Source organism: Crassostrea angulata, chromosome 4, assembly GCF_025612915.1.
Source record: "Crassostrea angulata isolate pt1a10 chromosome 4, ASM2561291v2, whole genome shotgun sequence".
Taxonomy (NCBI): Eukaryota; Metazoa; Mollusca; class Bivalvia; order Ostreida; family Ostreidae; genus Magallana; species Magallana angulata.
In genome coordinates this window covers 33,836,996-33,909,084 of record NC_069114.1, presented here as the reverse complement: position 1 = coordinate 33,909,084, position 72,089 = coordinate 33,836,996, and the positions used below count along the sequence as shown (strand labels likewise).

Here is a 72,089-nt window from a genome sequence, read left to right as displayed (position 1 = left end):
TGAAGATCAAAATTCTGAATGTAAGGTTTACAAAATTAAAAACAATGTATATTCCGTGTTGGATTACATAAGAAGTCCTTGTAGTTTGGTCGAATCAATTTTGAAGATGCTATTTTAGATATGTTTACATAATATTCTAATGACTACTTTTGATATAATATCAAGTCAAAATGCAAAAACTGATTGACATAAATAAATATACCTAAAAATATAACCGACTGTATGGCATACCATGAAACAAATTACAAAACAACCCAATGACAGAGTTAAGACTGCCAGCAAATGTAATCTTATTGAACTGCTTTCTTGTTCTAAAAGATCGAATTATTGATTTTAAAATCCATATTGAATAAGGATTTTTACCCATATATAGCTGGAAAAAAAATAATCGCTAAAAATGCTGACTTTTTTTTATCATCTTAAGAGTTAAAATTCAAAAAATGTATTAACACAGTGTTGGGTTAAAACACTTTTTTTTCACAAATGCATGTACTTTTTCAATGTAACAAATGTTACAATTTACAGGGCGCATTTTCTTTAAGAAGAGGGAAAGAAAAATATATCTTTCTTCTTCGGCTTGATTAATCGTGAAATAAACGCACATGTAATCGTATATAAAATCTGGTTCCTTAACAAATGAAAAAAGCCTCGTTTCAATAAAGAATAAAAAGAATAAATAAAAGTACCAAATATCAAATAAACTTAGCAATACATTAAGTTATAACACTTAAAAAGATTATAAGAATTCAATCAAGTGTGAAAAACAACTAAATTGATTCATGATAAATAGATATCTGTTCATTAGCGTATGAGTACTTATAATTAAAGGCCATATTTGTCCTCATTTACAATTCATTAAAAACAATTGTGCGTGTATTTTTTTTTATTCACAAATTATTTCCCAAAGGGGTATTTATCTATTATTACAATATCAGAATCATTTAAGGTGTTTTATTTTTAAATAAATTTGTATTTAAAGAAACAAAGTTTGACTTGTTTAAATTTTCATTTTAGCTGTTTAATTACATTTTTCATTGTTTATAAACTCTTGAGTCATATCTAGACATACTTTGATTTTAATAAAAAGATCCCACGCACGGTATACTCTGCATAGACTTCCATATACCCCTTTAGCACAATCTTCGGCACATTGTACCCGGGTTAACACTCAATGTGCAGAGAAATATAAAAATCACCATATTGTGTTGTAGAGTCAGTGTACGAAACAAGCAAACTCTGGAATTAATATATCAGGAGAATAGGCTCTAGAAAAACAAAATGAAAATGTGAGAGAGATCGTAAAAGATGTTCTCATTTAATAACTACATCTTCACAAAGAGGAGTTTGATTCACTTCATATACTCAATCTGTTGACTGGAAAAAGACCCCAACAGAAAATACACAGGGTGGCATAATGTGTTTATCAAAAACGCATTTAGTCGATCAGTTTATATAACAAGGAAGTCTGCAACAAACACTATGTGCAAATTAAATAGTACGTTGAACAAAAATAGTGAAAACTATCTATTGCGGGTTGGATTATAAATCTACCGTGTTCACATAACACATGAATTCTAGGAATAAAGCCATGACAATGCACCAGTTGTGTCTTTGGAAGCACTATCTTTTGATTTGCGCGCGCGTTGGTAACGGGTCTAAATTAAAAATATGGATGATAGAACGAGCGACTTTTACACTTAAAACAAAAAGTGAAATGTATATTACAAGCATTAAGGTTAACTTTTCACACCGCATTCTTTCTAATAAATACTATTTGCAAAGATGTAACTATACCAAAATGAATGAACAGTATCCAGATTTTTTGGATAGGTAGGGGTTCGGTAGGGGTTACACATGAAAAATGACGGTTGACAATGAAATAGAACTTATCACAATTTAGTTTGCAAATGTGTGTCTTAAACTGTGACGTCAAACGTCGTAAAGAACAGGAAATATTCTAGTGGCACACAGTAAACGCAAAAATATCTATCTAGATATCTTATTTTTAAGAAGCATTGTCATAATTTATGCTGAACATGTTTTAGTTTATTTTTCAAATTTGTATATCTATAATGCTTTATAAGTTACATGTATGTTAAAATCAACAAAAATTTGAGAATCAGCCATCGAGGAATGAGCGAGAAACATGGCAATTTGGATGAAACATATTTTATTGAAATGAATCAATATGGAGAATATCCGCGCGCTTTTTCCCTTGAACTTTTCATTCAATAAAGACGAACAATTGTCAGCAACGGAAACACGTGACCAGAGTGACGAAATGGTCGATTACGATCGACAGAGGACAATGATCAGTTTGTAATGTATTCTATAAAGCCAAAATATACGCTCAGGGATATGAAGCATATGTAGCGTGCAACCCTATTGAATATAAAATATGAAAGCGGATAGGTACCCTCAGTTATCTCTCTGAGGACTAGTAGTTAAATATTCAATATATACATATACTGATTATAAAAACAAATCGACTGCCTGTCGTAGAATCAAGTATGTACAGGTATATATGCGCTGGCTCCAATATACAGGTTAGGCTCTTATGGCTCCGGTTCTTATAGCACGGCTCTTATGTGTCCGGCTCTTTCAGCGCGGCTCCGGCTCTTCGTGGCTCCTGCTCTTCGTAGCTCCGGCTCTTACAGCACGGTAATTATTGTTTATAAATTAAATAGAAAAAAATATATACACAAAGTCAGGAAAGACTTGTTCAGTCACGTCTAGACTTCGTATATAATAAAAAACAAAAAAACAAAACACAATTGTAATTCTAAAGACAGTTACCTAATTATTTTCCAACCTTCCTGTAGCGCAGCTTTAGCATCGACTGACTTAACGCGCGAAATATAACCTTTTCAAACAACGCCACCTGGCGGACAAAAACTAACTAGAAAAACTGTTAGAGGCAGAACGACAATTTCTGGATTGTCACACATACATGGAACAGCAATATTAACATGCTATTTAGATCACTTCTGCGACTGTAAATCTTTGTGAAAAAAATCCTTTTTATAGACGAATAGATACGATTTTTTTTCATTAGCACAAATTTAATTGGTCATGTAAGTTAAACGTTTCAATAATCTTACATTTAAAAATATACTCAAAACGCGTGATGACGTTTATATTTGTGCTCCTGGCGCATGAATTAGCTAAGTGTATTCACAGGAAATTGAACGTAACATATTTCCAATGCATGCAAAGGAGGAAATTTACACTTAATGTAAATATAGAATTTTGATATCCTTGTTATATAATTCTCTTATAATAACCCCGGATAAGTGAGAGTGAGGGAGATTTTTTTCTATAGAATTTATGATGTTTAGGTATGAAACGCCTCATACATCATTTCTTAGAAATATTGTGAACTGCGTTCGTGTATTATGATGATTTCAATATTAATTCAGAATGAGGAAATAATTAATGGAAACACTTGGGCCAATTTTCGTGGATTGTGGGATTTTTGCTTATTCATGGGGATGTCATTTCAAGGATGCGTCGGTTTTCAGTTGCAGAAGGAAGATTAGATGTTTAAAAATTATTTTTCGTGCGGATGTTATAAGTGGGTGAGGGCTACCCATGAGTACCACAAAAATTGAGCTACCTCGAATTCTAATGATTCCACAGTATATATCAGAACAATTCTGTTGAGTTTGGTAAAGCTATATTATATCTAAAATTTTCTCTAGCGATTGCATTATGAAAACATCCAGTCAGGAATGATTATACCTGCACTTTCTTAAGAAAGTTTGGGTATATTGTTGGTACCCTGTTCCGTCCGTCCGTTCGTCCGTCTGTCACGTTTTATTTTCTCAAACTGCTCTTACATCTTATAAACCAGCAAACTGAACTCTTGGAGTTTGATTTGGGTATCATGTTGTTTCGAAAAAGGTTTTAAACATTCTCTGTTAGTCCTGGGGGTCAAATAATTGGTAAAAAATGACGTTTTTTCACAAAAAAACTTCTTCCTCGAACTACTCCTACATTTTCTACAGTAGACAAATCATCTCTTGGAATATGTTTTTGGGTAACCTATAGATGCGCAATAAGGATTCCGAATTTTCAATTTTGTCCTGGGGGTCATTTAATGGCTGAAAAATGACTTTTTTACCCCAAAAAAAATGGTTTCAAAAACGTCATTTTTTTATCAGTAGCCAATTGATCTTCTAGAATATTATTCGGGGTGTCATATTGAAGTGTGATCAGGTTCCAGAATTTTTTTTTTATTAAGGGGATCAGTGGGCAACAAAAAATGACGTTTTTTTTGCAAAAAAAAGTATGGTTCCCAGAACTCCTCTTACAACTTTTGAAATAGCACCGTCATCTCTTGGGATATAATTGAGGCCTATAGATGTGCAATAAGGTTTAAAAAATTTAAATTTCATCCAGGGAGTCAAATAGTAGCAGAAAATTGACGTTTATCACTAAAAAAAACCCCATAGATCCTAAAACTCCTCTTATGATTTGATGGATAGACACATCATATCTTGGGATATGATAGGGACTGTCCTAAAGATGTGCAGTAAGGTTGTAAAAATTTAAATTTCATCCAGGGAGTCAAATAGTAGCAGAAAGTTGACGTTTATCACTATGAAAAAAACTTAGATCCAAGAGCTCCTCTTATGATTTAATGGATAGACACATCATATCTTGGGATATGATAGGGACTGTTCTATAGATGTGCATTACGGTTTTGAAAAATTAAATTTAACCCTGAGGCCCATTACCTACATACCTTTTGATGCCCTTTAATTAAGGATCAAGAATATATATGGTTAAGGGGTGGGGATCTCAACCGTTTTCGAGATATTCGTGCACTTCCTGTTCAACGGGGGTCACGACCATCCCCGGGGCCCACGACATACATACTGTTTGATACCCTTTGACACAAGGAACAAGAATATACATAGTTTAAGGGTAGGGATCTCAACTGTTTTGAAGATATTAAGGGACTTGCTGTTCGAGGGGGTCAGGACCACCCACAGGGTCCATGACCTACATACCATTTGATGCTCCTTGACATCAGAACCATGAATATATATGATTTAGGGGTCATGATTATAACAGTTTCTGGGATATATGGTAATTTCAAATTCCTGGGGGATGGGGATGACCCCCAGGGGTCAGATCAAATAAACCCTAAATATTGCCAGTAACAGTCAATATATGATTATTAAAACCCTATATTATTATCTTTGTCCGTTTTCAAGTTACAGTACAGCTCACGAGTATCCCGACACCCACCGTGTAAAAAACACGGTGGAAAACGGCCTGTGTCGCACCGTGCACACGGTGTGACACCGTGTATGTGTATTGGAAAATTCAAGAAAAAGCACTGTGTCGCACCGTGGCCGCCTGTGTAACTCCGTGGCCACTGTGTTACTCCGTGGATATCGTTACCTGAGACGTTGATAGAAATAGCGTATGTTTAGAAATAAATACATTATGGCTAAAAAAGGGATGAAACATATATATTCTTTTCCTATTTTAAAAAAAAAAAAAAAGAATGTCGACTTTAGTTGCACGGACCCAGAAAATTGTCGAGGCTGTCAACGTGAAGTTAATTTTTTGTGACTGAAAACTCGACGTAAATGGGTACCTTTTAATTCATTTGTTCTTAAATAAATTGAAATAAATCCACCAAAAATATTTAATAATCAATTAATATATAATCAAAATTCAAATCAATTTAATTCATCTTGTTTTTTTCGAAACACACGTGATGTTGTAACTGACGATCCTATTAAAATGTCGGGAGCTTAAACGTCTTATTTCTATTATCTGTAAACACTTTCTGATTTATCAATTAATTTACAGCCTTACTTTAAACCAATTAAAAATGAGAAATGAAAACATTTCAGATCATGTTTTTCTAAAAACATGTGCTGTTGATGTGCTGTAGTAAAGAACAACCCCATATTACCGGTGACTCGAATAATTTGGACGGCTATTTATGTAGCAATAAATAAACAAAAATCACTTTAATATTATGGATTATAGATAAATACATGTAAAACTCTTGTTAAATTATATTCAAGCATTGTACATGTATTAAAAATATACCCGCATTTCATAAAATAATTTTCAACTTTATTTCCGTATAGCTCGTAATGGGCACGTGATTTTACATGAAAAAAATCACTCGTGCGATGTACGGAAGCTGACCAGATACACAGCATTGTCTTTCATCTTGGGTTCTATACACAGCAGGTGTTATTGTCTGTCTTGTTAGGTGTCATTGGAATTTACAACTAACTGTGTGTATATTTGGACGTCTGAACAGGTGTACTCGAGATGCCGTTATTCACACCTTTCCGCGAACACCTGTTTGGTAACTCATCACAACCCGTCGTGTGTATGGTCTGAATATATCTTACTTCTACTTTGTTAGTTCAATGATTTTTCCTAATCTCTAACAAACAAAAAAATTGTCTGTAGATATGTACACAAACAACTACACGTAAGACTATCGGCGCGTGGATCCGGGGAACAATTAAGCAACTTTATAAATGGGGGAATTTCACAAAGTATTAACTTGCGATAAGAAATTATTTACCGGGTACACATACATGTATGTACAAAAAAAACCCCTAAATTGATTAAAAAAGATGAATGAAATAATACCGGTAACTTTTTGCAAGCATTTAGAATAAACACAACTTTATTGATGTGAAATAGCGTCGAAATTTTAACGAAAAATCTTATTACATCGTGAACTTTACAAACTTTTAGTCATTGTGTTGAAATCGTTATTAAAACCATGGATCTAAAATAAATGAATTAAATTCATACAAATAGAACTCTTATAATTCTAAAATGATTGCACAAAAGTACACACACACACACACACAGAGAGAGAGAGAGAGAGAGAGAGAGAGAGAGAGAGAGAGAGAGAGAGAGAGAGAGAGAGAGAGAGATTTTACAACGTAGAATTCCAACCCTCATGCATGCAGTATAAGAATGAAAAAACTAAACATTTCAAACACTGAATACTTCATTGTTAAACATTTTTCTATTTTGCGGACTTAAAAAAACCATAGAACGACATTTTTTCCATATCATGGAAGGAGCACGTGGTCTATCTCGCGGGCTGATTTGATTGACAGGAATAGCACGTGGACCCTGGCTGCATATATTCTATCGCAATTTTAGGGAAAAGGGTTCAATATAATGAAAACTATAAATCTAACTTATTACACTGAATTACAAGTAAAATGTACTTAAATTAAACTCATACTGGTATTCTCTCTCTCTCTCTCTCTCTCTCTCTCTCTCTCTCTCTCTCTCTCTCTCTCTCTCTCTCTTATATGACGATCATTAAACAATCAAACAGTAATTATTGCAATACTGAGTAGTTTCTTGGAACACAAATAATTTCTAAACTCAAGTTGCTATAAAGATTAAATAAAAAATTATCAAGTACCGATCAACGGATTCTTAGCGCTATGAATATGTACCGTGCGGTACTACATGGACAAGTACATCACACATATGTATAAAAGAAAGAAAATTTGAAAATATATTAGATATAAAGCTCTATAATTCTATTATTTAGAGAAAGTACATTTCTTTTCAACAACCCGTTAGATTTGTTATCGTTGAATAGAGTACAAGTGAGAAAAGATCACAGTTATGGTTCTATGCACTATTGAAACTGCCAAACTACAGTAACTACGATTACTACTACGTTTAAAAACGGACTGAAACAAAAACTTATGGAACCGTTTATTTGAATTTCAAAAAGGAAAAGAAAGTGTTAGTGTTTTAATTGATCAAACCTTTATGTGGGCGATATCGATTTTTAATATTCAAAAATCAACCGTGTCAATCGCATATTGCATACTGAAAATTGCGCGCATAAAAATTTTATTTATTTCTATTTCTTTGTCTTTTTCTTTGATTCTCTTACATACATCAATAAATATTTTATTCTTTATAAATTTTATTCCTAAATCCTCCTTTTTTCACAGGTAAATACCGCGTGTTACACCGTGTTATTGTCCGTGTTGCATCGCGTTGCACCGTGTCGCACCGTGTTTTTTCTCGTTCTGTGGCCGTAACAGAGAACAATAGATCAAAGGTACCGACACTTCCACGCTCAGCGTGGACTTTCAAACACGGTGGTCGGTGTTTTTGTCGGGATACTCGTGAGCTGTACTGTACCATTAACAATAGAGTCTACTATTCTTCCTACAAGGTTCAATGTTAGACCCCACACCGTTTTGAACCCCCCCCCCCCCTTCTCGAAAGTGGTTGTCTAACCCAAAATGAGAAAAATCAAACTAGGATGCACAACTTGATATGCAGGCCTATTATATCCTAGAGTTTTGTACAATTCTGTTTAGCCATCTCTGAGAAACAAGTTCAGAGCGGGAAAGAAGAAGACGAAGAATAATAATACATATGTATTAAGAACCGTACAAAAACAATAAGTCTCCAAATTTCATTTGGGAGACTTAATAATTAAGATTAAATAGAGATAGGATCATCAAACATCAACAATCTAAAGATAATTGACAATTTCTGATTCTAAGGGGGTCAGGATAATCCTGAACCCTTAGGGTCATGAGTTACATGCCATAATGATCTGATGCGCCATGACCCAAGGAGGAATAATATCTTTGGATTAAGGTGGGGATCTCAATGGTTTTTATGATATTTGATAATTTCAGGAAGGGCATTTGGGTTCATTACCTACTTACCATCTGAAATGCCTTGAACAAAGAAACAATGATATAATATGTACATGATATATGATTCAATTTAAGAACCCAGATATATATCAATCATCTATGTTTTGTAATACTTCCTATGTATTTATACATGTATTAGTTTGTGTTTTGTTCTATACTATTCATGTTCATGACTGTAGTAATTGGCTTAGTTTTATTTTAAATTACATTAAAACATTGTCAAATATATGACTTGGAACCCCCACCCCCAAACAAACTCAAATATACACTGTTCTCCCCCCCCCCCTTTAATTGTCGAATGATCTATTAAAATCAAAATATAATTTGGGTATCTAAAAACATTTTTTTAAACTGGTAAAAAATGTTATTCTTAAAAAAAAATTACATTACACCTTGCATACTTGACAAATGATCTATTGAGATATGATCAGAGGTCATATTTCTACCTTGGGATCAATAACTACATGTAATATACATTGACAAGTTAAAATTAATAACAATAAATGATTCAAATTATAAATGTTTATACTCCACCCCCCCCCCATCTAACCTGGTTCTAAACATTCAGTCCTCTTAATACATTCTCACATGTGTACAGTAGCAAATTTTTAAATCATTTCTTGATTGCCTTTTCTCTCCTGATGCACATTATTATTTTGAAAATTGCTTAGTTTAATTTTTAAGATTTATAAACAAAATGTTATTGGAAGCTGATTTTAATCAACTCTCCTATGCAGTTACTCTGACAAACCGAACGTGAAACAGTGTTTGGACCAAAGTACAAATCATCGCCGCTGACAAGACTTAGTTTTTAAAAATAATTGATAAATTCGAAATAATGTACGCTAAAGCTTTTTTTTTCAAGGAAACTTATTTATAAATACCTTGAAAATAGCCAGATTTTAAATGGTACGAACAATTTAGATATTTTGTGTAGTCGTATGTATTCTTACGCCAGAGTTCAATATGGTCTCGTTCAATTCGACGCTTGGCTGTCTCCGTAGATCTCCGACAAGCAGAGAGTCTCTCTTGCTTGTCGGAGATTAATGGCGATAGCTGAGCGTTTGGTTGAACGAGACGAGAGTTCAATATTGCTTGGATCCTCAAATTTCCCAGAAATATATCTATCACTGATACATAGTTTGATTGAATTAAATTAATTCTATCTTTAAATATTTTATCAACATTCTTGTGTCGAAAAAGTCCGAAAATTCATTATAAAAATGTGCGTAATTTGAATACAGATTAGAAACTACCTGCACTTGTCATGCAAAATAACATATCATTGAATTTTAAATAAATATCAACTCCCGTCAGTTCTTCGGTACTTTGATATGCATGTGTATTCGCCTATTTTGGGCAATTGTAAAGTCTCCGAAACAATTGCAAAGCAGTGTCATCATTAGGCTAGAAATTACCAACATGGATTAAACACTACATATGAATACGATAAAATACTTTATTATTTCTAGTTCTAAAATGTCAGAGTGTCTCCAAGGGGGTATAACCTATATACAATTTGACGTGCAATGACACAAAGAGCAAGAATACATTATATAGTTTAGGGATGAGGATCTCAGAAGTTAACAAAATATACAGTGTATCATCATTTCCTATTTCATAAAGGGCGGGGGGTGTTGTGTTAAAGACATAACCTGGGAGTCATTAATGTACTTTACACCATATTTTCCTGTTTCGTGGGGTCAGAACAGTCCCATCAGGTCATGACCTACATTGTATTTGATGCATTATAATACATTAGGAAAGAAATACTCCTTCCTTCCTATTATAACTCATATAAAAATGATAAGTGTCTACACTTGTTAACATTTAATACACAAATCTAATACGAAATTGTTTATACAAGGTCAATATGGGGTCAACTAAATAGTGTAAGTCTGACAAATAAAAAAAATTAACTTTTGCAATTAAAATGACAGAAATTTTACAAATGCGATAGGATAGGTAACAACGATAAGCTTATTTAAATATTAAAAGATGATGATACAGACAATGCTGTCAAAGGGAGATCACATTTAGAAAGTAAAAGTAAAACTTATGTGTGCTGGCATCTCATTATGTGCTACTGCTACTACATGTATTATGCTTACCTATATTGGTCAACATCATAATGATAATCCAATTAAAACACAATAATGAATTCCTTTAGCTGATCTTAACTTATCCTTTTTCTGCATATGGAAAACACATACATGTACATGTATGTATACATATGAACAATATAATCGAAGAGCTGGAAAAAACTAGTACCCGCTAATGAGACCTGCAGACCTGTGTTGTGTACGTGACTTCAGACAAAGATCAGTTATTTGTAACATACATGTATTTTTATGACCTATTCTTCAAAACCCCTTGCACTATTTCATTAGGTAAATAACAGCTGGCTTTAAGGTGGTGCAGGACACCTGCATATTGTGATGTATAATTCCTATTGAGATAAACAAAGTATAGATATTAATTAAATATTTACCCCCAAAATAATGTTACCTAACATTGAAGTGCAATGGGATAGAACGTTTACATGTCTGTAAGAGCATTGGGGTTCAAGGTGTATTTTTGGTAATTTTACTATTGATATAAATGAATTTTCATGGGGGGAGGGTCTCGACCCTTCACTCCCACCCCTTCTCTAAATCTGAGCACAGGATGATGTACATGTAGGCACACAGAAGCAAATCTAAAACCGGCAACCGCCACGGGGAGGGGGCATAATTTAATTTTTCATTTTGTTTGTAATAATCATAGAGACCTTTATACTTTCTATGACATGAAATGTTAAGATAATTGATTAACTGAAAATTCACTGCAAACAGTTCAACCCCAAATTGCACATAAAGTGCTGCTCATGTGTATTATCATATGGGGAGGGATCTCATCCTTCCGTTATGAACACTTGTTGCGGGTATTACTGTCTAATGACAGCATCTAGTTCTTTCTTACTTTTACATTTTTGTTATGCATTGCATTTTTGGATTCATGGATTTCTGTTTTAACATGTTTGAAACTGTAAACGCCATCTAAGATGTATCGTCATCCACTTTTATTTAGTATTACATTTCTAAAAGGAGTCAAATTTTTAATCGTGATTTACAATTGATCATTTTATCCAACGCTGTCAGTTTAAGAATGTTGTAATCTCCATATATTGAGTCCACATGACCATAAGCATTTTGAGAGCTTGATTCTGTCATGTTATTTTGATCTGTCAAGTTCTGTATAGCTTGTTCCTGTGCCATTGGTTGGAGATGAATCAATTGTCCTCGACGTTAACGACCCACTACGTCTACGATTCTCTGATGAAACTCTTCAATTTGTGGTATCTAGTGAATAAAGGATTGTTGTTATTTATTCTTAACATTTAAAACAAAGCTATACTTTTAAAGTGATTAGAAATGTTTAACTACCATATTCGGCCAGATCGATTGGTTTTGTAGTCGGTATCCGTCTGCAAGCATAAATTTATCAACCAATTCAATATATGAAGCATAAATAAACATCAATATTGATGTTTATTTATGCTTCATATATTGAATTTTTTTTTCAAACTTAATAAAATAAGAAATATATCATTTTTTCATTTACCGAATTATACAGAAGATTCGTAGAGAGAAAATAAAACAGATTACGAAACAAGATGCTAAGACTGACAACGTAAGCCATGTTGAAGAGTTCGTTGGACTTTCATCTTCCCCCGGATAGGACTTGTTACTACTCGTATTTTGATCCTTATCTATCAAAAAGTAAAAATAATATTAATTATCTCCTTGTAAATAAATGTAATTTCTTTCAACACTTCTAAAAATATCCCTCATCATTTTGATCATACTAATCAAAATTAGATCTTTTACGCTTCCGTATTTTAAACGTCGTTGTGATTTATCAAATACGGGTGCAAAAAGGATCTGATTTAAAAAAAAAAAAAAAACCCAGACACGTATCTAAAAGTTGAAGTTCGAAAATTTCAAATGTCCTTTCTTCTATATCCAAACTAGACGTTGATAAAGCCACATCTGAGAATCATTTTCTTCATTTCATTAATTGATAAAGAGCAGTATGTAAGTTCAGTGCATGTTTATAAGTTCATGTTACAGAGAATACAAACATGATTCGAGCATGTTCCTTAACTAATTTTGACAAACATGTTTATTTACAGATTTATATAATCTGAAATAAGTTGTAAATGGTTTTCAATACAACTACATTATTTATATGATAACCCGCGCAAGCGCGGGGATCAAAACTGAACGAATGAATGACATAATGCTTTAATGTTTAATCATATTTTTTTTCGCATATATTGTGTCCGATTTTTTTTTTTTGGTATTGTATTCCTAACCTACTCTTTATTATTGAAATAAAAATAAAACAAACTGCATAGCTGGATATTTAGAAAAGAGATGAAAATTTTAAACTGAATTGGATGATACATACATCAACATGGCATCAATTTTTTTTTGTTGCAGGTAAGTGGAAAATGATTACAATTTTTTTTAAACCAGTGAGTGGGTATTTAGGACGTTTAACTTTTGTTCTCTAGGTCAAATTTCACTAAATTTTTTATCCCTTTCCCAAACGTAAAGACTGCTAAAGACTGTTTCGAAAATAAAAAAATTAAGAAGGGTGCCCCCCCCCACATTTAACTTCCACGTTTAATAACATGATCTGTTTCTTGTTTACAAATAAATGTATAAAGTTTACTGCCATTCTGTCGTGGTATTAAAATGTATAAAATTATAAAAAAAAAACCCGCTAGTGTACATGTATGCATATTAATATGCATTTTTTGAACCAAAGTTGTCATATCCAAAGTATCTCACCCTACGCTTTCCGCCGTTTTGTAAATTAGTTAAATCGCGTTCCTGGCCACCCCGTTCTGGATAACAAATTCTTTCGATCAAAAATAAATCGCATCAAGTTTTTCAATTTTATTTATTAACTATTTGTATTTACCAAAGATGTCCCATCCAAGGAATGAATATCTGCCCGCGATGCATGGTGAACCCGTCCTACACTTTTCGCCATGACGTTAGTTAGTCAAACCGTATTCTTGGTTGCCCCATTCTGGAAAGTTTGCTAGAGGTCGCTAGCTTCTATTTTTTAAAACTAAAATTGTCACTTAAGAAACGAATTGCCTTATTTCTTTTATTGAACAGTGTCAAATCTTAACTTCTATGTGTAATCCAGGTAAGTTTTAAACAAATATATTCACTGGTTACGTAATCAATGAATATTATTTCATTGCAAGCATATACTTTGATGTAAACTACCCCTGACTTGTATCCGCTAAAGCGTTACCCAACCTAACTCACATTTTGCTATTTCGAGCTTGTTTATCGAAAATGAAAGTAGGTTTTTGATTAATCTTACACTAATTACTTTTCAGGTAAAATTCGACTATAGCTTACGGATATCACATAACACGTGTTGAAATACCAATGGTGTAAGCAGTTATGCTGGTGCAAGCATTTTTTAGTTTATTGGCAAAAAGTCTTAATTTATAAGTATAGATTTTTTGGAGAATATGCCGATGAATAGAATCATTTTTAAAAATGATTTTATATGTGGTCTTCAAGTTGTGATGTACTGTCATGAAAATTAAATCATCTTTGTGACGTCATTTTTGGATAAACCGAGCTAAGTTAATTTATTACTGCCCTGCACCCCGGGTAATGTTACAAGTAGCTGCCCAATAAGTTTAAACTTACTTAACAATTAACTGTGACTTTGCAATTCATTGAGGTTAACACAAATACACAGAAACATATCTGAAGGCAAACACTACAAAATACTGATTTCTTCCATGTTGCTTATTATATTCTACTTATCATCGTTATGAATTCAAACAATCAAATATATCAGTAGGCAACAAACCATAGATTCCAGCAAAGCATTATAATTTAGTGTTTTAACAGATATATCTTACAGAAACGCACTGTCATCTACCTTTGTTTTGGTTTGAACATATTTTATTGTATATATAATATACAATGGGTTCGAACACAAGTTCTTGCAATTTACTAGGTTCTCACCCTTTGTTTGAACAAAAATAACAAAAGCGGGGCATATCTATATTGCGTACACTTATTTCATGTCATAATATAATGCAAACATAATTTGTCTATTTGATTATGCCTATTTGTTAGCTTGAACCGTTCAATATCTGACAGAATGGACAGTTGTCGACTTTATTTAATTATCAAACGATGAGTCACCACCTCTTTAAATGCAATCAGATTAAAATGAATTTATTTTATAGGTGTATTGAAGAAACACTTACCCGTTGCATTTAAACATCCTGTGACTTTATCACATGGTTCACAGCCACATTTCTTTGAGCATAATCTGCCGTAGAAATTAGGAGGACAGTAGTCCCTACAATCTACACCATGAGTTCCCGGCCAACATTCTTGTCAATGACCAAAATAAAGCAGTTAATGTTTTTCTTTTTCGAACATGAATAAGAAATAACTGATAACAAATTTTACCAAAACGAATTACCTTCACAAGAGTTCCCAAGGGCTCGATAATTTTCACAACACTCCAAGCGGCTTCTAAAAAATCTTTACGTTAATGTAGTTACTTCTGTCATGAAAATATGCAATCAGTCAATGTAAGATCTATCCATTAAGTATTTCAATTTACATACCCATCTGAACCGTTTGAGCATACCCCAGTCAGCTCCGTGGATGTACATGTATAAACGATATTTGAAAAAGCAATGAAGGAAAATTGGAATAAAATAAACATGTTGATTGTCGGATAGCCTTTTGATTTGTGCCAAGTGTTTCAATATAACATAGAGACGGAAATATTCCATAATTGTTGATAAAGGCTACTAAAGGCTAATTAATATAACATATATGAGTATTTCAATAATTACCCTAGTTTGCATACTTGTTTATTTAATATGTATCATTAACTTTTATGAAAAAATATAATACGTTTTAAAGGATTGTTTTTTTATATCAAGGAATTAAAAAAAGAACTGTCCTTGAATTTATAGTATGTAATTGAAGGAAGTTTGAGAAAAAAAAAAACCCCATCGCGTTGCAGCGATCTGATCACAAAGATACGGAATAAATCAATTTGCTTAGACGTCATAGGAATTGCTGCCAGGATTCTGGAACAAGGAATAAACATTTTTAACAGTTTGTTGAAAACAACAGATTAATCAGTTGCTATTTGGATCAATAAATTTTTACAGGGAGAATTAGCCAACATTAAAACGAGTTATTAGTCTTTGTCCATTTATGTAACATAATCGCATACGAACTTAATTTTAATTGGTCAAATGTCAGAGTAGAGTTTAATTGCCGTTCAAGTACTCCATTGCAACCCCTCGAGAATTTATACTTCCTAGATTTCAATTGATATTCGACCGGGCTAAAAGGTACATTCATTATGCATTTGGAAATGTTTATTATTTTTAATACAAAATTTGAACTAACATGTCACCAAATAGAAACATAAGGAGGTTGCAATTTATTTCGATTAAAAATGACATTTTGTGACAGTCTAATCATTGTACATCACGACTGCTTTTAATTACAGGCACAAGTACTATTAATAGGACATTTTAGAAAGAATAAAGGTGCCATTGTTGAGGGGTACTTTTACATCTTATTAAGGATAACTTAAAATGTTTATGCTTTTCTATTTCATCAAAAAATAAAAAAATAACAGTAATCTTAAAAATAAATATACAACAAAACGTACGACAGTTTGTAAAATGATGTATAGAGATTACATTTTTAATGAGCTACCAGCATAACGATGATTTGGAAAACATTATTGTGTCCTTCTTAATATACTGGGTTACATAATCAAACCATTTGAAGTCTAAAATTACTATATTTCACCTTTTGTTCAATTCAACAAAGAAGCTAGGCTAGAGGAGAGGAAACTTAGTTTTCTGACTTCTATATGGGTAAATTACAAAATCGTTTTAAATTCTGGTTCAAAAAATCTACTGACCTGTTTGGTTTAGGCACCCAGTAATATAATCAAATGAGTTACGTGAACATTTCGTTTCTGCAGAATCTTCTATAGAATTGTGGAGGACAGTCTTCCGGGCAGTCTTTTCAAACCTTACTAAGAGGGCATACTTGTTAAAGTGACATGAAGCTCATGATACAAAAACTTAAAACTTACCTCGATACAAGTTCTACTATTTCAGAGTTGATATAAGTATATCTGTATTACTTTTGCAAGAGTTGCCGGCAAATTTTTTACAGCATTCCAAAGGATCCCTATATTGGTGACATTGATATAGAGGTAAACAAGTTAATTAGAATGTTTGACGAATTTTGAAATGGATAATGTTCTGTTAAAATACAATTCATCAACCCATAGGAAACAATAGAACAGATTCCTGATTCTTATCCGGTGGAGAAATTTCACAATAAAGTAAGTAGAAGAGCTTTTTACAGCGAATGCATAGTTTCAACCAAACAATGAAACCCAGTCGGCTTTGGTCATTCGTACGTATTTTCATCAAAGGTTAAATTGGAAACAGGATGACAATTAATTTAAATGCATTTTCCGTGTACGAATGATTGCACATAGCACAACGCATCATTAGTTCCTTTTGCTGATTTTAGACTGAGTAATACTTGAATATGGTTTCCATCCACAACATGTGTAAGTAATAACATGCTTATTAGCGTAACCTTTAAATAGATACAGCGAATTAAAATTTAACCGCTTTAAAAAACGGTAAATATACTGAATCATGCTGATTGTAGTGTAGTTATCTGGGGGCTGCTAAACAAATATCAGGCGGCTTTCAAATATTAAATATTTGGCAAACACAAGGAATTTTCTAGCGGCTACCGAATTATTATCTATTGGCCGCCACATAATTCATCAGACGACGACCACATAAGCTTTTGTCAGAGCAAAATACTGTAAATCAACTTTTATTCGCGTGCGAGAAATATTCGCAAGGTTAGCGAGAGCCCTGTCGTCGCCAATATTTCTCGCCGCGAACCAATCCTTTGTCTATAGTTTTTATAACAATGCAGGTCCTAATAAGGTTTGGTCGCGAAAATTAGTCTTTGCAAACCAGTTAATCGTCAGTTAATCGCACATTTAAGTAGCTGCGGATAAAAGTTGGTTTACAGTAATCACTATAAAGATCTCCAAATAATGATATCAAATAAACCAACATAAAAGATTCCTATTTTTTCCTATTTTCCTCTTGTCTCTTTTTTAGATACATATTTTTTTTATTGGAAGGGGACCCGTATCTTCACCCGATTTACCTTGAAAGCATTATATAAAAGGTAAGCGATTTTATAGTTTAGTTAATTTTTTCACGATTTTGCTGTAAAGTCTCTGATGAGAGCTAATTCAAACGGAAATATTTGATTTGTTCTTTTGTTTAAAATTTACTTTCTGTAAAATTTTCACACACATATTCAATATGGTAAATAGACGTTTTTAATAACGTTTCAATTTGTCATGTTCATAATTGTAATGTTGTCACTGAAATATTGACAAAAAGAAATTTTCAAAAAAATCTTTCATTATACATGTAACTTTTAAATAAATCAGTTTTTGAAATGTTAATAAAATTGCTTAAATTATGCTTCAAAAGGTTGAATTTTATTAAATATGCGTGACATAAGCCGCCATCTACAGATAAAATATACACAAAAATCGTATTTTTATCATTAAGGGAGCATGTATCATTTTTGAAATATTCTTCCGTACTTTTTGGCATCTTGTAAACAACCATCTCAGCTATTGCAAATGATAAAAACTTATAATAACTCTAGATAAGTGAGGAAGATTTTTCATTCTCTAGAATAATATGTTTGGATATGTAACGCATCATACACTATTTTATGGAAATATTTTTAACTGCGTTCATTAATTATGATGATATGAAAATTAATTTAGAGTGAGGAAAAAATTAATGGAATATATACCAGAACAATTCTATTAACTTTGGTAAAGCTACATCTAAAATTTTAGCATTAAAACTCTAGTGATTCAGTTGTAAAAACATCCAGTCAAAAATAATTTTTTTTTAATTTTCCTGTAATTGATTGCATTTTTAGACGGTGGCTATAAATAGCCACGGTCTATTGCTACGGTCCTGACCGGAAGAGTATTTGTCACGGGGACCCTAGCGGATAACGAACGATAACTCTGTTAGGTACATGTATGCAGTGTTTTATCTACGTGTCGATTTCAGTATGAGAACTAATTTTAATCTTATCAGATATTTTAAGCATTATAGCTGCTAATTATTTTGTACATACATTTAAATAATGTATGATATTGTGTTTTATTTCAAATGAGCCGTTACCCTATCTGCTTACGCGGTATTAATAATATAAGGCTCAAACTCCCAGTTTTGACGTTTAACTCTGTATCAGGACTGCATAAACTCATAAACTGCATAATATCACTGCGATAATTGGTCAAAAGATCTCACAATAATTGCTTCTTGTTTTTTTATGATATAAATAATTGTCAGAAACACACTATTTAAACTGGTTTGCCATTTCATATTTCAGCAAATATGCTTCATCGATAAATTCTGCCATTTCCAACGCATTAGTTTTAGTTGAGCAGTATATTATTTATTGTTGTAGCTTATTCCAAAGAATCCACAACAGATAGTGACAATGAATATTACATAAATTACATTTTATTGAACTTCAACCGATCAATGGCACAGTTTCTTCTACAAGTGTGCATGTGTTTTCAAACACACAAAAAACTTTAAATTTACGATACAAATGTTTTAAATTTTCGACTGACCCGTGATTTGCAATGTACCTTATTTTGTACCTCACTCAGTCTGTAGAAACATTAATTTTATTACAGGCACCTCATCATTATATTCATCAGACAATATTTACTGCAGATGTTGACGCTTTACTTGCTGCTGACTTTCTCTCAAACACTCTAATCGACGTCGGATTGTAAGATTCACGTGCAAATCGAGTCGCCATTTTAAATGTTTATAAACTACATTTTACGATGTTTCAAAGAATTTTAGTTCAGATTTTTTTTACATATGCTGTAAAACGTCTTATGGATTTCACGGCGTGTCAGCTCGTGTATCTCTAATTTGCAGCAAACGCTAGCTTCTTTGTGAGAAAGAACATGCGATATTCCATATACATTTATGGTACATTGTGAACGGTAATGTTAGAGAGAATCTTTTCTTTGGTTTGGGGGCATTTTTTCACTAACAGATAACATTATTTACATTTGTACGTAAACATCGCCCCGTTTGTTCTCAAACAATTCTTAATTCGCGAGTACAACTCTATTATGAACTTTCTTCGACATTTGTTTCCAAGTGTTAGCATCATTTTGTCAACATGCATTTACAAATAGGCGGGCCTATATAAATGCACCAGTTTGTTGCGACTCGCAATTGGAATACACACCGGTTAGAAAGTGTCATCACTTAACGCGATGCTACATCGGCCGTAGCGTATACATTTATGCTATATTTAAGATAAATAATGAAACAAAGAAGGTGAGCGAATAAGGCGTGAAAAATGCCCATATGAGGAATGATTAGATACGGCAAAATTAAAATATCAATAAATCTGATACTTTTTAAAAGAATAATTAAAAACAATGTATATTTAACGTAACATCGGGTTGTAATCTTTAAATATTTTAAATATACTTGCAATATATTGATTTAAACTGGCGTATGCGTATCAAAACCTCCTAATCGTGTACTTTTTATAACTTCAATTCATTTTCTTGCATAGAGTGGGTCTGAGCTCAATATTTTTTTTACAGTCTAAATGTGGTTTAATGGAATTTAAACCGATTGTACTCAACAAAAATGTGGAGAGAAGACCCACTACAGTTCAAAAATGTCATTTTGTAGCTCAACAATTGAAAGTTTTAGAAATATAATACAAGTCCGAAAATTCCTGGTCATAGTCTCATATAGCATTTAAACAACGCACTTTGTTGTGAATGTAATGGCTCAGTGGTTAGAGCACCAGCCATTAGGAAACTTTATAGAACTTGGGTTTTTAGGTTGTGGGTTCGATAGCACCAAAACTTAAAACTTTATTATTTTTGTCTTATCTTTTTTAAATATTTCCAACTGAAGATAGTTAGAAATTACCATTTTGTAAACTTGTATAATAACATATCAAATATATTTAATTGAAAAAATGCTAAATTTGAAATTGTATTTTACGACAAAATTAAAAGGGCAGTTGCGCCATCTTCTTTATATACACAGCTGTACGGTCAGAAAAACGTGCGTTCAGCTTGAGTTTTGTTTGTTTGGTGTTTTTAAAAACTTATTTTGTATAATTAATCAATATTTGTTGTAAGTTTACTAGAAAAGTTTAGTGTAGCAAGTAAGTTATGCGTGTTAAAGTGTACCGAGAAGCGATGAAATATACATGTGACTTTCCCGAATTCATTCAAATGATTTGAATAAATCTATAGCTAAATACAATAGAAAAAATATTTAAAACGTTGATTAATGAAACTGCCGCTGCCGAGTGTTGTATGATTTTTTTTAAAATTTTCATTCATTTTAGTTGTGAGCAAATGGAAATAATCCCCTAAAGTCGAAGATAAAATATTGATTTAGTCTTCTGTTTCATGATGACGTGCATTCCAAAAGCAATACCAGTTTTATCAAACAGGTTCTTGTAAACCCATTCCGTTTTCTTTACACCTAAATGTATTAACTGACTATGAGGACAAAAATGCAAATGTGATGATCCACAAGACTGCAACCTTTTCCCCGTGAAAAAAATGAGGGAAAATGCTGTCGAGAGGGACAATTAACATACTATATGTATGCCCAAATAGTTAGTAAAAATAAGTATTTTATCATACCAAAGCTTTATTTGCTCTTGTTACTTTGAGAAATCTACAATATATTTAAAGCACAATAGTCCAATCCACACTTTTCAAAATGTGTTCCCCTTTGCGGGGTCAACCCAAAGGTCAAAAGGGAAAAAACCAAACCTTCTTCAAACAATCAAATATTTGGGCGTACTGTGATGAAATCGCTTTGGATTTGATTTATTCATTCAATATGTGGTGGCAACCATTCAAACGTGTTTTAATTTCAACTGATATAGATACAAACATATTGATACAAAATATAGATACAAACTTCTATACGACAAAGACTACTGTGATAAATCTTTGGGTTTTTCCCAAAAGATGACGACCAAGAGACACAGCATTTGTAAAGTGTAGAATGAGATCACAGCTACGATTTCCACAGAATTATCCATGTAGGAAACTCACGACTAGTTGTGCGAGTAAGCATTAAGTATTAGTACATGAATGCGATACTGGCCGCGGTTTTCGACAAAAATACTTATCATACATCACCCATTGTTACATGTAATATGCCACTTTCAAACGACGCCACCGTCTAACAGTACTTTCAGTTCTTTTTTATTTCAAGGTTCCCTGTTTTAACAATGCTTGAAACTGTAGACACCATCTCAGATGTACCGTCATCCACTTTTGTTTAGTATTTCTAAAAGGCGTCGAATTTTAAATCGTGATTTGCAAGTGATCATTTTATTCAACGCTGTCAGTTTAAGACTTTTGTAATCTCTATATATGAAGTCTACATGACCATAAACATTTTGAGTGCTTGATTCTGTCATGTTATTTGGATCCGTCAAGTTCTGCGTAGCTTGTTTCTGTGTCATTGGTTGGAGATGAATCAAATGTCCTCGACATTAACGACCCACTACGTCTACGATTCTCTGATGAAACTATTCGATTTGTGGTATTTAGTAAATAAAGGATAGTTGTTATTTATTCATAACATTTAAATTTATCAACCAATTCAATATATGAAGCATAAATAAACATCAATATTGCGTTTTCAAACTTAATAAAATAAGAAACATATCATTTTATCATTTACCGAATAATACAGAAGATTCGTAGACAAAAAATAAAACAGATTACGAAACAAGTTGCTAAGACTTACAACTTAAGCCATGTTGCAGAGTTCGTTGGACTTTCATCTTCCCCCGAAGCAGACATGGTACTACTTGTATTTTGATCCCTTTCTATCAAAAAGTAGAACTAATAATAATTATTTCCTTGTAAATAAATGTAATTTCTTTCAACACTTCTCAAAATATCCCTCTTCATTTTGATCATACTAATCAAAATAAGATCTTTTACCCTTCCGTATTATCAAATACGGGAGCGTAAAGGATCTGATTTAAAAAAAAACCCAGCTGCGTATCTAAAAGTTTGAAAATTTCTATTGTCCTTTCTTCTCTATCCAAACTAGACGTTGTTAAAGCCACATCTCAGAATCATTTTCTTTATTTCATTAATTGACAAAGAACAGAATGTAAGAAAACATACCTTTATCTAGTTCAGTCCATGTTTATAATTCCATGTTATAGAGAAAACAAAAATGATTCGAGCATGTTCCTCCACTAGTTTTGAGAAACATGTATTTTTAACAGATTTATATAGTTGTAAATTGTTTTCAATACAATTTTATGGAGAATATGCCAATGAATAAAATCATTTTTAAAAAAGATTATATATGTGGTCTTCAGATTGTGGTGTACTGTCATGAAAATTAAAGTATCTTTGTGACGTCATTTTGGATAAACCGAGTTAAGTTAATTTATTACTACCCTGCACTCCAGTATGTGTTACAAGTAGCTGCCCAATAAGTTTATACTTACTGGTCAATTAACTGTGACTAATCGGACAGTTGCAATTCATTGATGTTAACACAAATACACAGAAACAAATCTGAAGGCAAACACTACAAAATACTGATTTCTTCCATTTTGCTTATTATATTCTACTTATTATTGTTATAAATTCAAACAATCAAATATATCAGTAGGCAACTAACCATAGATTCCAGTAAAGCATTATAATTTAGTGTTTTAACAGATATATCTTACAGAAACGCACACTGTCATCTACATTTGTTTTGGTTTGAACATATTTTATTGTATATATAATATACAATGGGTTCGAACACAAGTTCTTGCAACTTACTATGTTCTAACCTTTTGTTTGAACAAAAATAACAAAAGCGGGGCGTATCTATATTGCAAACACTTATTTCATGTCATAATATAACGCAAACATAATTTGTCTATCTAATTATGCCTATTTGTTAGCTTGAACCGTTTAATATCTGACAGAATGGACAGTTGTCGACTTCATTTCATTATCAAACGGGAATTAATCACCTCTTCCATTGCATTCAGATTCAGATTAAAATGAATATATTTTGTAGGTGTATTGTAGAAACATTTACCTGTTGCATTTAAACATCCTGTGACTTTATCACATGGTTCACAGCCACATTCCATTGAGCATGAGTTGCCGTAGAAATGAGGAGGACAGTAGTCCTTACAATCCACCCCATAAGTTCCCGGCCAACATTCTTGACAATGAAAAATGCAAAACATTTACTATTTTGTTTTTCGAATATTAATAAGAAATAGCTGACAACAAAAGTAACAAAAACTAATTACCTACACAAGAGTTCTCAGCGACTCGATAGTTTATACAGCACTCCAACTGGCTTCTAAAATTTCTTTACGTTAATGTTGCCTTACTTGTGTCATGAAAATATGCAATCAATCAACGTAAAATCTATCCATTTAGTATTACAATTTACATACCCATCTGAACCGTTTGAACATACCCCAGTCAGCTCCGTGGATGTACATGAATAAACGATATTTGAAAAAGCAATGAAGGAAAATTGAAATAAAATAAACATGTTGCGTGTAGGAGAACCTTTTGATTTATGCCAAGTGTTTCAATAAAACATAGAGACGGAAATATTCCATAATTGTAGATAAAGGCCACTAAAGGCTAATTAATATACCATATATGAGTATTTCAATAATTACCCTAGTTTGCATACTTGTTTATTTGATATGTATCATTAACTTTTATGAAAAAATATAATACGTTTTAAAGGGTTGTATTTTTATATCAAGGAATTCAAAAAAGAACTGTCCTTAAATTAATAGTATGTAATTGAAGGTAGTTTGAGAAAAAAAAACGATCGCGTTGCAGCGATCTGATCACAAAGATACGGGATGAATCAATTTGCTTAGACATCATAGGAATTGCTGACAGGATTCTGGAACAAGGAATAAACATTTTTAACAGTTTGTTGAAAACAGTAGATTAATCAGTTGCTATTTGGATCAATAAGTTTTTACAGGGAGAATTAGCCATCATTAAAAGGAGTTATTACTTTTTGTCAATTTATGTAACATAATCGCATACGAACTTAATTTTAATTGGGCAAATGTCAGAGTAAAGTTTAATTGCCGTTCAAGTCCATCATTGCAACCCCTCAAGAATTTATACTTCCTAGATTTCAATTGATATTCGACCGGGCTAAAAGGTACATTTGTTTATTATTTTTAAGAAAAAAATTGAACTAACATGTCACCAAATAGAAACATAAGGAGGGTATAATTGATTTCGATTAAAACTGATATTTTGTGCCAGTCTTATCATTGTACATCACGGCTGCTTTTAATTACAGGCACAAGTACTATTAGTAGGACATTTTTAATAGAATAAAGGTGCCATTGTTGAGGGGTACTTTTACATCTCATTACGGAAAACTTAAAATGTGTATGCTTTTCGACTTTATCAAAAAATAAAACAAAAAACAGTAATCTTAAAAATAAATATACAACAAAACGTACGACAGTTTGTTAAATGATGTATAGAGATTACATTTTTAATGAGCTACCAGCATAATGATGATTGGGAAAACATGATTGTGTCCTTCTTAATATACTGGGTTACATGATCAAACCACTTGAAGTCTAAAATTACCATATTTCACCTTTTGTTCAATTCAACAAAGAAGCTGGGCTAGAGGAGAGGAAACTTAGTTTTCTGACTTCTATCTGGGTGAATTACAAAATCGGTTTAAATCCTGGTTCAAAAAATCTACTGACCTGTTCGGTTTAAGCACCCAGTAATATAATCAAATGAGTTACGTGAACATTTCGTTTCTGCAGAATGTTCTATAGAATTGTGGAGGACAGTCTTCCGGGCAGTCTATTCCAACCTTACTAAGAGGGCCTACTTGTTAAAGTGACATGAAGCTCATGATACAAAAACTTAAAACTTACCTCGATACAAGTTCTACTATTTCAGAGTTGATATAATTCTATCTGTATTACTTTTGCAAGAGTTGCCAGCAACATTTTTACAGCATGCCAAAAGGATCCCTATATTGGTGACATTGATATAGTTACAATGTTTGACGAATTTTGAAATGGATAATGTTCTGTTAAAATACAATTCACCAACCCATAGGAAACAATAGAACAGATTCCTGAATCTTATCCGGTGGAGAAATTTCACAATAAAGTACATGTAAGAAGAAGAGCTCTTTACAGCGAATGCATAGTTTCAACCAAACAATAAAACCCAGTCGGCTTTGATCATTCGTACGCATTTCCATCAAAGGTTAAATTGGAAACAGGATGACAATTGGTTTAAATATATTTCCCGTGTACGAATGGTTGCACATAGCACAACGCATCATGAGTTCCTTTTGCTGATTTTAGACTGAGTAATACTTGAATACGGTTTCCATCCACAACATCTGTAAGTACATGTAATAGCATGCTTTTTATCGTAACTTTTAAATTAATACGGCAAATTTAAATTTAACCGGTTTAAAATACGGTAAATATACTGAATCATGCTGATTGTAGTGTAGTTATCTGGTGGCTGTTGAATAAATATCAGGCAGCTTTCAAATATTAAATATTTGGCAAACACAAGGAATTTTCTATCGGTTACCGAATTATTATCTATTGGTCGCTACATAATTCATCAGACGACGGCCACATAAGCTTTTGTCAGAGCAAAATACTGTAAACCAACTTTTATTCGCGTGTGAGAAATATTCGCAAGGTTAGCGAGAGCCTTGTTATCGCCAATATTTCTCGCTGCGAATCAATCCTTATTCTATAGTTTTTATAACAATGCAGGTCGTAATAAGGCTTGGTGTTGAACATTAGTCTTCGCAAACCAGTTTATCGTCAGTTAATCGCCGAGGATAGAAGTTGGTTTACAGTAATCACTATAAAGTTTTCCAAATAATGATATAAAATAAACAAAAATAAAAGATTACTAGTTTTTCCTATTTTCCTCTTGTCTCTATTTTAAATACATATTTTCTTATTGGAAGGGGCCTGTATTTTCACCCGATTTACCTTGAAGTCATTATATAAATGGTAAGCGTTTTTAGAGTTTAGTAAATATTTTTCACGATTATGCTGTAAATTCCCCGATTAGAGCTAATTCAAACGGAAATATTTGTTCTTTTGTTCAATATTTCCATTCTGTAAACGTTCATCATACATGTAACTTTTAAATAAATCAGTTTTTGAAATGTTGATAAAATTGCTAAAATTATGCTTCAAAAAGTTGAATTTTATTAAATATGCGTGACATAAGCCGCCATCTACAGATAAAATATACACAAAAATCGTATTTTTATCATTTAGTGAGGATGAATCATTTTTGAAAAATTCTTCAGTACTTTTTGGCATCTTGTAAACAACCATCTCAGCTATTGCAAATGATAAAAAACTTATAATAACTCCAGATAAGTGAGGAAGATTTTTCATTCTCTAGAATAATAAGTTTGGAAATGAAACGCACCATACACCATTTCACGGAAATATTTTTAACTGCGTTCATTTATTATGATAATATTAATATTAATTTAGAGTGAGGAGTAATTAATGGAATATATACCAGAACAATTCTGTTAACTTTGGTAAAGCTACATCTAAAATTTTAACATTAAAACTCTAGTGATTCCGTTGTAAAAACATCCAGTCAAAAATAATTCTTTTATTTTTTTTATTTTTTTTGTAATTGATTGCATTTTTTAATTGAAGGTTCCCTGTTTTAACAATGTTTGAAACTGTAGACACCATCTGAGATGTACCGCCATCCACTTTTGTTTAGTATTTCTAAAAGGAGTCGAATTTGTAATCGTAATTTGCAAGTGATCATTTTATCCAACGCTGTCAGTTAAAGACTTTTGTAATCCCTATATATTAAGTCTACATGACCATAAACATTTTGAGAGCTTGATTCTGTCACGTTATTTGGATCTGTCAAGTTCTGTGTAGCTTGTTTCTGTGTCATTGGTTGGAGATGAATCAAATGTCCTCGACGTTAACGACCCACTACGTCTACGATTCTCTGATGAAACTATTCGATTTATGGTATCTAGTAAATAAAGGATAGTTGTTATTTATTCTTAACATTTAAAAGAAATCTATACTTTTAAAGTGATTAGAAATGTTGAACTACCATATTCAGCCAGATCGGTTGGTTTTTTAGTCGATATCCGTCTGCAAACATAAATTTATCAACTAATTCAATATATGAAGCATAAATAAACATCAATATTGCGTTTTCAAACTTATTAAAATAAGAAACATATCATTTTTTCATTTACCGAATTTTACAGAAGATTCATAGACAGAAAATAAAACAGATTACGAAACCAGTTGCTAAGACTGACAACGTAAGCCATGTTGAAGAGTTCGTTGGACTTTCATTTTCCTCCGGACTAGACTTGTTACTGCTCGTATTTTGATCCCTACCTATCAAAAATTAAAATTAATAATAATCATTTCCTTGTTAATAAATGTATTTCTTTCAACAATTCTAAAAATATCCCTCTTCATTTTGATCATACGAATCAAAATTAGATCTTTTACGCTTTCATATGTTCAAATACGACGGGAGCGTAAAGGATCTGATTTAAAAAAAAACCCAGCTGCGTATCTAAAAGTTTGAAAATTTCTATTGTCCTTTCTTCTCTATCCAAACTAGACGTTGTTAAAGTCACATCTGAGAATCATTTTCTTCATTTCATTCATTGACAAAGAGCAGTATGTAAGAAAACATACCTTTATCTAGTTCAGTGCATGTTTATAATTCCATGTTATAGAGAAAACAAAAATGATTCGAGCATGTTCCTCCACTAATCTTGAGAAACATGTATTTTTAACAGATTTATATAGTTGTAAATTGTTTTCAATACAATTTTATGGAGAATATGCCGATCAATAAAATCTTTTTTTTTTTTAAATTATATAAGTGGTCTTCAAGTTGTGGTGTACTGTCATGAATATTACAGCATATTTGTGACGTCATTTTGGATAAACCAAGTTAAGTTAATTTATTACTACCCTGCACCCCGGGCAATGTTACAAGTAGCTGCCCAATAAGTTTATACTTACTGGACAATTAACTGTGACTAATCGGGCAGTTGCAATTCATTGAGGTAAACACAAATACACAGAAACAAATCTGAAGGCAAACACTACAAAATACTGATTTCTTCCATTTTGCTTATTATATTCTACTTATTATTGTTATAAATTTAAACAATCAAATATATCAGTAGGCAACTAACCATAGATTCCAGTAAAGCATTATAATTTAGTGTTTTAACAGATATATCTTACAGAAACGCACTGTCATCTACATTTGTTTTGGTTTGAACATGTTTTATTGTATATATAATATACAATGGGTTCGAACACAAGTTCTTGCAACTTACTAGGTTCTAACCTTTAGTTTGAACAAAAATAACAAAAGCGGGGCGTATCTATATTGCAAACACTTATTTCATGTCATAATATAACGCAAACATAATTTGTCTATCTAATTATGCCTATTTGTTAGCTTGAACCGTTTAATATCTGACAGAATGGACAGTTGTCGACTTTATTTCATTATCAAACGGGAATTAATCACCTCTTCCATTGCATTCAGATTCAGATTAAAATGAATATATTTTGTAGGTGTATTGTAGAAACATTTACCTGTTGCATTTAAACATCCTGTGACTTTATCACATGGTTCACAGCCACATTTCTTTGAGCATAATCTGCCGTAGAAATTTGGAGGACAGTAGTCCCTACAATCTACACCATGAGTTCCCGGCAAACATTCTTGTCAATGACCAAAATAAAGCAGTTAATGTTTCTCTTTTTCGAATATGAATAAGAAATAACTGATAACAAATTTTACCAAAACGAATTACCTTCGCAAGAGTTTCCAACGCCTCGATAGTTTTCACAACACTCCAAGCGGCTTCTAAAAAAATCTTTACGTTAATGTTGCCTTACTTGTGTCATGAAAATATGAAATCAATCAATGTAAAATCTATTCATTTAGTATTACAATTTACATACCCATCCGAACCATTTGAACATACCCCAGTCAGCTCCGTGGATGTACATGTATAAACGATATTTGAAAAAGCAATGATGGAAAATTGGAATAAAATAAACATGTTGCGTTTCGTAGAACCTTTTAATTTATGCCAAGTGTTTTAATATAACATAGAGACGGAAATATTCCATAATTGTTGATAAAAGCTACTAAAGGCTAATGAATATAACATATATGAGTATTTCAATAATTACCCTAGTTTGTATACTTGTTTATTGAATATGTATCATAAACTTTTATGAAAAAATATAATACGTTTTTAAATTAAGGGACAGTTTTTTTTTATATCAAGGAATTAAAAAAAATTTCCTCGAATTAATAGTATGTAATTGAAGGTAGTTTGAGAGAAAAAAAATCGCGTTGCAGCGATCTGATCAAAGAGATACGGGATGAATCAATTTGCTTAGACATCATAGGAATTGCTGCCAGGATTCTGGAACAAGGAATAAACATTTTAACAGTTTGTTGAAAACAGCAGCTTAATCAGTTGCTATTTGGATCAATAAATTTTTACAGGGAGAATGAGCCAACATTAGAACGAGATATTAGTTTTTGTCCATTTATGTAACATAATCGGATACGAACTTAATTTTAATTGGTCATATGTCAGAGTAAAATTTAATTGACTTACAAGTCCACCATTGCAACCCCTCAAGAATTTATACTCCCTAAATTTCAATTGATATTCGACCGGGCTAAAAGGTACATTCATTATTGATTTGGAAATGTTTATTATTTTTAATACAAAATTTGAACTAACATGTCACCAAATAAAAACATAAGGAGGTTACAATTTATTTCGATTAAAAATGACATTTTGTGACAGTCTAATCATTGTACATCACGACTGCTTTTAATTACAGGCACAAGTACTACTAATAGGACATTTTAAATAGAATAAAGGTGCCATTGTTGAGCGGTACTTTTACATCTCATTACGGAAAACTTAAAATGTGTATGCTTTTCGACTTTATCAAAAAATTGAAAAATAACAGTAATCTTAAAAATAAATATACAACAAAACGTACGACAGTTTGTAAAATGATGTATAGAGATTGCATTTTTAATGAGCTACCAGCATAACGATAATTTGGAAAGCGTTATAATTGTGTCCTTAATATATTGGGTTACATAATCAAACCACTTGAAGTCTAAAATTACCATATTTCACCTTTTGTTCAATTTAACAAAGAAGCTAGGCTAGAGGGGAGGAAACTTAGTTTTCTGACTTCTATCTAGGTGAATTTCAAAATTGTTTTAAATCCTGTTTCAACAAATCTACTGACCTGTTCGGTTTAAGCACCCAGTAATATTATCAAATGAGTTACATGAATATTTCGTTTCTGCAGAATCTTCTATAGAATTGTGGAGGACAGTTTTCCTAGCAGTCTATTCCAACTTTTTTTTACTAGGAGGGCATACTTGTTAAAGTGACATGAAGCTCACGATACAAAAACTTAAAAGTAATACCTCGATACAAGTTCTACTATTTCAGAGTTGATATAAGTATTTCTGTATTACTTTTGCAAGAGTTGCCAGCAACATTTTTACAGCATGCCAAAGGATCCCTATATTGGAGACATTGATATAGAGGTAAAAAAGTTAATTACAATGTTTGACGAGTTTTGAAATGGATAATGTTCTGTTGAAAATTAATACAATTCACCAACCCATAGGAAACAATAGAACAGATTTCTGAATCTTATCCGGTGGAAAAACTTCAGAATAAAGTAAGAAGAAGAGGTCTTTACAGCGAATGCATAGTTTCAACCAAACAATAAAACCAAGTCGGCTTTGGTCTTTCGTATGCATTTTCATCAAAGGTTAAATTGAAAACAGGATGAAAATTGATTTAAATGCATTTTCCGTGTACGAATGATTGCACATAACAGAACGCATCATTAATGCCTTTTGCTGGTTTTAGACTGAGTAATACTTAAATACGGTTTCCATCCACAACATTTGTAAGTAATAACATTCTTATTAGCGTAACCTTTAATTTAATATAGCGAATTTAAATTTAACCGGTTTAAAATACGGTAAATATACTGAATCATGCTGATTGAAGTGTAGTTATCTGGGGCTGCTAAACAAATATCAAGCGGCTTTCAAATATTAAATATTTGGCAAACAAAAGGAATTTTCTAGCAGCTACCGAATTATTTTCTATTGGACGCCACATAATTCATCAGACGACGGCCACATAAGCTTTTGTCAGAGCAAAATACTGTATATTAACATTTATTCGCGTGCGAGAAATATTCGCAAGGTTAGCGAGAGCCTTGTCGTCGCCAATATTTCTCGCCGCAAACTAATCTTTTGTCTATAGTTTTGATAACAATGCAGGTTCTAATAAGGCTTGGTCGCGAAAATTAGTCTTCGGAAACCAGTTTATCGTCAGTTAATCGCAAAATTAAGTCACTGCTGATAGAAGTTGGTTTATAAAGTTCTCCAAATAATGATATCAAATAAACAAACATAAAAGATTTCTTATTTTTTCCTATTTTCCTCTTGTCTCTTTTTTAAATACATATTTTTTTTTTATTGGAAGGGGACCTGTATCTTCACCCGATTTACCTTGAAAGCATTATATAAAAGGTAAGCGATTTTACAGTTTAGTTAATATTTTTCACGATTTTGCTGTAAATTCTCAATATTTTATTTGTTCTTTTGTTCAAAATTTCCTTTCTGTAAAAGTTTCATACACTATGTCAATATGGTAAATAGAGGTTTTTAATAACGTTTCAATTTGTCATGTTCATAATTGTAATGTTGTCAATGAAATATTGACAAAAAGAAATTTTCAAAAAAAATCTTTCATCATACATGTAACTTTTAAATAAATCAGTTTTTGAAATGTTAATAAATTTGCTAAAATTATGCTTCAAAAAGTTGAATTTTATTAAATATGCGTGACATAAGCCGCCATCTAAAGATAAAATATACACATAAATCGTATTTTTATCATTTAGTGAGCATGAATCATTTTTGAAAAATTCTTCCGTACTTTTTGGCATCTTGTAAACAACCATCTCAGCTATTGCAAATGATAATAACTTATGATAACTCCTGATAAGTGAGGAAGATTTGTCATTCTCTAGAAGAATATGTTTGGATATGAAACGCATCATACACCATTTCATGGAAATATTTTTAACTGCAGTCATTGATTATAATGATATGAATATTAATTTAGAGTGAGGAAAAAATTAATGGAATATATACCAGAACAATTCTGTTAACTTTGGTAAAGCTACATCTAAAATTTTAACATTAAAACTCTAGTGATTCCGTTGTAAAAATACCAAGTCAAAAATATTTCTTGTTTTTTTAATTTTCTTGTATTTGATTGCATTTTTTAATTCAACGTTCCCTGTTTTAACAATGTTTGAAACTGTAGACACCATCTGAGATGTACCGTTATCCACTTTTGTTTAGTATTTCTAAAAGGAGTCGAATTTTTAATCTTGATTTGCAAGTGATCATATTATCCAACGCTGTCAGTTGAAGACTTTTGTAATCTCTATATATTAAGTCTACATGACCATAAACATTTTGAGTGCTTAATTCTGTCATGTTTTTGGGATCTGTCAAGTTCTGTGTAGCTTTTAAAGTGATTAGAAATGTTTAACTACCATATTCGGCCAGATATGTTGGTTTTGAAGTAGGTATCCGTCTGCAAGCATAATTATTTCAACCAATTCAATTTATGAAGCATAAATAAACATCAATATTGCATTTTCAATCTTAGTGAAATAAGATATATATCATGTTTTCATTTACCGAATTATACAGAAGATTCGTAGAGAGAAAATAAAACAGATAACGAAACAAGATGCTAAGACTGACAACGTAAGCCATGTTGAAGAGTTCGTTGAACTTTCATCTTCCCCCGAAGCAGACTTCTTACTACTCGTATCTATCAAAAAGTAAAATTAATAATAATTATTTCCTTGTAAATAAATGTAATTTTTTCAACACTTCTAAAAATATCTCTCTTCATTTTGATCATGCTCATCAAAATTAGATCTTCCGTATTATCAAATACGGGAGGATCTGATTAAAAAAAAATAACCCAGTCACGTATCTAAAAGTTTGAAAATGTCTATTGTCCTTTCTTCTCTATCCAAACTAGACGTTGTTAAAGTCACATCTGAGAATCATTTTCTTCATTTCATTAATTGACAAAGAGCAGTGTGTAAGAAAACATACCTTTATCTAGTTCAGCGCATGTTTATAATTTCATGTTATAGAGAAAACAAAAATGATTCGAGCATGTTCCTCCACTAATCTTAAGAAACATGTATTTTTAACAGATTTATATAGTTGTAAATTGTTTTCAATACAATTTTATGGAGAATATGCCGATGAATAAAATCATTTTTAAATAAGATTATATAAGTAGTCTTCAAGTTGTGGTGTACTGTCATGAAAATTAAAGCATCTTTGTGACGTCATTTTAGATAAATCGAGTTAAGTTGATTTATTACTACCCTGCACCCCGGGTAATGTTAGTAGCTGCCCAATAAGTTTAAACTGTGGTTTCATCAATATTCGTTGAATACCAATTTTCGTGGATTTCGTGGTTAAGTTGATCCACGAAATTATATGTTCATTGAAGTTCAATTTCAACTAACATTTTGTATTTTTAGGATCATTGGCAACGAATTTACGTATCCTTGAAACTGTGGTTTTCAGAAAATCCACGAAAATTGACACCCACGAAGATTAATGAAACCACGGTACTTACTGGACAATTAACTGTGACTAATCGGACAGTTGCAATTCATTGAGGTTAACACAAATACACAGAAACATTTCTGAAAGCAAACACTACAAAATACTGATTTCTTCCATTTCGCTTATTATATTTTACATGTACTTATCATCATTATGAATTCAAACAATCAAATATATTAGTAGGGAACAAACCAAACATTCCAGTGAAGCATTATAATTTAGTGTTTAAAAAGATTTATCTTACAGAAACGCGCTGTCATCTACCTTTGTTTGAACAAAAATAACAAAAGCGGGGCGTATCTATATTGTGTACACTTATTTCATGCCATAATGTAATGCAAACTTAATTAGTCTATCTGATTATGCATATTTGTTAGTTTGAACCGTTCAAAATCTGACGGAATGGATTATTTCATTATCAAACGAGGATTAACCACCTCTTTAATTGTAATCAGATTAAAATAAATGTATTTTGTAGGTGTATGGTAGAAACACTTACCAGTTGTAATTGAGCATCCTATGACTCTATCACATGGTTCACAGCCACATTTCTCTAAGCATAATCTGCCGTAGAAGTTAGGCGGGCAGTCGTTTCTACAATCTACACCATGAGTTCCCGGCCAACATTCTTGTCAATGACCAAAACAAAGCAGTTAATGTTTTTCATTTTCGAACATGAATAAGAAATAACTGATAACAAATTTAACCAAAACGAATTACCTTCACAAGAGTTCCCAACGGCTCGATAGTTTTCACAACACTCCAAGGGGCTTCTAAAAATTCTTTACGTTAATGCTATCTTACTTGTGTCATGAAAATAAGCATTCAATCAATGTAAAATGTATCCATTTAGTATTACAATTTACTTACCCATCTGAACCATTTGAACATGCCCCATGAAGCCCCATGGATGTATGAACAATGTTTAAAAAAACAATGAGGGAGTATTTGAATAAACTAAACATGTTGATTTTTGGAGAACCTTTTGATTTATGTCAAATGTTTCAATATAACATAGAGACGGAAATATTTCATAATTGTTGATGAAGGCTTCATGTACTAAAGGCTAATTAATGTAACATATATAAGTATTTCAACAATTACCCTAGTTTGTATACTTGTTTATTTTTGTATCATTAACTGTTATGCAAAAAATAATACGGTTTAAAGGATTGATTTTATATATCTTACTTTTAAAATCAATCGATGAAATAGTATGTGTAACAATTCGCATAAATAGTCTAAGTGAAAGTCTAATGTACATCTACATATTATATCATTTGATATCAAAAAGATTCTGTGTCTTTATTCACTGCTCTTAAAGCTGACATGAATTCATAGATACGCATTATTTCCCTTTTATCTCCGACTACCGCCATATTATTTGTCGATTTCTCTTGTTCTGCTCAACGCTACACACCCCCTATATAAGGCCGAGAGCACTATTCATGCTTCACCGCATTCAGGTATTTCATTCACCCGAACACGTTAACTTGGACGAAAAGACGTGTAGAAACACGTTTGGAACAAAAATAATATGACAACCACTTCACTGGCAAGGCATATCCAATGAATGACGAAACAAGCAGACTGAAATCCAGCCACAGATACTTAAAAAATCCTCGATAAGTGTAGATCGTTTTCCTGTGTATAATATAACATCGCACATGCGCAAACTACACACTTTGGCAGATCGAGCAATGTCAATGATCGCATGGATTTTTAGAAACGGAGCGTTTTTGTAGGAACGAATGGAAACGATGTTACGTTTTACTTTCTTGGATTGACTATCATTTAGCTACAGTGTTGGATGTACTGCCGCTGGGGTTTTAAAAATGACGCAGACGTTATGCATTCTGTATGAACGGCACACGTGTTCGATGTGCATGCGAAGTAAGGCAGCACTCTATGTGCAAAATATTACGGATACCTTGGAACTTCTTTCAAAGAATAAATATATTTTGTATTTTATTGATTGTTGATTCCTTTATTTTTGATTACAGACATTTTACTACATTGTGTAGTTCATGCATTCAGAAGTCCGTGCAACCTGAATGCCTCGATCAGAAAGCAACCGACCGTAACTTTCTCAACCGGTATATATACCCCAGTGACAGTAGAGAAGCGATCAAAACTAATATGGCGACCAAATGCTTTGATGAATTCATGTCAGCTTTACGCAAGCTTTAAAACCATGTAACAAAATCGACATTTATAAGCCCAAAGAACTATGTATGACTTTTCTTTTCCTCCAAAGAAACACGTAAAAGTATTGATAGTCCTTTATAAGAAAGTTAAAAAATAATCATTGCATTTCAATATATATATATTGTGTATCACTCATGCAAATATTGTATTAATAATGTGTCGAATTGAACGTCACTGCTACTACAATAGTATCAAGGAAATGAAGACAAATCGTTACGCAAGAAGTAAACATATTTTTAAATATTCTTCATTAGTTCTTTAAAGCATTGCTTAACAAATAAATTCATTAGTAGAGTTTTTGTCATGCTTTCTTACATAGGTATTTATTAAATCTCAGTGCATTTTATTATGTTGAATAACGTCAATAAGACCTGCTATTTTATCGAGGCAACGTTCTTTTAGAAAAAAGTTTCCGTGTTTTTTGCCCATGTTAATAATCAGGAAATAATTCATATCTTCAAACATGCTTATCGCAACAGGTTCAGATTATAGGTACATGTATTTCAGTGTAAACATGAGAAATATATATTTCGTGTAGACATATGTGATTTATTTAAAAATCAGAGATAAATTATACAAATTTGATTTATCTAAACATAAAATAAGTGACTCTTTAATACAAATGAATGACGATACAGAGTCTAAAGTCTACTAAAATGTTTTTATGTGAATATAAATATATAAAAATTGTGTTCCTTAGAAACATGCTTTAACTTTGCAAAATATACATGTAGTTAATGATGCTGAAATACAGCTACCGTTTGATAAAATCTTTATGAACATTTCAAAAATATCTAAAAAAGTAAAGAAAAATCTATATTTTATATTTAGTTTACATGTTGCTTTAAAGCACTTTTAAAACCTTAGAATTGATCGAGTGTGTATATTGATGACTGTAAATAATGCGAAAATATTTACCAGAAAAAAATAAAACAAAACACACTGACATGTAATTAATGTCACAGTGAGCGGAACGACAATGTGGAGAAACATGTTTAAATGGTAATACAGAATACTATATTTAAAGTGTTTTTTCCCTTGGTGTCTATTCTTATTTTAACGATATTTGATTAAAAAATGAATGGTATAAGACAGGAGGCACAGTTTATTGAAACATTTTTCTTGCTCATTAAAATCAATTTGAAAGAATGTATTTATTGAGATTTCAGAATATTGTGTTTAGTTTTTCATCATAAAATCTTTTATTATTGCTATTAAAACATAAAAATATAACATGAAATAATGGTATATTTTGTTTCTTAAAAAACACTTTGGTTTATCCAACAAGGAAGTAAAAATTACATATACGAATTAAAAATTCTCAATACGTTAAATAAAAAAACGTGAAAAAATATATTGTAGGTAGATACATCTACCAACATTTTAGGGATTACATAAAACCAAGAAGAAAAGCTATGTAGGACAGCACACCAGCGGTGTCTTTGAATGCATGTACTATCTTTGGAATCGGGGATTCGGGATTTGGTGGGTTGGGGTGGATTTGTATATTTTTATATCATTAAGTTTTACTCTTTGCACGCCGCATTCTCTATCTGAAACAATATATATCTGCTATGGTGAATTCACACCCATGAAAAATGTTTGGGGTGGGGGGGGGGGTGGGGTTGGGTAGGGGTGCACCTGAAGTGTGTGTACAACCACATGAAATGAAGAAGTGAAGATAATATCTCAATCTAACAATTGTACGAAAAAAAGTTACCATTTTAACCTATATAAAGTTTATTAAGACAAAGGTTGTTTGATGGTATGATAGCTTTTTTATTATTAAGATACTTGTTTAAACGAGGGTGTAAAACGGATAATAATTTTTATTGCCGATCTGTAGGGTGCACAAAAGACACATCAAAGCTTCTAAAGTAAGGCAATCTTTTCTACAACTATTTGGACGTCTGACATTAGTCATCTAATGAAGTTTGTGCATCAAAGTAGCGACGTGTCCATTGATCTTGACATGGTCACACTAAAATAATTAAAATAAGATAAAGTTTGGCAGTGCATAATTATATATTTTGAAGAATCGACATCTTTCATTGAAATGAACACTGTTTGATAACGCGTTGGCGGCAATTTTCAGAATCATGAAAAGTGTATGTATATGAACGAAAACTAACAAATTAAACTGATTGAAACTGGGTTTGTCAGTATAAACAAAATCGGAATTTTACAGAAATCATAGAAACCTACTAATACTAAGATACAAATTATTTTTTGAAATTGCCTTGCACAATTATCTTTAAGATATTAGTACATGAACCAAATATGAAAATTCATCTTTTGAAACTTTTAAATTGATATTATGAAGTAGTATGGTGTAAAAAAGATAAGTTTTGAATTTCTCCCTGTTTTAGTGAACTCTATCTATATCGTTGTAGATGATTCGCTTTCGTTTTACTTACTTTACGTTTTATGAATAATGATGTGTCTTTTTTTCTTTTTCTTAGAAGCTATATTTAAAAATTGATTGGCTAAATACTAAACTCTTTAAAACCACGTAAACATGTTATTCAGCTTTTCCTTTAAATGAAAACTCAATCGGTATTTTAAGAAAATAATAAGCTTTAATAACGGCTTTTCATATTTAAAACTTTTCTAGCTTTTGTGAAACTATAATCAATTGATTTAGATTATCCCTTTTCCAAGTTTACCTTTGTTAGATCCAATGTAGATGCTGTTTTTGAACCACAGCTTTTGCAGACTTTTTTCTTTTTCTATTAAAATTCAAATAAAATATTAATCTTTGTAAATATATTTTTAATTTGAATTTCTATATGCAATTAAATATGATTCTAATGAAAAAGAAAGAAAACATGTGAAGTGTATTAACCGAAGTATGCAGATGATGACAAGGCTTGAAATGAGACAAACTGCAAAACTAACAGATGACACGGTCAATATTTTAACACGGTGATAACTCATCTGACTGTTACATGTATCAACTGAACAGTTCCTCATTCGATCGATAACTGTAAAAAAAAAAGTAGAAAGGTGTACAAATGATATAATTTTGTTATACTATTATTATTATTAACATCGAAAGTGATATCATTTCTAAGGATTTAAGATTTTAAACGTTTATGTCTGCAACTTATCAATGTCGTATCACGTTATAAATTGTAAAAATAAATTATGAATTGGTAGCCTCTTATAGGCAAAATGTACGAACGTCCTATCACAGTTATACATGGCTAAAATAAATTGTAACTGTTCGGTCACACAACCATTTCATGGATGGTATTTACTGCGTTAGACAAGTATCATCCATAAAATCTAATCATATCAGGATATCCGGGCCATCACATCAAATTCTTTTAGGACACTCTTACTTTCGATTTTACAAAATAATTTGTATTTGCAAAGCACCAATATTTACCATAAGGAAGTTTCAATCTAATCCGATTTCATATATAATTTTGTAACACTATTATCTTTGTACACTACATTTAGATCGCTAATGCTTAAAATACAGGCTTTCACGATTGAACACAAGAAACTTGAATAAAGTAACAACTACATGTATTTTTTATAGATTTTCCCGAGTTTATTTCTTGTACTTTCGTGATTTTTCCCATGAATTTGAAATATATAATCATAAACACGTATGGTAAGTTGTAAAGTAATATATAATAATTACCGTCGCATGAGTAACCAGCATTTTGATAATTAGGACAGCATTCGAGTGCCTCTCTGAATGAATTGAGATGATAAATCAAATTACTTCAAGTCTAAAATCCTTGTGAGGAGAGAATACTTCAGTTTAATTCACATAAGTATTCATTTAAGAAGTTATGGTAACATTTAAATATATACTAACCCATTTGATACATTTACACATAATCCGTCCTCTTTAGACACACGAATGGTGTTCATTGCTATAAAATTAGAAATATCAAAAACCATAAGATGTAATCTTTTATGTCTAAAAACAATTAATTGTCGTTTAGTTTTATATTTTAAACAAGATGGACCCACATTGATAGGGAAATGAAACATCACAGTGCTTGTAGCTGTACGCACTTTTACATTCAGATTATATTTCATATATCTCTCTTTTGAAAGAAAATTAGATATAATATCCGATATTGTATTGTTAAATTTGAAAATATATATCAATACGCGACAATGTTGATACATTACATCCCATTTTTCAAAAATTTTCAATTCATCAAAAAAGCAAGTCAAAAGGGGAAGGTTACGTGTATTTGCTCATATTTAGGAGAAATCAATTCAAAATCGGTTTCAAGCAATCATTTTACTCACTTGTAACTTTCAAACATCCAGTAATTTTATCACACGGATCACATAAACACTTCTCTCTGCAGAATCTTCCATAGAATTGTGGAGGGCATTTGTCCAGACAGTCTATTCCAAAACTACCAGGAGGGCACTCTTGTCAAAGTGCAATCAAATACTTTAAAATGTTATTTTGTTACAATGGGATACTAATTCTAGGTGTTATAAGTATTTTATGCATTACCTTCACAAAAAGTGTCAACAATTCTATAATTTCTACAGCACGCCAAAGGATCCCTGCATTAGATTCATTCAAGCGATGTAAAAATGTGAATTGTTAAATTTAATATTTGAATAGCTTTTACATGGATAATGTTCTTATGTTATGATACAAATCACAAACCCATTGGAAATATTAGAACAAATTCCTGAATCTAGTCCAATGGAAACATTTCCCATCATAATAAGAAGAAGAGCGATAAACAATGAATGCATAGTTTAAACCAAAACATAAAACCCAATTGGATTTTGGCATTGGTACACATTGGCATCAAATGTTCAATTGGAAACAGGATGGAAAATAAATTTAAACACATTTCCTGTGTGCGATTGATTTCACGAGGCAAAATATAGCATCAATTCCTATTACGGATTTTAGATTGAATAATACTTTAAGTTTCCCATCCACAACATTTGTAAGCTTTTTATTTTATTTGCATTTTATTCTATACCTAATATAGACACGGCAACTGTACGGAATCCCATTTGTTCCACGTGGGTTTCATTGATGGTTGCTTTATAAAATATCCGGCGTCGCCAAATAAATATTTAGTGACCATTATATAAATAGCACCTGTTTGGGAGGGTTACTGTTGAAAATGACTACCCGCGGAGGTTGACAATGGTTTTCGAGGGGTGCCACTTTCAACAGTTACCTTCTCAAACAGGCACTATTTATTTTATCATACTGAATGTCTTTATTTTTTTCTGCTTTTATATAGAAATGAATTGAATTCTACGGCAAACCGTACGCGCTTAATTTACGCGTATGTAAAAATTCGTTGTGTTACCCGTTGCTAAGTGTGTTGTTAACGCTGAGGGTAAAAGAACAAACCAACTGCATCTAAACCAATCAGATTTCAGTATTTAACTGAAAGTATAATAAAACTATTTAGCAGCTGCCAAATAATTATCTGGTGGCAACCACATGATATCTTGCCGATGCCATATTAATATCACTGGTTTACAGATAATGATATCGTATTCACAAACAACTTTGAGATTAATTTTTTTGTTTTGTGTTTTATTTAAAAATTATATAAGATATTTTCTCTTAGAAGGAGTTTAGTGTCTTCATCTAGTTTAACTGAAATGGAATACATTTAAGAAAGGCGTTTTTATACTTCAAATACAAATTCCCACGATTTTGCTTTAGATTTTCTTTTGTTCTTTTGTATTGTGTAATCAAAAATCCCTTTATTTAAAAATGGTATACCGTGTATCAAAACTTTAAAGAACAATTAAAAGAAAAAAGAATTTGCTTTGTTCATAATTATATTGTTTAACATGAAATACTCATAAAAAGGAATTTGGTCATTTCGAGATGAATTAAGTTTTAAAATGCATCATTAACAGATAAATATACACGAAAAATCTTGATTTTTTTTGGAATTGAGAGGTCTTTCTGTATCTAAAATTGCTCATTTAGTGATTTTTGAAACAACCAGACATCTATACTTATAAATTGAGGCATTTTGCAAATAAACTACAAAATGCCTACATCAGAGTACTTGCTTACACCTGAGGTATTTCAACACATGTAAGATGATGTCCGTAAGGTATAAATAATTTTAACTGATAAGTTATCATTGTGAAATTAATCAAAAACCTACTTACTTTTTCGATAAACAAACCTGAAATAGCAAATATGAGAGTAAGGTTGTGGACACTCTTTGGCGGATTCAAGTCAAGAATAGTCTCGATCAAAATATATAGTTGCAATTTAAAAATATTGAATGATTACATATAGTGTGAATACAATGTATATTTACTGTGAGCCTATTTAGATAATATATAAAAGTTAAGATTGGAGAAATGTTGAATAAATAAAATAAGTAAATTCGTTTCTTCGGTGGGTTTTGATACTTATTTGCTTGTGAAGCAAGATCTCTGGTGAGAGAATGGGATAGAACTTTCCAGAACGGGATAACCAAGAACGCGGATTGACTACTTAACGAAAAGTGTAGGACGAGTTTATCATGCATTGCGGGCAGATACATTGGATCAGACTTGGATAATAATGTAGCCTAGCGTGTTTTAATTTCATACATTTTCATACCGCGACAAATTGGTTGTACATTTAAACATTTTTGAACAGATAATTCATTTTTGAATTCTACGTCTATATACTGTCAATCGACTCTTTTCGGGAAGATGCAATTGCTATACTGTATGGATAAATGATGTATGCATAAAAGTTGCGCGGGGTATCATCTAGTTTAACTAAAATGTGCCAGAGTTTTGATTTTTGGAACTAGAGTGTGACTGTGACGGTTACTTAGTGAGCACAATTTACAGTAATTTCATGCATATCTTTTACAATTTTATGCTATGCTATGGTATGCGATTTTAATGATATGCTATGAGATTTGTATGCTATGCTATGAGATTTGTATGCTATGCTATGAGAAATTGAGATAAAGGGCTTAATGATATAATATTTGAACAAAAACGCCTCTATTCACAGAAGAGTTTCACACATTTTGAAGTAAAATAATAAGAAGTAACCACAAACCTATAATGTGAACATTTATTTTTTCAAATAAAAACATTTAAAACCGAGTTATAATAATGTTGTATGCTATGCTATGGTATGCTATGGTATGATATGACAAATGCGATTCTATGAGATTGTATGCTATGGTATGAGATTTCAATGCAATGGTATGAGTTCAATGCTATAGTATGAGATTTTACTTCAATGCTATGCCATGGTGTATGTTGTAAAATATATGTTTGAACAGACAGTATGTGTTTAAATAATATCCTTTCTGTGCATCTTGTAAATAAACATCTTGTACTAAACTTGCACTTGTCATATTCTGGGATGAGCCTGTAGTATCGTTATCGATGATATTGACGATATTTTATCGATATCGATTCACTGATTTCAATATAATAAAACTTAAATGCATATGTACACAACTACAGCTGTCCAAATTTAACGTCCATATTTAACGTCGATATCGTCGATATTGTCAATATCGTATCGATATCGATTTTCCTTGTCCTCAATTGAACTTGTCCATATTCATGTCGATATCATATCGTCGATATCGACGATATCGTATCGATATCAAGTTGCATATGCACACAGCTACAGCTGTCCATATTTAACGTTGATATCGTCGATATCGACGATATCATATTGATATCGATTCGCATATAAACACAACTGCAACGCACGATATTTTAATATTTTAACATTGCCAATATCGTCGATATTAACAACAAAGTTTGTCTTGGAAATATATGATGACTATAGGCTGTAAAGTTGCTTTAGGATATATCTTTATTGTTAAGTACTGACATGAAAAATGATATTAACAAACTGTCAGCCAATATCAAACTTTCTTTTGTTTAATTGCAAAATTATGCGTCATGAAAATTTGAATTGCATACCTGAATTGAATAATTGAATTTAAATTGCATCAAAATGCCTGTATTTTAAAAGGCGAGGTAATTTATCGAGTCAAAAATGTACATCTAAAAAAAAACACCCCAGATTTCAGTTTGACTAGTAAACATCTGTCCTGCAATGTTAAGTGAAATAAAAAATCACTATAAAACTATTGGCATTCAATTACATGAACGTTTTTAAACAGAAAATTCGTTCAAACATTTATAATATTGTAAATATCATACACATTGAAATTGAATTAATTATAAAATAACTATAAAGTATTTGTCAAATATAGTAGCATGAAAAATACCTGTCTTCGTGTGCTTTGTGTCTGACCTAAGGTTTTGTGGTTTATCTTGTAATGAACTTTGAAATTCGACGTAGTTTTTCCTTGATCCGTTTTCACCAAATGAATCCTTTTTCTCGAAATGCAATTGAATAAATATTAAGATAAAATGTGTCCAACTATAACTCCATAAAGTTGACAAATTAAATATGTTTGATCAGATTATTAGATCTTGTGGAGATCGAATCTATCTTTAAGAAGATTAATAAAAAAAAGTACTAATAATTTTATATTTAAAAAATTTGAATCAAAGTCGAGGGTTTAAATTTCCTTTCAGTAAATATATTAATTAGAACTGACCTGAATATAGGAATAACTGTAAAACGTACAATGAAACTTATTGAAAAACAACTCGATAACATGGCCGGCCAAACCTCCTATGCCCCTTGTTATTTACGGTTAATTACGGTTAAAAGTAGATCTTGAGGCCCAAATGTATTCCGTTGGTAAAACCATATATATAACCGAAAAAAATAATGCTCGACTTACCGTCATTGGATAATTTGAATAGTAATAAAATAACAATCGTGGCTGCGCTAATATATATCAGCTAATTTGTCGACGTACACAACGTATCAAGAAAATCGGTGACATTTATTCCCTTTTACAATGCCGTTCTAACATAAAGATTATGTTCTCTTATATTTTGCAAAAACGGCAACATTGCAAATGTTGTTTGACGATGTATTTAAACGCCTGACTGTGTGGATAACACATCTAGTTACACTTATACGCTAATATAAACTCGAAAACTGCTTATAGCCTTACAATGCATAATATCGTATTTCATATTTTTTTTACATGTATCTAATCGCATTATCTCTTAGTCTTACAAACAGATCTGTGATTACCCTATTGTTAACAATATTCAGAACATAAAAGGAGAAAATATATTTGCCATAAAATATATAGAACATGAAATATTTTACTTGGTTAAATTCTTATTTCCAGCTGTTAAATGTAGCTCATTTTAAAGCGATTCCTCAAAAATTGTAACTTATAGATAGAAATTTCCAAAGCCTTCATACTTTCACCGGAATAAGAAAAATATATACATACCCGTTGATCTGTAGTACATGTATTCTGTTGGAACATTTTCACATCCTTTGACTTTATCACATGGATCACACGCACATTTTTCTCTACAGAGTCTTCCATAAAACCCAGGAGCACAGTCTTCTTTACAGTCTACTCCTCGAGATCCGGCCCAACATTCTGTGCAATGATGAGATGCAGAAATAAACCCTGCTTGCTTCCACACATATTTTATGATAAAATAAATCTGTTCTTAATACCTTCGCAGTTGGTCCCGACAATTCGATAGTTTGGGCAACAAACTAGCGGTTCTCTAGAAATACATCAACAAATATATATATATATATATATATATATATATATATATATATATATATATATATATATATATATATATATATATATATATATATATATATATATATATATATATATATATATAAATCTATCTATCTATCTATCATCACAACTTTCATTTAAAAAGTTTGAAGATACATGAAAAACGTCCAATAGATACATATTACCCATTTGACATGTTCTAACATATTCCTTGGCTTTGTGATACGCCAACACTATTCATCACTGAAAGAAGAGTAATAAAAACAGTTGTTAAATTCAGTAGAATATTCTCACTATATAACTCTATATAGACCAATATACAATAATTGTAATATTAGCTTGTCCGAAAAATATTGACCGGTCAATATTCTTTTAATATTGACCAGCTAGGAATAATATCTAGAGAATATTCCCTCTACTTCAATTAATCGCTTAATAATATATATACATACCCGTGGATCTGTAGTACATGTATTCTGTTTGAACATTTTCACATCCTTTGACTTAATCACATGGATCACACGCACATTTTTCTCTACAGAGTCTTCCATAAAACCCAGGAGCACAATCTTCTTTACAGTCTACTCCTCGAGATCCGGCCCAACATTCTGTGCAATGATGAGATGCAGAAATAAAACCTGCTTGCTTCAACACATATTTTATGATAAAAAAAAATCTGTTCTTAATACCTTCGCAGTTGGTTCCGACAATTCGATAGTTTGGGCAACAGACCAGCGGTTTTCTAGAAAAACATAAAAAGAAAAAAATATCTATCTATCTATCTATCTATCTATCTATCTATCTATCTATCTATCTATCTATCTATCTATCATCACAACTTTCATTTAAAAAGTTTGAAAATACATGAAAAACGTTCAATAGATACATATTACCCATTTGACATGTTCGAACATATTCCTTGGCTTTGTGATGCGCCAACACTATTCATCACTGAAAGAAGAGTAATAAAAACAGTTGTTAAATTCAGTAGAATATTCTCACTATGTAACTCTATATAGACCAATATACAATAAATGTAATATTAGCTTGTCCGAAAAATATTGACCGGTCAATATTCTTTTAATATTGACCGGCTAGGAATAATGTCTAGAGAATGTTCTCTCTACTTCAATTAATCGCTTAATAATGTATATATATATACACATACCCGTTGATCTGTAGTACATGTATTCTGTTGGAACATTTTCACATCCTTTGACTTTATCACATGGATCACACGCACATTTTTCTCTACAGAGTCTTCCATAAAACCCAGGAGCACAATCTTCTTTACAGTCTACTCCTCGAGATCCGGCCCAACATTCTGTGCAATGATGAGATGCAGAAATAAACCCTGCTTGCTTCCACACATATTTTATGATAAAAAAAATCTGTTCTTAATACCTTCGCAGTTGGTTCCGACAATTCGATAGTTTGGGCAACAAACTAGAGGTTCTCTAGAAATACAACCAAAAGAAATAAAATAAAAAATATATATTTGTATATATATATATATATATATATATATATATATATATATATATATATATATATATATATATATATATATATATATATATATATATATATATATATATATAGCATCACAACAACTTTCATTTAAAAGTTTGAAGATACATGAAAAACGTTCAATAGATACATATTACCCATTTGACATGTTCGAACATATTCCTTGGCTTTGTGATACGCCAACACTATACATCACTGAAAGAAGAGTAATTAAAACAGTAGTTAAATTCAGTAGAATATTCTCACTATATAACTCTATATAGACCAATATACAATAATTGTAATATTAGCTTGTCCGAAAAATATTGACCGGTCAATATTCTTTTAATATTGACCGGCTAGGAATAATATCTAGAGAATATTCTTCAAATAATCGCTTCTGATTTGTTGATTCGTAAACAATGACGTAAACAAATCTTCGCGACTTTAAAACAAGGTGACGTCATAATAGGCAATCAGTCGAGGCAAGTAAACAACGGAAGCGCAATGCGACGGTTTGCTATTTTAACGGATTTGAGGATTTGCGAATTACTTTGAAGTAAAATCAGATAAAATATTTGTAACATAATTTCTTCGGGCGGCGGAACATCACCAGTGACCGTTTGAGGCCGACGATATTTTGGAAATAAACTTTGCGCAAAATTGAATTCGAGCTGAGAAAATTACAGCTATCTGTTTTCAATTACTTTCCTAAATTTTGGTTTGTTTCTTCATATAACAAAACAAATGTTGACTGTGTTTTCGGGCAACATTGATTATATAAGCCCCCTCGGCGCGAAAATATTGCATTCCGCTTCTCGTCGGGGAATACTTCGTCTCTCGGGGGCTTATATAATCAATGTTACCCTCAACCTCAGTCAGTATTTGTATATTTATACATGTACATGGCAAATGTTTGGAAGATCATTAGCTAATCTAGATAGTATTACCAGGGTTATAAAACTTGTGGTAAAGGAACTTGATGTAAAAGTAAATTACATCAATTCTTTCTAATCCATAGAATGAATACTTTAAAATGTAGAAAAGTTATATTTAAAAGAGTGATCGATATGTAACTATACAAAAAAATTGTAAATAATGATACCTTCGAAACAGATATTTTTACGGAATTAAAGATATATTGGTAGAGACACATTTTGTGGTTTTAGATTGTTTGGAACTTGCTCCTCAATTGTCAACATGTTTCTCTCTGGATGTTTCTTAATGTTGTGCCAAAATATATTGATATTTATAAAAGGATGTCACTATTTTAAACAAAGCTCATAACCTGGTCTACGTAAAGATTACTCTTAAAAGATATCCTGACATATGGATCAAAAAGGAAAAAAGTATATGGCCTAACCTGACTGACACTTAGATCAATATTACAAAATGAGGTTTGCGCAGTACTAGATTAAGATGATGAATCGAGGTCGTCCAAAATCAGTCGGTGGGAAGATGCCTTGACATGAAAAGACTTTTAAAAATGGTAAGAGGACTAATTAAATTAGAATTTAAATCGTCTCGCCGCGTGTTGCGCATACTGTTACATGTTAACTAGACGTTGACCCGTGCGAACACGGGTTGACATTGCATATGATATCGGACATTTAAGAAACAGATACATCGACACACCGTATATTGTTGACATTTATATAACCAAGCTTTAAGCCTACAATAATGCTATTAATTTCACTACCCTCTGCTTAATTAGAATAATCTAACTGTGTCTCGGAACAGACCTTCACGACAGTTAAAATGCATCCCATATACCCGTAATGTTGCAAAAAATTGCAGAATCGCTCCGAAACGATTTTGGAAACAATTAAAATGCAGCTGCATTGAAAATAACAGTCAAATTTTTCATAACAAACCATTTAAAAACTGTAAATACGTGTACCTCTCATCTAACACTTTTTCACCGACATTTTTACTCTCTTCGAATTTACACACCATTTTGATATTCGGAACTCTCGGGATTTATTATATTAAATGCACAGTTATAATTATCTCCCGTATTTCCTTTTATGAACAAAATATATGACAAATTTTCAATGAAAATTTACGCGTACTTGTAATATCGTTTCTGAGTTTATCCATGCAAATGTGATATTGTGGAAACATAAACTAAAGGGCCGTCCGTGATTTAGCGTGAATGTAATGCGCATGCGCAAGATTGTAAAATCCAAAACGTCCTGATGATTTCCGGATTTTTAAAAGGAATTTTCGTTGATTATTAATCAGCGAAGCTTAATTAAGAAAAAATAAAATCAAATTGGTAATCTTCAAGTACCAATAATATTTAAAATAATTATATAAAACAAAATACATTATGATTGAGTGATTTCTCGGTATTGAAGCTTAAAAATTCGAGTCTATTATTTTGATATAGTGGTATACATAGAAATAAAGTTGGTAGATATGGTCTGGTTAATGTTTTTGTTATTAAACTTTAGACCAAGCGAAACTCTTGTAACTCAAAGAATTTTAAAATCTTTTTGAACGGCAAAAAAGAAAATCACATCTGTGTAAGTTAATAAAATTTTATTTATTAGATGAGATGAACATTTATATCGAGCAATAGCAAAATGTTTCTCTCTTTACACGGTTCCATGTTTACTAATGAATTTCACTTGAAAAATAATAAGTATCTTTCAATAAACTTATGTACTTGAATATGTACTTCATTAATTAAACACTCAATGCCAGATGTAAAATCAATCGTTTTTCAAGCAATTACAACAAATTTATGATTAGGCTCAATATTCTAAAGCCTTAATTACTCTCTCCGGAATAAAAGTACAAAGATATATACCCGCTGATCTGTTGTGCGTGTAATCTTTTGGAACATTTTGACATCCGTACACTTTATCACATGGATCACAGGAACACCTCTCTCTACAGAGTCTTCCATAAAACCCAGGAGCACAAGCTTCTGCACAGTCTACTCCTCGAGATCCGGGCAGGCATTCTGTACAAGGACGAGATGCAGAATTAAACATGCTGTTTGTTTGATACAATTCATTTTTATGTTAAAATAAACCTGTATATAATACCTTCGCAGTTTGTCCCGACAATTCGATAGTTTGGACAGCAGTCTAAAGGTTCTCTAGAAACACATCAAAATCCACATATTTTATATCTGAAAACACCACAACCTTCATTCTCAAAGTCAGAAGATACGCGAAAATCATTCAATATTACATATTACCCATTTGATATATTCGAACATATTCCTGGGTTCTGTGATACAACAATACCATTCATTTTTGAAAAAATGGTAATTAAATGTATAAACAGTTTATACATGGCCAAGCTAATGTTAGGAATCGCATTTATTAATCTAGATAGTGTTAACAGGATTATAAAACTCATTGAAGAGGAACTTAACGTATGAGGAAATTACATTATTCTAACCTTTGCAAGAATATTGAAGGACAAATGTAAAAATGTTGTATTTACACATATATTTACATTTCACATATTTTGCACGTATAGTGTGTGGAAAGCAATTGCAGATTTAACACCATAAGACATACTGTGCACTTAAAAGTTAAATACAAGTCTGATTGTGAAGTCACAAACGTTGAACGCTGTGAAAGTGCAACGTCACAATCGAAAATCAAAGATCATGCTTGTAGCTGTTGCATTACCTTCAGGATAATACAGTATTTTTGAGGAATAATTAACAATTGCAAACAAGAAAAGAAGTTACAAAAATGTAAATATGAGCACTCAATCCATATTTTTTGAATTATATAATCTCCTTACTGCAGCCATGTGTTCTAAAGTATGTCTCAAGATAATTATGACGCAATTTGGAAGATTAAAAAAAATCACATACCTGTGAAAGAAGTGCAATTGAAACCGATGAAAGGGAAAATTTCCTAGGTACAGGTATCTTTATTGACGCAAAAAATCAAAGAAACGAAAACAGATTTTTTAATTTGTGGGGATTATAATGGGGAATGTTTACAGTCACTCGGAATACCTCGCGCAATTTTTCAACGTTATCATCCGGGCATGCTGCAATAGAAAAGCTCCGTACACATAACTTTTTTTAGCCGTGTACTGAAACCTGAGACGCTAACGGGGGCGTTTTAACTGAGAAATCTTAGAATTTTCTTAATACTTTTAAATATGTATATTTTTTAATTCATGATTAATTTATCGCTGTTGTTTTGTAGAAGTCGCGTTTGAAATTAAAATAATCATAATGATAATGATAGTAAGAAAGAAATAGATAAGTCGCTATGTTAAACAAAACTCGTCACATTATCAATTATTAAATGACATTAATGTTGAAAAGAGATCCTGACATATATAGAAAAAATCATGACAAGACCTGACTAACACTTTGCCAAAAGTAAGAAAGGGTGTGTTGACTTGCTAAGAAGTAGACTACGAAGATCAAATGAGGCAATTGTCTAAGAAGTTCGAGGAAAACAAGGTGTTAAGAGAACTTGACATGAAATAAATATTAATGCAAAAAGATGTTCATTAATCGAACCAAGCCACAACCGAAAAGTATGTTTTAAATTAAAATGACAAAAAGAAATTTCTCTAGATGAGAATTAACTGTTTAGGAGTATCTCTCTTGGCGGATAACTCTGACGTGAAACTGAATCGTGGCCACCTGAATGTGTAAAAACGTCCGATTTAAGATTTTTTAAAAGGATATTTAGCTCTGCACGGGTCTCTCTACAAATTTTCTCTTCATCTAGCTGGTATTGCTCTAAGAGCTTACAGTATCAGGCTGCAGTTCGTCGCACTGCCTGCTGCTTTCTCTTTTACATGCATATGATAATAAGAATAGGGTCAATGAGTAGGGTTTGCTATGTCTTTTTATTAAAACTTTGACCAAAACAAAACTCTGAATGAATTGCAATTTTTTTTTATCTTTTTAAATGGCAAAGAGGAAAATGGTGTTTGTGTAAGCTAATATACTTTAAATATTTATAAGTGTACTGAGCATTAATATCAAGTGCAGTTGCAACATTCTTTGCAAGGTGCACTGTTTATTCATAAATTACAGCCAAAAAACAAAACTGTCTTTTAATGAGCCTATGTACATGTACTTGCAGGTATTCTCTTTTCAGAAACAAAAGAATCTTAATACTTTTTATCTTTAAGCATTAAAGCAAACATTTTCATTTTACAATATAGAAGAGCGTCATTGATCAAATGGAATTCATGAAAATCAACTTTACCACGTCAGGAAGGAAGAAAAAAGTCCTGTGATATTTAATTAGTAATACCATTTTCCTTCTTATATGCAAGACACATTTATTATTTTCAGTTTAATAAGTGATAAGCATACGCAATGAAAACTTAAAGAGATTCTAAAAACTTTAAACAAAAAAAACAAAAACAAAGGACAACTGTGGTTTCATCCATATTCGTTGAATACCAATTTCGTGGATTTCGTTGTGAAGTTGATCAACGAAAGTTAATGTTCATTGAAGTGCAATTTCTACTTGAATTTTGTATTGATAGGATCGTGAACAACGAATTTACGTGTCCTTGAAACTGTTAATATCATTAAATCCACGAAAATTGATGCCCACGGATATTAATGAAACCACAGTAGTTGTCCTTTGTTTTTGTTTTTTTAAATTTTTTGAATCTCTTCACTGACGTAGGAAAATTTCATCAGCACACATTAAAAATTTACGCCACTTGCAACTGGCTCCAGGATTGGACAAATGAGCGACAAGTAAATAAAAAGTATCTATAAGAAAAATCATAACCATCCATCACGGCAGATAGTGTTGCATTATTGTTTGATCAAAAAGATCCATTTTATTTAAACATTCCCTGTACGTAAAGAAGTAACACATTTTGAATGGACAAACATAATATGTTGTTTTTGTATTGTTATGTATAGTATATATCCATCGTATGTTTATAACAAACTATCAAGGGGAAAATCTGCTTGTAACATAACTTCTACAAGTGTAATTAATAAACGTAAACAATAATATGACACGAGACATTTTTTTTTTACATAATATAGTCTACTGTTGAAAAATCAATCAAAAACAGTAATTTAAATTATGGCTGCTATTGGCAATACCCTTGTGAATCATCTTATACATGGAAAAAGACAAGCAATTTTCAGCTCGAATCATGACCTTTCCTTTTTAAATAGTCACTTATTATTGCTCATTTACTAATTATAATAAAGCAGGACTTCCCATATTGCAAAGTGAACCTAAACATAGTGTAGTGAAAAAGAAATTATTTTGATTTAGTAAAGGAAGTACCTGACTTATTAACACTAAAGAACAAATATTCTTATTAAGATTTAATCAAGCCAAATTTTAATGAAATCTTTCAGTATGTTACATGTAAAACTAACTTTCAAATTTTCCATAATTTTGCCACGCTTGTCGCTGACGTTTCACTTTGTATCTCCTTAGCAATAAATATCAAACACATATATTTTTTTTTTTGCTCATTGGTTTATCATATTTTGTATTTTTGTTTGTTTGTGTTCCTTTGTCCAATAACACGCAATGATGAGTGACATTGGACTAGGAAGATTTATGTCAACAAAATAGTTTTGGATATAGTGTTGGTTGCTTATTACATTACATTTAAAAAGATCACCAAGACGGAACATGGGAATACAATAACTTGCAAATCATTTATTATGTCATTTAAAAATTAACTCTTCAGTATTATTATCTTTATAATAAAGAAAATGTGACACTTTTTTTTTTTTACATTTTGACAAATAGACGTGTGTCTACTGATTTAATCACAAATGACACTCTGTTTTTGCAAGATGTTTCATAATTCAAATGCGTTTGAAATAATAAAAGTGAACAAACTTGCAACAAGTTCCTTCTAAAATTATACACTGCAACGCATCTGTCAATATTACTAGCATTCGTCAAGCACATACTGTATCAGCTTTGTTGATTAAATAAAGCTGTACCTTAATATTGTCCTTTTGTTACTGTGTCTCTCTTTTGAACGATTAAAAATTTGAAAGAAATCTTTCAGGTGTTTCATTTTTCTCCTTTATCAAATTTTTGGACATAAGTTCATCGGCATCAATGTTGCTTCATATCTTTGATGTTGTTGTATATATTGTGTTTTCTGCTTTCATGTAGTAATTTTCATTTTGAAGAGATACGCAAGATTTTGAAACATAAGCAACATCTTTTTCCTCCAAAACTTTGAGTTTAAGGATATTGTAACATCCTTCCATTGGATCAATATGACCATAGACATCTTGAAAATCTGTTTTATTTGCTTTTGTCATGACAAAAGGGCCCACAGTTTGACAACTGTTAATTTGATAAACTTTTTCTCTACTATTTGCATCAGATGCTTCAACTTTACTTAACCTCTGCAATGGATTATATCGACAAATATCAGGGAGATTATCATGTGGAGTACCTGTTGAAAGAAATTTAGATCAACTGATATTTTACAACACAAAAATAATGCAATTATGAAACACATACTTTGAGGAATGAATGAGAAAACAAATTTATTACCGTGTTTGGGAAGAATAAATGTCCTTGTGGTCATGTTCCATCTATTTCGAGATCAAATACATATTCATATACATTTTTTGAAAAAAATATGTTATGATATTTCGAATTGAAAAACACATAGATATTATTGATAATTGAACGCGTCAAAATAAAAAAAAATATGACAAATGATATGGATACATACCTGAATATACAAACAATGGTAAGACATAAAATGAAACAAATTGCAAAACCACCCGATGACAGTGCTAACATTGAAAGCCAGTGATACCTCGTAGGATCTTGTTCTAAAAGAAAGTAGTTACTCTTTAATTAATATACATGTAAGTACAAGAGTTAAAACAGTTTATTTTATAATATAACACATTAAAAAATCCTCTCTAATTGTTAGAATTGTCATTATTTTAATCAATCTGACAGTAATTTTGATTTTTTTGACGTTATATCAAAAGATTTTATTATCATTATGAAAAAGTAGACGGGGTCGCCGTTAATCTGAGTACATATTCAAAATTTCCTATAAGGTCAAAAAAGAGAGAATAGTTTGAATTCTGTAATTAAGTGAACAAAATTGATATGAAGCGTTTTCAGTTGAGTCCACCGACATACTTTATTCATTTTGCCACAAGCTTAAGGTCACATGCTCATTCTTCAATTAGACATGATACTGACATGTACGTTTAAAAAATAAATTAAGTTTTTTTTAGAAGTCGAAGAATATTTGCTTTCTTATTAGATTTTAAAGTTTTGAGAATACCTTTGTATTTAAAGAAAATGTTACACTGTATTCTGGGTTAATCAAAACATTACAATTCTATTTAATGTCAATTCAAATAATATTTACGTATATCTATACCTGCTGTTGTACTGTACTTGATCCCAATTGACGCATTTTGACATCCGTAGACTTTATTACATGGATCACAGGAACACCTCTCTCTGCAGAGTCTTCCATAAAACCCATGAGCACAATCTTCTGCACAGTTTACCCCTCGAGATCCGGCGAAACATTCTAAATTTAAATGAGATGCAAAGAAATAAAACTGACACGCTTGTCGGTTATATCAAACCTTAATATTCAAAGATTTTTTTGTGATTTACCTTGGCAAGAGCTTCCGACTAGTCGATAATTCGGACAGCACTCTAAAGGTTCTCTAGAACAAAATTAATACAAAAATATAATTTTAAAAACATTATTAATCATTTATTGATGAAGTACCTGAAAAAAGTGTATTGATTTGTACATACCCATCAGACACATTTGAACATATTCCTGGATTCTGTGAAACAGAAATACTAGTCATTGCTTCTAGAAGAGTTAATTGTAATATATACGATATATACATGACTTATCTTGAATCGTTCATTGAGTGGCAACAATAGATATGGAAACTTGTTGATGAGGAACTTAAAACTTTTTGTTTTGAGGAAATTATTTCACTGTTTAAAATTACAGCTAACATATATACGCTTGTCACGTTTTCTAGCTTCGCCTATTTATGAACAATTTTCTTGAACCTAAACTTTTAATGTTTATCTTACTTTAAACCTGTTTGTGCAATGATGTACTGCTTTATGCAAAACAGTTTGTAAACACCATATCTTTCAAAAATTGGTATGTGGGCATGATTTTGAGTAAGTGAATTTATGTCCAATTTATTTCCTATGTTGAACAATATTTAATATGGATAATGATGCGGATGCAAGCCTTTGCATTTAACACTGTACGTCCGGGGTGTACTTCCTTGTGAATATACATATATATGCAGTAAGTACATGTATATGCATGATATGATTATTAATTTAAGTCAGTTTTTACTACAACATGTCTAAAAGAATCGTTTTTATGTTTTCATCATAATTCTTCATGATGCCTAACAATTATTTTGAAAAAAAATATCAATGAACATGACCTTTCATTGTTTTGGCAGTATTATTGTCATCAATATTATCATCACGAAGGAGGGGTCGATTTTCGGTACCCCCATTCTTTCTTTTAATATAAACATCATTAATAATGTTTCCTTGTTGTAAAGGGATGGGAAGATAGGTGATAATGAAAACCAAATTAATCACAAACATCATTATGTATATTTGTTGGTTTCATTTTTTATTTTTAGTAAATTCCATTTATCGGGTCAATTTGATCATTTTAAAAGGTTTTTTCGGTCATTGAGTTTTGTTATTTAAAACGGAATATTTAATAATCATTTACAAATACGTATATATTCTTTAAACAAGCTGCAATAAACTTTCTTGATATATATTTGCAAGGGACTACGTCGCATTATTTTGAATGAGTACATTTCAAACGCCTGTAGATAGATGATAATGTTGTTACCACTTTTTGAAAACTTTGACGTATTTAATATCAAAGAAAAATATATGGGTTTCCTTTTTTTTTATTGAAAGTATGTCTTGCAGTAAATTTATTTTTAATATTATGCAATCCATATTTGAATCAATCATTTGAAACAAATTGGTTTCTAAAACATGTAAAGGGCGAAACTAACACGGGGCGAAAATAACCCTGTATACAGTAAAAAAGGATGTTTCTTATAAAGACAAATTCTCCCAAAGATTAGCTATTTGTAACAATATTATTAATGTAAGAAAGTACTAGCATGTTCAAACTTCCCTAATCATTATATTGGTCGTGGCACTGCAAAGGCCACAATATTATGCAGTAAGCTTAACTTTTATTTTACTTTACTGTTCGACAGCAGATATTTAATGTCAATTGAGACACATAGTTCTTTGAATCATTTTAAGTGTACAGGATTATTCAATTCTAGAATTCTGTTTTATACTGGTCCATGTACTTGTAGCTGTTGTAGGTGTTTGGTGACTATCCGTCACACAGCTTTTACAGAATGGGTCATAAATAGGGTCCGCCTTATTCTACTTACCTGGACCTATGCAGTACAAGGTCCACCAAGCTTTGACTTCTTAACGGAGAAATTTACATTTGAATGGTATGTATTCACATATTCCCTCATTGGGCCCCATGTCTTTACTCCGGTTTAAATGAAATATCATGTGACACTAGTCCACTTTTACCTTGTTTAAAGAAATCAAAATTAAAAGTATTTATATCACTATTGAATACTATTCACCCAGGCAATACAAGGCCTTACCTGGCTACACTTCGAGACTTGCATGTAAAAGACAGTCAAAGCAGAAGATTTTAACGAAAAGAAATGCCGAAGAGAAAAACACAGAGCAGCGAGAGCCAACCCTATCAACCTCGGAAACGAGCAGGGAAGCAACCGCCTCTCCTAGAGCCTCCTTCATCCCCTTCGACTACTGATCATCCTGAAGTTCAGATGAATCTGGCACCTGAACTGCCCCAGTCCATCCCTGGTCCTTCTTACACACTTGGTGCACAGGAAACTCCCCCTGTGGAGCCGCTACCTCCTCACCAACTGCAAGACCTGGCGGAGCGGATATCCATCATCTTAAAAGACAGAGGGTGTCCTCAGTCGCAGGAAGAAGGTACATCTCAGTCTGGTTCTGAACTTTTGAATGCACGTGTAGCCAGTTACGATAATGAACTGGACATAATGTACCCAACAATGTCAAAATTAAAATTACTAATGGGGAATATGGTAATTTGGCATCTTTGATAAACAATAGAACCGAAACTGACCCAAATGATGGTACAAAGTATTTCTCATTTCAAAATGGCAGCTTGGCTCTATCTGCTAAATCCAAATTAAGACCCATCACTGATATTCAGGTCTGGACGGATGCTTTCCTTGTTTATGCATCCATCTCTGCTTTGGCTCATCCCACAGAAATTTCAACCCTGTTTAAATATATTCACACAATACGGCTTGGGGCAAATCTGGTCAATGGTTTGGGGTGGCGCGATTATGACATCCAATTCAAACTTAGGAAAAAGAGTGCAATCCTTCAATGTAATTTGCTATAGTGGATCAGGAGCTATGGCTGCTTTACATGTACAACAGCGCACCTTCCCCACAGCATTTGGTAAACCAACCCCAGCCTCTGAAATGCTATAATTTTAATTACAGGGGCGCATGTTCAAGGCAAAATTGTCTTTATATCCATTTGTGTATATTATGCTCACAGCCCCACCCATACACAATGTGTAGAAACACTACTCGAAATTCCTAGAGTTTTAGATCTGGAAACTTCCAATCAACCTGGCGTCCTCAGTCACCAGTCAAACCAGCCACAAACAGTAACAGAACCCCCCTTCCCTTGCATGCTAGACGTCAGTAACGTTGCTTGCACTCCCATTAAAGTCCCAGCATTATCCAAATATTTGGCAAAATACCCTAATAGGGAAAATGCCCTTGAATTACTAGAGGGGTTTCAATTTGGTTTTAAATTATGTGATGAAGGTCCTAGACGGCCATACAACTGTAACAACCTTAAGTCTCTAAAGTTACTTACCACAGAAGCCATACAATTGGTTAACAAAGAAATAAATATGGGCAGGGTTGCTGGACCTTTCCCTTACTCTCCACTTCATAACCTTAGACTTTCCCCGATAGGTATGGTGCCAAAGAAGGATGGTACTTTCCGCCTAATTCATCATTTGTCTCACCCAGCTGGTGATAGTGTGAATGATTATATTGATCACAAGTATTGTTCAGTTAGATATACCCCTTTTGAAGAAGCCCTTGAAATGTTAGAAAAGTTAAGTTCAGGTGCGTTAATGGCTCGTTTGGACGTCAAGAGTGCTGCTCGCTTACGTCCGGTTCATCCATCTGATTTTAATTTCAGGTACTGGGTTACAAGATAAATTACATTTATATTGACAAGTGTATGCCATTTGGGTGATCAGTAAGTTGTGCTATATTTGAAAAGTTTGCTTCCTTTTGGAATGGGTATTAAAAACTCTGTGTCATTATTATAACGTAGTGCACTACCTTGATGATTTTCTACTAGCAGGTCTTTCTGGGACTCAGGAATGCTATTATCTAGTGTCAAAATTTACCAGTCTTTGTGATGAATTAGGGGTGCCACTAGCCCATGACAAAACCTTGGGTCCTACAACAGAATTAGTGTTTTTAGGACTCGAAATCGATACAGTTGCAGAGACGGTTAGTATTCCCTTAGACAAATTGGGTCAATTACGTCATCAATTTAACTATTTTCTTTACCGTAAAAAGGTGACCCTTAGTGAAATCCAATCACTAATTGGCCTACTTAATTTCTGCATTAGAGGTATTCCAGCAGGCCGAGCATTCGTAAGGCGCTTGTTTGATGCCACAGCTGGGCTTAGCAAGCCTTATCACAAACGTAGAGTTTCTTTGGAAATGAAGCAAGATATACAAATGTGGCTTTTGTTCCTGGAGTCATTTAATTATATAAATTCTTATAAGCAGGTAGACTGGGCCAGTGACTTCCAGTTAGAATTATTCACAGACAGTGCTGGTTCTGAAAACCTAGGTTGTGGGGCTATTTTTGGAACTCATTGGGCCTTTTTAACATGGCCTGAATCCTGGAAAGGGGCATGCATATTTAGGGACATCCTAATTTTAGAATTGGTTCCCATAGCAATGGCATTCTCTATTTGGGGTAAGGAGTTGGTGGGAAAGAGAGTAATTCTTCACACAGATAATAAAGCACTTGTTACCATTTTAAATACTAAAACATCCAAATCAACCAGAGTCATGATTCTCTTAAGATTGTTAGTCCTGGAGGGACTTGTGCATAATATTCAATGTAAAGGGCAGCATATCATAGGAGTTCAAAAAAGTTGAAACTGATTCTCTCTCTCGTCTGCAGTGGAACAGATTCAGACATGTCTTTCCAGAAGCAGACCAGCCCCCATCGACTGTTCCAGACTCATTCCTCAGACTCATCTACAATATCGAGCACAAGAATTGCTAAGTTGTTCCTTGTCTGAAAACACAAAGAAATTATAAATGACAGCAGTTCATCAGTTTAATTTATTTTGCCATGCTTATGAACGTAATCAAACTTGCCCACCAAACCCTAATGACTTGATCCATTTTGTAGCGTATCTCTCATTTAAACAATTCTCATCAAGCACAGTCAAACCATATATTGCAGGAATATCATATTTTTGCAGAATCCGAGGTTTTCTGGACACAACAAAATCATTTATATTACAAAAGGTATTGGTCGGATTTAGTCGTATGAACACAAGAGTTGATAATCGCAAACCCATAACCAACAGCATCCTTTATGGTCTATTTCTGTTCTTCCTCAGGTTTGCCTATCAAACTATGAATCAATTTTATTCAGTGCACTTTTAGGCACAGCATTTTTTGGATATTTTAGAATAGGGGAGCTAGTACAGGATTCAAAAGTAAAACCAGGTCATGCAATACAAGTAGGTGATGTTCGGTTATCAACCAGCAATTCAGTCATTATAACCCTAGAACACTCCAAAACTGATCAAGAGGGAAAGGGTGCCACAATCACTTTAGTGTCCTCTAGCCCAATCTGCCCTATCCAACATCTAAATAAATATGCAACTTTAAGACCAAATTCCCCTGGAGCCTTTTTCATTCATTTGTCTGGCTATCCAGTGACCAGATATCAAGCAGAAATGGTATTTAACAAGGCTATTAGAATGCTAGGCTTGGACACCAAAATGTATGACTCATTCTTTCCGCATTGGAGCAGCTTCAAACGCATGGGCTAGTGGAATGAGTCAAAGGGATATTGCGGGCAATGGGCGTTGGAAATCTCGTTGCATGTATAGGTACATCAGAAGTTAAGCATTTTGCTAGCATTTATATTGTGCATTTAAGGTGTTATACAATTTAGTTTGTTATTGTCACGCTGCCCTGTTTTTATTTATTTCACATCAGGGTTACAATAGTAGCTGTTGTATGTCATATCTAGACATAAACTAACAAACTATTGTGGAATACGTAATGTGTGTGTAAATATTTCTCGTTCAATTAATTTTGTATTTGTAGATACTAGAATTTGGATTGTGGGTTCGTCCATTATTAAGAGAGCCTTTTGTCAGACAAGGCATTCAATATTTCAAACTCACCTCGAGCTAGAAAGGCATCGGGCAACACATTTCTGGCAGGGTGAGAATGGGATGAAATGGGGGGAAATCATGCCGAAATCATGCTGGAAAGTGTTTACTAAACGTAGAGGACCCACCCAATTTCCTCATATTGCACTTTGGGGGCAATAACATACCGGGTGATAAAGGTGAGAAGTCTGTTGATTTAAGACTAAAAATCAACAACACCTTGGTCAGTTTGGCCAAGCTGTTGCCCGACACCGTTTTGGTTTGGTCAAAGATACTTCCCCGCCAGCACTGGCGAGGCGGTGTTGACCAAGAAGCAATGGATATGGTCAGAAAACGGTTAAACAGTTTTGTTGCAACCGCCTTAATCCGCACAGGGGGGAAATATATTCGATATCCAGAAATTCAGATTGATTGTCCGCACTTGTTTGCCCCTGACGGAGTTCATCTCTCTGAACTTGGTAACCAATTTTTCTTGTACCGCCTCCAACAAGGTAAACGTTTGCAGACCTTCATTACAAAACCCACTGAAAATGTGTCACCAAAATTGGGAGAGTTTGGGCCATAGTTGTGCTATGACACATATATAGTCTCAGTCACATTATTGCTCCTGACTTATTTGCACTTATATACCAAGTCAGTTTGATATTGGCAGACAATGATCTTGCCTATGATGCACATCTGTTATGTATCTGACAGTGATCAGTATTTGATCACTTGTTAACCTTTTGCTGATTTCCTTTTTATTTTTATCTAAAGTTCATTTTTCTGTGGAGATGGTGGCGCTTATTTATTTTTTACTCCTGGTGGCGCAGACTATGCCATATCAATTGGCATAGTCTCGTGGCGGCTTTTAGGCTAACCAGTAGTATCATTGGACTTGGTTATAACTAATATGTGCTTATCTTGACAGTATGTAATTGCGAACATCTGTTCCCAGGGTTCACCATTTTTGCATTTTTAGGGATGCCATACAAGGCTATATATTGATGCCTCGGCTCCCTCACTTAAACGGCCATGGTCCATTCAGCCAATAAAAAGAATACAGTATGAACTAGCTATTTCTTCTTTTTTATTATTTATTGGGTATACTGGCACTTCCATTATTTTAATTTTCATCTTTGATAATACGATTTCACCATTGAAGGTTAAATTTATTTATCCGAGGTTTTCTGGACACAACAAAATCATTTATATTACAAAAGGTATTGGTCGGATTTAGTCGTATGAACACAAGAGTTGATAATCGCAAACCCATAACCAACAGCATCCTTTATGGTCTTTTTCTGTTCTTCCTCAGGTTTGCCTATCAAACTATGAATCAATTTTATTCAGTGCACTTTTAGGCACAGCATTTTTTGGATATTATAGAATAGGGGAGCTAGTACAGGATTCAAAAGTAAAACCAGGTCATGCAATACAAGTAGGTGATGTTCGGTTATCAACCAGCAATTCAGTCATTATAACCCTAGAACACTCCAAAACTGATCAAGAGGGAAAGGGTGCCACAATCACTTCAGTGTCCTCTAGCCCAATCTGCCCTATCCAACATCTAAATAAATATGCAACTTTAAGACCAAATTCCCATGGAGCCTTTTTCATTCATTTGTCTGGCTATCCAGTAACCAGATATAAAGCAGAATCGGTATTTAACAAGGCTATTAGAATGCTAGGCTTGGACACCAAAATGTATAAGACTCATTCTTTCTGCATTGGAGCAGCTTCAAACGCATGGGCTAGTGGAATGAGTCAAAGGGATATAGTCTCAGTCACATTATTGCTCCTGACTTATTTGCACTTATATACCAAGTCAGTTTGATATTGGCAGACAATGATCTTGCCTATGATGCACATCTGTTATGTATCTGACAGTGATCAGTATTTGATCACTTGTTAACCTTTTGCTGATTTCCTTTTTATTTTTATCTAAAGTTCATTTTTCTGTGAAGATGGTGGCGCTTATTTATTTTTTACTCCTGGTGGCGCAGACTATGCCATATCAATTGGCATAGTCTCGTGGCGGCTTTTAGGCTTACCAGTAGTATCATTGGACTTGGTTATAACTAATATGTGCTTATCTTGACAGTATGTAATTGTGAACATCTGTTCCCAGGGTTCACCATTTTTGCATTTTTAGGGATGCCATACAAGGCTATATATTGATGCCTCGGCTCCCTCACTTAAACGGCCATGGTCCATTCAGCCAATAAAAAGAATACAGTATGAACTAGCTATTTCTTCTTTTTTATTATTTATTGGGTATACTGGCACTTCCATTATTTTAATTTTCATCTTTGATAATACGATTTCACCATTGAAGGTTAAATTTATTTATCAAAGTGAACGGACAATATTTTTCATTTTTTTTTTTATTTTTTATAAAATTTCGTAATTTGAGCTTTAATGACTTTGCGCGCGAAAATTAGTGGGAACATCAGAAATTGCTGACGTCATTATAGTACGCATTTATATCATCAGTCAAAGCAGAAGATTTTACCCTACCTCCCACCCTCTTTAACTAGCATTCTCGGTTATTAAATATAAAATGTTTCATATTAGTTGTGATTTTGTTACACCTTTTCTGCTGTTAGATTTGTTGTATTTACAGGTTGTGTTAGTTAAGTTGCTTTTGATCTTGCTGAGTAAATGTACTGTCTTCATCAATCCCATCGTCATGGCCGTTTTTCGCATCTTCTTCGCCAAAGTCTGAGACGCCTAAAAGTGTGGATGCGGCTTTTAGGCTTACCAGTAGTATCATTGGACTTGGTTATAACTAATATGTGCTTATCTTGACAGTATGTAATTGTGAACACCATTTTTGCATTTTCAGGGATGCATTCAAGGCTATATATTGATGCCTCGGCTCCCTCACTTAAACGGCCATGGCCCATTCAGCCAATAAAAAGAATTCAGTATGAATTAGCTATTTCTTCTTTTTCATTATATATTGGGTATACTGGCACTCCCTTATTTTAACTTTCATCTTTGATAAATGAAATACCATGTGACACTAGTTCACTTTTACCTTGTTTAAAGAAATTAAAAAAAAAATGTTTATATCAATATTGAATACTATTCACCCAGGCAATACAAGGCCTTACCTGGCTACACTTCGAGACTTGCATGTAAAAGACCGCGTGTATGTGGGTCATTCACGCAGTGAACATGTATGACATAACTCTTTACTGCGCTGCAATACCATTTCTTATTGAGAGTTGAAGAAAATTCGGATGTTCGTGTAAACCCACTTTCATATATGGTAAAATGCCAAATTTATCTGACTCCAGCTCAGAAAATGGAAATGTTGAAAAGGACATTGTTCAGTTATTTGCGTCGGATTCGGAGGTTGAAACGAACATGCAAAACGAAAATGCCGACCGACCAAAACACAAGAAGCGTGGCTTCTACTTCTGCAACCGGGAAAGGTAAAGGAATAAGTTCCTGCGAAAAAGGTAACAATAAAATAAAAAAAAACCAAGAAAAAAACCCCAATACTTTAATCCTTTATAATTATTCTAGTTGCTAAATGAATTTCTTAAGAGAACAGAAAATAACGATAATAACAACAATCCATGCACTTCGGGGGGACTACCGGCGTGAACCTAGAACGGGTGATAGAATGTTCTCCGGAATCGGATTTCGATCATGCCGAACAAAATATCGTAACGAATTGTTCTCAATTTTTATTGCCCCAGAGGTGGTCTTTGATTATGATAAATCTGATTTCCGATGCCAAAACTATTGAGGAGAAAAATATTTTCTGAGTCGATTTTGAAAAATATGGCTGAGTTCATTAAAATGGGTTGTACCCAAAGGACTCTTGTTTTAGAATAATTAGATGAAGTCCAAATTTTAGAGAACTGTAAAACTCTTGTTCCACCATTAATAAAATCTGGAATAATCTATTGCCTATGTCCAACAAAGAGACAAAATATTGCAAGATGCGCAAAGATTTCTCGGGCTATCTATAGTCCCCATGATTTCCCTTGCTTAAATGTTTAAGACAAATGAAAAAAGCTTAAAAATGTGTTTAAGATGCAATTACTCTGGCGTGCAATGCGATTAGCGACTTGAATGTAAGACGATTTATTCTCAGGCCGTTTTTTACATAAAAGATTACAACGATTGTGTGCTGCAACAACTCCAATTGAAGAAAACATGCTTTTCCCCTCTGTCATTACAGAACGTATAAAAGAAATAACTGGTGTGTCAAAAATTAACAAGCAATTACCACCTGCCTTTCCTTGTAATCAATCAAATCCTTCAGGGGGAAAATGAAGCTCCGGATAGATATACCAACAGAATTATTAGATATGAGTAACTTAAATTTTGTTGCTGGGTGTTTAGCAAACAAGATAAGAGAACGGAAGAAGATTACTTCAGATTCATGGATTCTTAATACAATATAAGGTTACAAAATTGAGTTTGATGAACTTCCTTTTCAAAACAAAATTCCTGTTCCTAGCAAATTTAATGAAAAACAAACGGATATAGTAGAACAAAAGGTCATAGATTTTCTGAATAAAAATGCAATAAGTATAAGCAAGTTTGAAAAAAAACCGGTGGTTAATTTAATGGAATTAAATGAATTTATTACATATCACCATTTTGATATGAAATCTTTAGATGTGGTTTTATCTTTAATAAAAAGAAACTCATTTTTTGTCTGTACAATTGATTTAAAGTATGCTTGTTTGTCAGAGCCCATTTATAAAAATGACAGAAAGTATTTACAATTTTTCTGGAAAGGAGCTCTTGATCAATGGTTTGGCATCAGCTCCCAGAGTTTTCACAAAATTGATGAAGCCTATTATTGCTTTTATACGACAGTAATGAATATATTTTATCATACTGATAACTCGTTGATTTTGCTAAATGTTAACGTGATGCAAACTTTTTAGTCAATTTAATAGAAAACATAGGATTTGTTTTAAACCGAGAAAAATCGGTTTTAATACCATCTCAAGAAATACAATATTTGGGTCATATTTCAGACTCAAATTCAAACTCAGTTTATCAAATTCAAGGTATATCTACCAGATGAAAAAGTTGAGAAAATTATTTCTTATTGTAACTTTCTTTTAAACAAAAAAGTATGTTTTATTAGGGAAATTGCAAGACTAATAGGATAATTTACTTCATGCCATTAATCTATTGTTTAGATACTTAGACAGAGAAAAAGTTCAAGCTTTGGCCAAAGAGAATAACAATTATGATAAGTGATATATCCTTTAACGAATTTATTTATTAAAAAAAATACACCTAGGAATGGCAAATGAATACGGGATCCAAAAGTAGATATTTATTTGGAAACTGATGCTTCAAAAGCTGGATGGGGTGGAAATCTAAATGGTAAAATCACTGGTGGCAGATGGTCAAAAACAGAACCAGTTTCAGATTTCCCGACATCGACGTCTTCTTCAAAAATCTAATCCGTTGGAGAGGAGGGGGCGGGGGGGCGTACTATTTAACTTCATTTTCACTACTAATTTCCTTATTTTCATATCGATTCTCTACGTACTCCCTAAAAAGTGGAGGGGGGCCAACTCCATGATAATTCATTTTTTTATATGTAAATTTTTAAAAAATTTGTTCCTGCGAGAAAAAGTGGGCCCCCCGTGATGCCTTGTGCCTGAGTTTTGCAGATACCTTTTTTATATTTTAATAGAAATTATGGCGATCAAATTTGTATTATAGAGTTTATCTCAGATTATACAAATATACACATTTAAAAGTGCTGCTGTTTCATACATTGTTAATCAAGGTGGATCTGTATTCATTATTAGAAGAGGCAAAAACTACTTGAATTTAGCTTGATAATAAGAATATACTCATGTCTGCTGTTCATTTTGCGGGGGAAAATAATGTTACAGCTGATTACATGTCCAGATCTTTTAGTGATTCAAAATAATGGAAATTAAATGAAAAGATCTTTGATGAATTAAATACGATATTTTTTTTTTATCCGGACATGAATCTTTTGCATTTAGACAAAAAAGACAATTAGAAAATTATATTTCCTGGTTTCCGGATTCTTTTGCTTTTACTTTCAATTGCTCAGATTTTAAACCTTATATCTTTTCTACTTTCAGTCTGATTAGGAGAGTTTACAGAAGTTGGAGGACGATCAGGCGAGCAAGGGAATTATAGTTGTACTGAAGTTGGCAACACAACCCTGGTATCCAATGTGATGAAACGAGCAAATTATTGGTTTCATTTGAAACTGATGATTAAATTTCAACTTGTACAGTTACTTGATGGCTGAAAGAAATACTGAAAAAAGCTGGTATTAGTGAGAAAGTTTCTTACAGGGGTACTTCTACCTCAGTAGCTTTTGCTAGAGGTGTGCAACTTGAAGACATTTTAGGAACTGTCAATGGGGCAAAAACATTTTACAAATCTTATAAAAGAGAATTCAGAAGCATTTATTCTGATACTATTTTTTAGCTCATCTAAGAAATGTTTTCTCATAGAAGCGGTTTGACTTTCATCGATGGGCCGATTTTACGAGTACCCGGATACAGTTTAAGGATTATTCTAATGAATGCACATGAGGAACATGGTCACTTGGACAATTTGTGCGTTAGTGCTAGTGAACTATGAACTGCATAGACTGTGGTGTTTTCTTGATAATATCGATATATCAGACTTGGGAGTATGTATTGCGTATTATTAAATTTGATCGATAAATATCTCTTTTCTTTTTAAAATGTTGTTATACTATTTTCTCTAATTATGTTGATGTTTTAATTTTGTTATCTTAATTGCTTTAAGGATTCCAATTAAACCATATTAAAGCCTGAAGGCTCAATGAGGGTAAATGGAACCCTAATGCAAGAATCCTTAAGGATGTGAGTGATGAAGGTCATTTTTTGAATATGCAGTAAGGCAACGAGGGTTTAATTACCCCTCCTTACATTTCTTTTGATGCAGAACCAAATATCGTTAAATCCCACCACTACACAATATAATTATATAGGTTGCTGTGAAATGACTCCTAGTTTGGCCAGGTAAGGCCTTATATTATTGCACTATGGGTGAATAGTATTCAGTAGTGATATTAATAGCTTTTATTTTGATTTCTTTAAACAATGTACACGTGGACTAGTGTCACGCGATACAGCTTATTCGAAGACCCTCATCCAACACATCCTTAAATATTTTTGGATGAGGGTTCCATTCTCGACTTCTTGTCTCCTTTTAGTAGGCCTCTCTATAAAGAATCTACTCTCCTTGTAGCCACCCACTCATACCGTACCGACCAAATATTTGTGTTATTTGCCCTCTTGATTGATATACAAGTTACGGTTTTTTTTTAATAATACCAAACAGACTAAATTTGCTATATTCATTTGAAAATTAAAAAAAAGATGCTAATACTGGGCAGGTTTACTTTTTCTTGTCGTTTGTAAATGATGGAAATTAAAAATTAATTTAAACTAGATGCTGTCAATAGACAGTAATACCCGCACCATGTGTTTGCCCCTAGATAACACTGTTTTGTACCAGTTTAATTAAAAATGAAGGCTACATGCAAACTCCGGTAATACATTTAAAAATTAAAATTTTCATAACTGAAGGATGAGATCTCTGCCCATATGATAATACACATCGTGACATGAGTAGCACTTTACGTGCAATTTGGGGTAGAACTGTTTGCAGTGAATTTTCAGTTAATCAATAATCTTAACATTTTATGTCATAGGAAGTATAATGGTCTATATAATTATTACAAACAAAATTAAAAATTAAATTATGCCCCCTCCCTGTGGCGGTTGCCGGTTTTAGATTTGCTTCTGTGTGCCTACATGAACATCATCGTGTGCACAGATTTAGAGAAGGGGTGGGAGTGAGGGGTCCGGACCCCCCCTCCCAATGAAAATTCGTAAATTACCAAAAATACACCTTGGATCCCAATGCTCTTTCAGACATGTAAACGCTCTAACCCATTGCGCTTCAATGTTAGGTAACATTATTTGTGGGCTAAATATTTAATCAATATTCAACATACTTTATTGTTTATCTCAATAGGAAGTATACATGTACATCACAATATGCAGGTGTCCTGCACCACCTTAAAGCTGTTATTTAACTAATAAAATAGTGCAAGTGGATTTGAAGAATAGGTCATAAAAATACATGCATGTTACAAATGACTGATCTTTGTCTGAAGTTACGTACACAACACAGGTTTGCATGTCTCATTAGCGGGTACTAGTTTTACCCAGCTCTTCGATTAGATGGGTTCACGTGTATACATACATGGGTGTTACTAAAACGCGGAACGGAAAACGGAACGGAAGGAAAACGGAAAATCTTATCTAATGTTATTTACCTCATAGATTTGTTAAGTATGCTAAAAAGATATACTTTATGTACCTTTTTAATTTTTTTTGAAAGATTAGCAATATTAGATTATTTATTCAAGAATATTCATTTCCTCAAAATTAACAGTACATGCATTGACCACTATATTCTGTCCCAAAATATCCTCGATTCACTTTTTGCTGTATATTTATATATACCTCAGGGTTCAAGCGATTCTCCTTTAGAAGCATTAAACATTCTCATTATTCTTTCTTTAAAACGTCCTCTCTAGCTTATCAGCTGGTATAAATACACGGCTAAAAATAAAGAAGTATACGGGGTTTTGCATTTTAACAGACCCGGATGATAGTGTTGAAAAATTGTGCAAGGTCTTCTGAGTGACTTCCAAATGGAGAAAAGATGTCAACATTTTCCATTATAAATCGTCCAAATGTGCTGCATGAATATTTTGGGATCGACAGACTATAGTCCCAATATATAATCGGAAAATCAAACCAGGCAAAATCTAGAGCTCTCTATTCGGATCATATGAATATAGCTGCTGGAATAAACAACTGCATGCTTTGTAATGCAAACGAAAACAAAATTGCATTGCTAAAAATACTAGTTTCACAAATTACTAGTTTCACAAATTACCGGGTATTTTAATGTTTACTGTATTTTGATTTTTAATGTCGTTAGTCCTACGGTTTTTTCTTCCATCTCAATGATACTGTATCGTTTGTATGATAAAAGATTGTCTAGAACACCGAAAATTCGATTTTGATGTAAGTATATACATGTACATCATATTTGAAAATAATATAAAAATACTCAAAACACGCATAAAACGCTTTCACTAACTGCGTACGTTACGCTAATATGCCAGCAATACCATATAAGAGAAATAAGTAAATAGTTATAGCTAATTTGCTCGTTTAATCATGTTAATGTTTCACAATTCGTTTATTTTTCCGTTTCGTACTCAACTAAAGCCGAATGAATACAATGCTATAATTGATAGACATTCATATGAATATTAATAAGATAGCAACATGTTGATAATCATTCATTAGATATAAATAAAAGATACAAAGTAAATCGTTTCTGGCCAGTCTATACCCTTTTTAACGAGGCCGAGTACAGAACGAGTACGCAC

At 32.4% G+C, this 72,089-nt stretch overlaps 4 protein-coding genes, 2 long non-coding RNA genes and 2 pseudogenes across 9 annotated transcripts; 1 reads left to right on the top strand and 7 right to left on the bottom strand.

Moving 5' to 3' along the window:
• Positions 1-11,769: 11,769 nt before the first annotated feature.
• Positions 11,770-18,004, bottom strand: LOC128182006 (multiple epidermal growth factor-like domains protein 6). Of its 3 annotated transcripts, none has more exons than XM_052850596.1 (6): positions 15,373-18,004; positions 15,225-15,277; positions 15,004-15,132; positions 12,309-12,456; positions 12,131-12,171; positions 11,770-12,046 (listed from the first exon to the last, which is right to left on the bottom strand). In XM_052850596.1, the coding sequence occupies exons 1-6, from the start codon at positions 15,471-15,473 to the stop codon at positions 12,033-12,035; spliced, it is 486 nt and encodes a 161-aa protein (XP_052706556.1). In that variant the 5' UTR covers positions 15,474-18,004; the 3' UTR covers positions 11,770-12,032. The 3 variants fall into 3 exon arrangements, with proteins under 3 accessions (XP_052706556.1, XP_052706557.1, XP_052706559.1); XM_052850597.1 differs by having other exon boundaries at positions 12,375-12,456; XM_052850599.1 differs by lacking the exon at positions 12,131-12,171 and having other exon boundaries at positions 12,375-12,456.
• A 6,007-nt stretch (positions 18,005-24,011) lies between these two features.
• Positions 24,012-24,487, bottom strand: LOC128182010 (uncharacterized). The gene is made up of 3 exons (XR_008243394.1): positions 24,377-24,487; positions 24,227-24,279; positions 24,012-24,135 (listed from the first exon to the last, which is right to left on the bottom strand). It is a non-coding gene; the product is annotated as an uncharacterized LOC128182010 (long non-coding RNA).
• A 3,154-nt stretch (positions 24,488-27,641) lies between these two features.
• LOC128182008 (uncharacterized) lies at positions 27,642-30,213 on the bottom strand (annotated as a pseudogene).
• A 3,116-nt stretch (positions 30,214-33,329) lies between these two features.
• Positions 33,330-35,725, bottom strand: LOC128182007 (scavenger receptor class F member 2-like). Its single transcript, XM_052850600.1, has 4 exons — positions 35,619-35,725; positions 35,469-35,521; positions 35,248-35,376; positions 33,330-33,927 (listed from the first exon to the last, which is right to left on the bottom strand). The coding sequence occupies exons 1-4, from the start codon at positions 35,711-35,713 to the stop codon at positions 33,788-33,790; spliced, it is 417 nt and encodes a 138-aa protein (XP_052706560.1). The 5' UTR covers positions 35,714-35,725; the 3' UTR covers positions 33,330-33,787.
• A 1,792-nt stretch (positions 35,726-37,517) lies between these two features.
• LOC128182005 (uncharacterized) lies at positions 37,518-45,402 on the bottom strand. Of its 2 annotated transcripts, XM_052850595.1 has the most exons (10): positions 45,200-45,402; positions 44,889-44,972; positions 43,104-43,120; positions 41,452-41,504; positions 41,235-41,363; positions 40,789-40,846; positions 40,609-40,661; positions 39,802-39,940; positions 39,623-39,685; positions 37,518-38,937 (listed from the first exon to the last, which is right to left on the bottom strand). In XM_052850595.1, exons 2-9 carry the CDS (start codon positions 44,916-44,918, stop codon positions 39,628-39,630), a joined length of 537 nt encoding a protein of 178 aa, XP_052706555.1. In that variant the 5' UTR covers positions 44,919-44,972; positions 45,200-45,402; the 3' UTR covers positions 37,518-38,937; positions 39,623-39,627. The 2 variants fall into 2 exon arrangements, with proteins under 2 accessions (XP_052706555.1, XP_052706554.1); XM_052850594.1 differs by lacking the exons at positions 43,104-43,120; positions 44,889-44,972; positions 45,200-45,402 and adding an exon at positions 41,611-41,839.
• A 251-nt stretch (positions 45,403-45,653) lies between these two features.
• On the bottom strand, positions 45,654-48,059 carry LOC128182009 (uncharacterized). Its single transcript, XR_008243393.1, has 5 exons — positions 48,014-48,059; positions 47,778-47,933; positions 47,503-47,560; positions 46,531-46,583; positions 45,654-46,450 (listed from the first exon to the last, which is right to left on the bottom strand). It is a non-coding gene; the product is annotated as an uncharacterized LOC128182009 (long non-coding RNA).
• A 6,860-nt stretch (positions 48,060-54,919) lies between these two features.
• Positions 54,920-56,978, bottom strand: LOC128181982 (uncharacterized). Its single transcript, XM_052850567.1, has 6 exons — positions 56,878-56,978; positions 56,731-56,783; positions 56,486-56,641; positions 55,814-55,916; positions 55,630-55,670; positions 54,920-55,528 (listed from the first exon to the last, which is right to left on the bottom strand). Exons 1-6 carry the CDS (start codon positions 56,973-56,975, stop codon positions 55,191-55,193), a joined length of 789 nt encoding a protein of 262 aa, XP_052706527.1. The 5' UTR covers positions 56,976-56,978; the 3' UTR covers positions 54,920-55,190.
• A 1,851-nt stretch (positions 56,979-58,829) lies between these two features.
• Positions 58,830-60,239, top strand: LOC128181980 (uncharacterized; annotated as a pseudogene).
• Positions 60,240-72,089: the final 11,850 nt, after the last annotated feature.

Bases quoted from the DNA above. Each gene is read 5' to 3' on its own strand.
- LOC128182006 (XM_052850596.1), bottom strand. From the start codon at position 15,473: ATGTTTATTTTATTCCAATTTTCCTTCATTGCTTTTTCAAATATCGTT. The intron at 12,457-15,003 runs GTAAGTGTTTCT...ACTTTTTGATAG, and splicing joins AGGATGTTTAAATGCAACGG to ATAAGGATCAAAATACGAGT. The intron at 12,172-12,308 runs GTAAATGAAAAA...TTATGCTTGCAG, and splicing joins CGAATCTTCTGTATAATTCG to ACGGATACCGACTACAAAAC.
- LOC128181982 (XM_052850567.1), bottom strand. From the start codon at position 56,975: ATGTATATATCGTATATATTACAATTAACTCTTCTAGAAGCAATGACT. The intron at 56,784-56,877 runs GTATGTACAAAT...ATTTTGTTCTAG, and splicing joins TGTTCAAATGTGTCTGATGG to AGAACCTTTAGAGTGCTGTC. The intron at 55,529-55,629 runs GTAATAAATTTG...TTCTTTCAACAG, and splicing joins ATTTATTCTTCCCAAACACG to GTACTCCACATGATAATCTC.
- LOC128182005 (XM_052850594.1), bottom strand. From the start codon at position 41,702: ATGCATTCATTGTTTATCGCTCTTCTTCTTATTATGATGGGAAATGTT. The intron at 41,505-41,610 runs GTTTGTGATTTG...AATCTAATGCAG, and splicing joins TGTTCTAATATTTCCAATGG to GGATCCTTTGGCGTGCTGTA. The intron at 41,364-41,451 runs GTAATGCATAAA...CACTTTGACAAG, and splicing joins TGTTGACACTTTTTGTGAAG to AGTGCCCTCCTGGTAGTTTT.
- LOC128182007 (XM_052850600.1), bottom strand. From the start codon at position 35,713: ATGTTTAGTTTATTCAAATACTCCCTCATTGTTTTTTTAAACATTGTT. The intron at 35,377-35,468 runs GTAATTCGTTTT...GTCATTGACAAG, and splicing joins CGTTGGGAACTCTTGTGAAG to AATGTTGGCCGGGAACTCAT. The intron at 33,928-35,247 runs GTAAGTGTTTCT...ACTTTTTGATAG, and splicing joins AGGATGCTCAATTACAACTG to ATACGAGTAGTAAGAAGTCT.